The sequence below is a fragment of the Ictidomys tridecemlineatus genome, chromosome 11, assembly GCF_052094955.1.
Source record: "Ictidomys tridecemlineatus isolate mIctTri1 chromosome 11, mIctTri1.hap1, whole genome shotgun sequence".
NCBI classification, from domain to species: domain Eukaryota; kingdom Metazoa; phylum Chordata; class Mammalia; order Rodentia; family Sciuridae; genus Ictidomys; species Ictidomys tridecemlineatus.
In genome coordinates this window covers 132754678-132822098 of record NC_135487.1, presented here as the reverse complement: position 1 = coordinate 132822098, position 67421 = coordinate 132754678, and the positions used below count along the sequence as shown (strand labels likewise).

The 67421-nt window shown below is 49.5% G+C and overlaps 3 protein-coding genes and 1 long non-coding RNA gene across 11 annotated transcripts in view; 2 read left to right on the top strand and 2 right to left on the bottom strand.

Annotated features, from left to right (window-relative positions):
* The first annotated feature begins 12904 nt into the window (after positions 1-12904).
* LOC144368549 (uncharacterized) lies at positions 12905-24254 on the top strand. 4 transcript variants are annotated; one of them, XM_078027699.1, is made up of 4 exons: positions 12905-12923; positions 16304-16369; positions 18248-18326; positions 21669-21887. In XM_078027699.1, the coding sequence occupies exon 4, from the start codon at positions 21681-21683 to the stop codon at positions 21885-21887; it is 207 nt and encodes a 68-aa protein (XP_077883825.1). In that variant the 5' UTR covers positions 12905-12923; positions 16304-16369; positions 18248-18326; positions 21669-21680. The 4 variants fall into 4 exon arrangements, with proteins under 4 accessions (XP_077883825.1, XP_077883823.1, XP_077883824.1 ...); XM_078027697.1 differs by lacking the exon at positions 12905-12923 and adding an exon at positions 13122-13231; XM_078027698.1 differs by lacking the exon at positions 12905-12923 and adding an exon at positions 13241-13487.
* Bcl9 (BCL9 transcription coactivator) lies at positions 21843-35080 on the top strand. 5 transcript variants are annotated; one of them, XM_040287465.2, is made up of 7 exons: positions 21843-21981; positions 22817-22908; positions 24100-24289; positions 25339-25438; positions 27681-29922; positions 31349-31609; positions 32737-35080. In XM_040287465.2, the coding sequence occupies exons 1-7, from the start codon at positions 21929-21931 to the stop codon at positions 33852-33854; spliced, it is 4056 nt and encodes a 1351-aa protein (XP_040143399.1). In that variant the 5' UTR covers positions 21843-21928; the 3' UTR covers positions 33855-35080. The 5 variants fall into 5 exon arrangements, with proteins under 5 accessions (XP_040143399.1, XP_040143398.1, XP_021576524.1 ...); XM_040287464.2 differs by having other exon boundaries at positions 22817-23130; XM_021720849.3 differs by having other exon boundaries at positions 21844-21981; positions 22814-22908.
* Positions 35081-48280: 13200 nt separating this feature from the next.
* Acp6 (acid phosphatase 6, lysophosphatidic) overlaps positions 48281-67421 on the bottom strand; it is a 21228-nt gene continuing 2087 nt past the window's right edge. The window contains exons 2-10 of the mRNA XM_078027696.1: positions 63361-63489; positions 63132-63262; positions 62744-62823; positions 59707-59794; positions 58915-59047; positions 56484-56584; positions 54101-54196; positions 49322-49487; positions 48281-48745 (exon numbers count right to left, since the gene is read on the bottom strand). Of these exons, the coding sequence (XP_077883822.1) occupies positions 48608-48745; positions 49322-49487; positions 54101-54196; positions 56484-56584; positions 58915-59047; positions 59707-59794; positions 62744-62823; positions 63132-63262; positions 63361-63489 (1062 nt within the window). The 3' untranslated portion in view covers positions 48281-48607. The remainder of the gene's footprint in view (positions 48746-49321; positions 49488-54100; positions 54197-56483; positions 56585-58914; positions 59048-59706; positions 59795-62743; positions 62824-63131; positions 63263-63360; positions 63490-67421) is intronic.
* LOC144368550 (uncharacterized) overlaps positions 66776-67421 on the bottom strand; it is a 2247-nt gene continuing 1601 nt past the window's right edge. Inside the window, exon 2 of the long non-coding RNA XR_013428343.1 lies at positions 66776-67163. This is a non-coding gene — a long non-coding RNA (uncharacterized LOC144368550). The remainder of the gene's footprint in view (positions 67164-67421) is intronic.

The window sequence follows — 67421 nt, the reverse complement described above, 5'->3', positions numbered from 1 at the left end:
GTGATCATCACCTTTTCTAAACGTATGCATCCTGGGATGTGTTCTTGGCCCGCATTCCAGTGGTCTTCAGGGGCGCGCGCGTGCGTGTGCGTGTGTGTGTGTGTGTGTGTGCGTGTGTGTGTGTGTGTGTGTGTGTGTGTGCGCGCGCTGATTCCCTGTGGTGTCCACCTTTATCAGGTCCTCACAGGACACAGACCCTGGCTGGATTTCTGATTTTTCAGCTCCTTTTTCCCAGGTGTTACCCCTTTGCCATTGTCCCTTCTCCTGGTCATTTGGTCAGGAATGCAGTGTGAGCCTGTCTTCCAAAAGTCCACAAACAGTAAGAAACCTTCCCACAAATCAGGAGAGAAGAGCCAGGGCCAGGCCTCCGCGTAGGTGAACCTGAGCCACAGTGCTCCTCCTCACCACTCCAAATGATGACGGCCTGCGCCTCGGCCGCCAAGTCGCCTCAACTGGCATGAAAAGAGCAAGTCTCTGGCAGGGGTTCCCAGAAGGGCCGTTACATGATGCAGAGCCCCTAACCTTCTGTTAATGGCTCACCCCAACCTGCCCTGGGTTCACAGTGGAGTTATTTCATTTACCAGGTGTGAAAATGGGATTTTACCACCGAGGAGGGGAGTTGCTGCCGATCAGGCCTGCTCTTTGGGGGAGCGGAGACTGTGATGGGATTTGTTAAAAGAGATTTGCTATGCATGGAGCATGTAATTAGAGGTGTGCTCCTCTGGAGCTGGATCTGCCCTCTTTGTCGTTTGAGGGTGCTTCCCCTGTCAGTGTTTCTGTCTGACAGCCTTCTTGCCGTGTGGGTTGCACACATCTGATCCAGGATCTGAATATTTTATACGGCACCATTCTGCCAAGAGGCGGACCTCAGGGGTGTGACAAGGAGCACAGTCTAAGAAGATGGTGGGGACTGCCTGCAGTTTGTATGTGGCTGGTAGTCACATGTGTGATACTAAGAAGTCAGAAAGGATGATAAAGTGATTTTCATGTTAGTTAACTGCTATATAGTCTGAGCCTTGATTTGGTGGAGGTATGAGGGTCACTCTAAGACCTTTTAATGAGAGAACTCTTGAAAAATCAAGATTTTAGACTTAATTACTGGTTGTTAGGAGACTACACAGACAACCTCAAAGTTAGTACCTGGTTAATTACATTTGCTCTTAAAAAGGAAAAAAGACACCTTGTTTACTATCATGGTGAAAGGGGGCTGGATTTATTATTGTTCAGCATTTCTAGCACACTGTGTTCTTGCCGAGACGTTCAGACTTATTTATGTATGTATATTGGTTGCTCTTTGCAGCACTCCCAAGAGAGGAGTGGGTGATAAGTTTTATTACTGTCTGCTTTTCCAACAAGAAAATGAAAAGGGAGCTCCCGGAAAGAGAAGGAATTGCCTGAGTTCACAGCTCAGAGCTGCTGCCACCTTTTAGGGGATCCTCAACAAATCGGTGATACAGTCAGCCCGGGCACCCTCCCCGGCCTGAACTTAGCGCTGATGTGCCCCCTTCCCACGTGACCACAGTGGGAGGCTCACTCAAGATGAAAACCCTCCGCGTGGCTTTTCCGTGCTGGGCACTTGGTGCCTGAGCACGTCACCTGCCTCACCAGGTCACCGGATTCCCCACGGCCAGCTCGGATCCCCGAGGTCCGGGGTGACTCCGCCTCTCCACCCACTTCTGCTGCCCAGCGAGCCACAGACAATCTGCCACCAGAGACCTCTGACCTTCCTCCCTTCTTCTCCGCCGGCCACTGCTGGTCAGCCCTCCTGGCTCTATGTGTTCCCACACGTTCCCTCCGGATCCTTGTGTCCCCTGAGCTGCCTGAAGGGGTCTGGATGGAGGCCATCTCCACTGGGCCCCTTCTCGGGAGCCCTGTGAGTGCGGCTCTCCCTCTGCCCTCAAAGCCCCTCTTCCCGCCTCCTGGGCCCGAGTCCGAGAGCCGCTGTGGGCAGGGCGGGGCAGCCTGCGACCCGAGAGGCGGACAGGGCAAGTTCCCAGCGGGACCGGCGACTCCGCAGCCTGGGAGACCCTGCGGCGAGGTGGCCGGGAAAGGGCTGGGCCTGGAGCTCCCCCCGCGCCCCACCCGTCTCCAAAAGTCAAAAACCTAAAAGCCCGTGGAACCCGAGACCCAGGGGTCCCCCGAGCAGTCCCCACCTGGGGGCGAGGCACCCCTCACCCCCGGCGCCTCTGGGGGGAGCTGACGGGTTGACCAGGTCCCAGGTCCACGCTGGCCCCTGGTGTGCCTGGCCCCGTCCCCTCCTGTGACAGTGCCCAGCTTCGAGCAGCCTCTTCAGAGGGTGGCCAAGGGACAGGAGGCAAACTTCTTAGCGACAAAGTCCAGGTCCCTTCGCCACCCAGCCCCGGGGCCAGGTGCAGCCCGGTCCCCTGCCCCGCACACCGCCGCGCGCCCTCCCCCCAGGCTGACCCTGCTGGACTCTGCTCGCCGGTCACTTCCTCAGCGACACGGTCGTCACCCGCAGTCCCCCGCGCCCGCAGGACTCAGTCACCTCCTCCTGCGCGTCCCCAGACCCTGGTAACCCGGGGGAAAGCCCCAGGCGCTCTAGGGGGCGTCCACCTGCCCCCGGGCTCCGGGCGGCCAAGGGCCGGGGCTGCGTCCCCTGGACCCCGCGGGCCTCGCCGCTGCCGCAGGCCACCCCTGCCCGGGCCACCTGACTCTGCACTGGTCCTGGAGGCTCTGCTCCCGGAACCTGTCTCCTCCCCTCCTGGACGGCAGACACCCCGGGGGTGGGGATGTGGAGGGTCTGCGCCCGCGCCGGCCTGCCCCTCCGCGTGGCCCGAGGTCAATAAACATTTGTCTAATTGAATCGTAGGAGGTTGTGCTCAGCGAGCTGCTAAACCACCCCGTTTAAGGGTTAACTAATAACACTCGGCGAAGTTCTTCTCCTTTGGGGGCATTTGCATTTTAATGGGAATCTTAAAAACCCAAAGGAAATGTTCTCTAATGGTGGGATTTCAGGCATGGGAGGGAGTTTGTTTTTTTTAAAATGGTGCTAGATGGGGACTAGGAAAAATTCCTCCAGCCCAGGGTTCTTAAACTTTTCTCTGCTGTGGGTCCTTTTAGCAATCTGGTGAAGCCTACTGATAGGATATTCTACTGATAGAATGATGATTTTAAACACAAAATCAAATACATAAGATTACAACTACAAAAAACAGTTACAATGATCTAAATATTCAAAGCATCAAATTTGCGATACATATTTGTATTGCAATACAAGTAATACATATTGAGATACAGATATTATTTATGCTTCTTTATTAAAACATTAATAAAGTCTACTGGCAGGTTTGATAACTACTGTAATTTTGTCATAGTGATGACTATCATTGCACTTGGAATATCTGTGATTGTATTGGTAAAAAAAGAATTGCAGACTATTTATACCATCTTATTCTGTTGCCTATATTTATGATTGAAGAACATGATCAAGGTCAGTTAGAAGTTTGGGAAAACTTGCCTTCGTCCCTTCTTTAGTCTTCATCCCCAGTTTAGGGCTTGGGGTTTAGCTCAGTGGTAGAGCCGTTTCCTGGGGTCCCATCTCCAGCACAGACCGAGACCAGCACTGCTTAGCTGACAGACCTGGTGGTCCAAAGTCAGTGCTGTTCCCAACCTAGACTTTCTTTCCTTCACTCCTTTGCCTCTGTACCTGAAACTCCCAGGTTCTTTTTTTCCCACATTTTTATTGGTGCACTATAGTTGTACATAATGATGGGATTTGTTACATATTTGTACACGCACACAACATAGCAATGTAATTTGGCGAATATCACTCCCCCACCCTGCCCCAGATCCTTTTTACCCTTTATTTCACAACCAAGGACAGTAATGATTGGGTTTTCCCTCCACTAGCTGAGGATTTGAGATGTCAGGACTTGGGGGAAAGAGAGGATCTCTAGTGCCCTGGCCTGGGAGGATCCCCTCTTTGAAGTCTTCAAGCTTGGGGCGGGGCAGGAGGAGGAGGGTTTGCCCCAAATTCAGAAGAGGGAAATAAGTTGCAGGATTTCTCCAAGAGTCTGGACAGGCTTTTTCTAACTTCAGAAGTGTGTGTTAGGGTCAAAGAGCCTGATTGCAGGGGTGGTCCAACATAATATCCATCTTGGTAGTTAATGAATCATCATTGCGTTGCTCTTGAAACTCCATGTTCCCTATTTCTAATTTGGATAAAATTGCTTTTAGCACCAAAATGCAAGGGACATATTCAGTCCATTCACAGTTATCTTTGTGTATTTTAATCCCTTCAAGGCAATTTCCCCCTAGACAGCTTTCCCCTACTCTTGAGGGGCACATACCTCTGCTCTCAGTGGATATGAGCTTTGAGAATACAACTAAATTTTATGATTGGCTGGATTTGTTGTTACTCAAGTGAGTACCGTATCAGCTCAGCCGTATTACCATCACTGCCCCTAAGTGTAGTGACATGGAAAAGTATTGCCCTTGGCATCTTCCTGTTCTCCTGCAAACATCTGCTGAGCTCATTCGTTTTTATGGCTTCGGCTCTCACCTCTGTAACCCTGGCCTACTCTCTCCTAGAAGGACGTCTCTGCTTCCCTGTCTGGCTGTCAATCATAACCCTAAACTTAACTCTCTTCTCCTTCACAAATCAGCTTTACTTTTCTGAAACACCAGCTTGACTGAAGTATAATTTATATATCATAAACTGAACCCACTTTAAGCATTATGATTCAATGATTTTTTTTTTGTAAATTTACAGTAAATTTGTATCCATTGCCAAAATCTGGTTTTAGAATATTTGTTTCGCATGAAAAAGAACCTTATATCCATTGGTAACCAATCCTCATTCCTCCTACCTGAACTAATTTGCTTTCTGTCTATATAGGTTTTCCTTTTTTAGACAGTTCATATAAATGAAATCATACAACATGTGGTCCTTTGCATCTCACTTGGTATAGTGATTTTGAGGCATTTCCATGTTGTAGTAAGTATCAGTGGTTCATTCCTTATGGCTGAATAATATCTCACTGTATATAGCTGTACCGTCTTTTATTAATCGAGTCATTGGTTGATGGACATTTAGGTTGTTTCCACTTTGGGGCTAATTAGGAACAATGCTGCTATGACTATTCACATATAAGTGTCTGCATAGACATATTTTAACATTTATTTATTTGTTTTTGTAGTTGTTTACTTGTCAGTATTCCTATTTTTGTTGCTTCCTCAACTGGACTGTAAGATTTCTTCAGCTCCTGTTGGAACTCTCGTCCTACTTCTTTGGCACCAGACACATAGTAGGTTCTTATCAATTCTTGTATGATAAATGGTAAGAAAGCAAACAGGAAAAGTCATTGTGAAATTTTAAGCCAGCGGTTCCTTGAGCACCTGTCCAGCACCCTCTACTAGAGGACTGACTCTGAGTAAAATTACTAATTACAAAACACAGCCCAGAGTAGAGAAAGGGGTGACTGATGAGGAGCCCCAGATCAAGGCCAGCACTGTGTAGGTTAGTAGGCCTGTCTTTACGGGCACAATGACCTTGTTTCCCTCATCCCTTCGTGGCATCTCTCTTCAGTTTCAACCCCTTCCTCCAATCCCAGAAAGCCCTCTGAGTGTGTCGCCTCCTGCCTTGAGTTCTGGGGAAAGGTCTCCAAGCTTCAGAGTCAGCCTTTTCTTTCTTCCCCACAATATTCCCTCAGTGCAGTTAGCAATCAAGGAGGACAGAGGTGTGGCCAGATAACTTCTTAAAACAAAACAGAGTTAACCCTTTATTGTGCTGTCTGCCCAAGGGCTTGGGGAAGTGGCATCTTAAACCCAAAGGTATGAATTTCTAGTGGCAGAATTTAAAGGGGCATGTCAGGAGCATTAAAAAGACGCTGGTGATTGACATAGGCATGAGAATAAGTGATGTGTTAGGGTGGTGGATGGCCCCTAAAATCTCCCCTACAGTCAGGTCCACTTTGGGTAATAATAGTAACCAGGACATCAGTAATAATAATAACCAGCATTTGTCGAATCCTTCCTATGTACCAGGCTCTGCTGGCTCATGTTTCTACATAGTGGCTCATTTATTCCCCTACTGCTGCAGGTGGAAAATGCCACTTGATGAATCCTAGTATTGTTAAGTAATTTTTCTAAGGTCACACAGCTTACTAATGGCAGAGCTGGGATTCAAAACCAGGCAGTCTAACCCCTTATAAGCATCCTGGGAAAATAGAGGAACAAACTTCATGAGAAAGACCTAGCTACCATCCCTGTCATCCCTGTCATCATCACAGTGGACAGGGGGCTGTCCTTGTCACATGCAGGGCACTGCATGCAGTGCTGAGAAGACAGAGGCCTCTGCCCCTGCCTGTTGGCACCAACCTGACCTTCAGGCCACCTCCAACACGTGCACCTCCAAGGAGCAGTTTTTGCTCATCTCTTCCCCCTCAAATATCTCTTCTGACTGCCGTTTCACTTGTGCCTCTGCCATTTACGCTCACTGTCACACTGTGGTGGTCTCCACACACTGTCACACTGTGGTCATTTCTACACTGTCACCCTGGGTCCACAGCCCAGCCTGGCGTGGTGCTGAGTCCTTTGCCTGGTGACTCCTATGCTTCTTTAAGATTCTGCTCAGGTTTGTTGGCATTCCCTACCCTCCTATTGGATAGACACCTCTCTTTTCTATGCCCCCAACCCCTGGTATTTCTCCATATCATAGCACTTATTATAATTGTTTATGAATGTTTACGTGTCAGTATTCCTAACTAGATAGATCCCAGATCCCAACATCCTGGAACATGTCTTAAGTTTTTTGAATTTCATTCAGTTCTTTGCACCTGCCACACACTGGATGCTTACTAAAAAACCTTCTTAAAACACATGAACCATCCATGCAAGGATAGAATCTCATGTCTGATTCATTTTTTGGATCCCAAAGATGCTATGCACTTTATAGATGCTCAATAAACATAACAAAAATAAGCTGTTCAAAAGCAGGCATGAGATTCCACTCACAGGATATGGGGGAACTGTGGGACCTACAGTAAAAACTGGATGATATTAAACATTTGCATATTTAGGCTATGTTTAAATTGATAATATAAACAACTACCACTAAAATGGATGAGAAAGAAAAAAAGGGTTTTTTGTTTTGTTTTGTTTTTGCTTAAAGTTTCTTGATTAATAAAATGTAGCTCAATATTTAAACCCAAATCCATATGACTTTAAAGCCAGTGTTGTTTCTATTACACCGTATTGTTAGGATCTTAGAGTAGATGGGTCCTGAAGTATCAGTGTGGCTTGAATAATTCTAGAGGAAAAGACACTGCATGAACTGGAATAAGAGATGTGGATAGGTCTTTAGGGAGATCTATCTGGAGAAAGCACGTGGACTCAACTGGTCAGGGAGAAGCAGGGACATTGTTGTGACAATCCCAATCTGGAAACAGAAAACAGTAAATCCATTTAAGAAGGAATTTGTGGATATTGGTGACTGAGAAGATCCATGGACAAGAGGAGATTTGGAGTCAGGATTACTCACAAAGTTTTGGGTTAGGTGGAAGACAGGAAATTCAGGGGGGAGACTTTGGAAAGAGGGTGATTTTTTTTTAATATTTATTTTTCAGTTTTCGGTGGACACAACATCTTTATTTTATGTGGTGCTGAGGATGGAACCCAGCGCCCCACGCATGCCAGGCGAATGCGTTACCGCTTGAGCCACATTTGTTTTGACAGGTGAAGTCCCTCTAGATGGGCGAGGAGCAGATAGATATGCAGGGTTAAGTTCAAATTAGACTTGTAGGTGTGTTGTTTAGACTCTAAGAGGTGATGGCCAAGTGGGGAAACTGGAGAGAGGGGCTGATCAGAGAACTGAGGAGTCTAAGGAACACCGATAGTTTGGAGATAAAAGAAGTGATTTGAATCAATAAAGAAGACAAAACATGAATATCATCACTTCTTAGAATTCAGAGTTAAAGGGAAAAAAGGTCTTCATTAGGCGGATTTGGCCATTAGGTTTGGTCTTATTAAAGAGAACATTTCAGAGTGGTTGGGTTATTGACAGGAAGGAAAGAACTGTGGTGGCAGCTTCTATTTAAATAAGTTTGGAGTAAAAAATGGGGAAATGGAGTTTGCTATAGGAAGGATTTTACTGAAGACACTGAAGCAAAGGGTAGGTAGGCACTGGAAGGGAGAAACTGAGCAAGGCCCTTCAGGAGTGGAAAGAGAAAACAAAGTTGGTCCTGCAATACAGAGGAGTATGGATAAAATTTGAAATAATTTCCCTGGAATATGTCACAGGCAACAGTAAGACTCCATAAAACGAATGCCAAGTGATAAGAAATGGAGTTCAGTTTGTTTCATTGCTTTGGTTGGGATTCGCTTTCTTGGTTTCTTGTCTGGCAGCCCAGGAGGGAAAATGTGGGTTCATCTCAGCGTTAGGCGTTCCCATTGCTGCAATGGTGGACGGTCCTGCATATAGCTAGATAGTAGCCTATCTAGCTACTGTGGCTATGAGAGCAACCTGGATACAAACCAAAAACGTGAAGTCAACATTGAAATGGTTGAGAAGCAATTCAGGAGAAACTGGGAAGAGGTTGATCTTGCAAAGTGGGAAGAGTACAGCAGCAAATGCAGAACTTGGAAGAATAAAATCATTTTTTTTGTCTCCTAGGTAAATCTAGAAGGAAATCAAATGAACTAGGAGGGGCACTTTCCCAGCTTGTGGGAAAGCAGTAAAGAATAAGAAATGAAATAATAAATCAGTAGAAACAGAGGGGGAAGAGGGAAGGGGGAGAAGAACCAATGTAAAGACCTGGTATGAAGCTCAATCAATCTGGGGAGAAATGGTCGCAGCTCATGGGACACTTACTGAGTCTCATGCTAAGCCATAATGGACCACACAGTGGAGTCTGAAAAGTGGGGAGGGCATCAGCACTGAAATTTCAGTCATTTAAGACCCAGGAAAGTGGCAGGTTGAATGTCACAGAGCTTGAATCTTCTAAGGCAGAATGACAAGAGTTAAGAGGCACAACAGTATAGGTTAAGCATGAAAATAAAGGAGGGAAATATTGGTGAAAACTTCTCAAGAGATGGGAGGTCATCTCACAGATCCACCAGAACACAACAAACAGGGTGCCTCCAGTTCCCAGATGGGGGAAAGCACATCTGTCGTGCCACACAACAGTACCCAACCTCTCACACATGGTTCCAGGTGAAGCTACGGGAGGAAGGAAGGGGAATGTTGATTTCTACCTTACACAGAGACAGCTGGTCCCACATTCCCCAGCAGGAATGAATCACTGGCACTCCCCCATGGCCCTCAGTGGACTGGTGAAAGTCAGGGCAAGGAGATGGGTTTCTCTAGTCGCGGACAACTCAAAGAAGAAATGATTTCCTGCCTATGTTATTCCAGCAGCACAAAAGGCAGGAGATGCCATTCCATTCTAACCCTTCAATGGGAGTCAGTATGACTTCCTGGGTAGTCTTCCTTGGCACTGAGATTCACTAGCTTTGGTTTGGACAGTGATGTAGATGAACTGGTCACAAGTAGTACAAGCAGCAGGGACCCATGGCCAAGCTGAGGACTCTGACCATGGGAAGAATTCATTAGAGCCTCTTGAGTGGGCTCAACCTTTCTCAGTCTTAATCTCCTTGTTCCTAAGGTAGAGCTTCATGTTCTTTCCACAATTGTAAGTACTGTTAGGAATGAACAATCCTGGGAAATTAGAACCGTGCTGTGGAGTGTTGAACTTAAATTCTAATCCCTAACAGAGAGCGTGATCTTGGCAAATCACTGGACTTCCAGGTCAGCATTCTTATCTGAGAAATGGAATGGAGTTCCTTCCAATTCTAATATTCAGGCATGTTTATCAAGAGCTGAGGAAACAAAAGCACTTATTCCTTCAATTCAAATTGTAGTGTACAGTAGAAAGACTGGAGGCAAACCTAAATAATAACACAAATGCTATGTAGGAAGTAAGGAGCAAAACTTCCGCCTCCCATGTTTGCAATCAGCAAATGCTTATTTATCATCCCTGAGAAGCAAATTTCAGTAGCTAAGAAAGTCAAAGCTAGGTTTCTTTAGTGTCAAAACCCTTTTTTTTAAAAGCAATTTTACCATTTGGATTTTTTAAAAAATTCCTTATCTTAGAATTTCTACAGTAGCAAAAACAGTTTGAAGCATTTATTTATAGGATGCTTTTAAAAATGACTTCACCATTATCCATTAGTGTTCACACACACACACACACACACACACACACACACACACACACACACACACAGTGTCAGATCCTTGTATACCAAAATAGAATTCTTTCTCAAGTGACATGGAAAGGAATGGAAGTTAAAAAACTTAGAAGGCAAATATTCTAGTAAAATAAACTATTTAATAGAATAAACATTTTAAAATATTTCCATCCCATGTGTATTACAACTAAATTAATGTTACTACTGAGACTCTAATCTTTAGATTTTGTGACTTTTAGCATGCTTAAGTTCTTCTTTTTCCCTTACAAAACATTCATTTACTTTGGTTGCACAGAGCATGCTACAATTCTTGATATTATACCTTTTATTCTAGCGTTCTACACTTAATACTCCTTTGTATTTTTGTTCCAATAACAAAAATAATTTTGAACTCTGACACATAAGACTGCATGAGGGTTTAATGCCTAGCAAAAACAGTTAAGAATATTTAATTTGTGTCGTTATGAGTGTTGTGAGCTTGCTGAGCAGAGGTGATCTAGTCTGGAAGACCCCAATCTAAGGCTTATTTTGGCAGTGTTTTTTACTGAAAGGTACCATCTGATCTATACACCCTATGAGTCCTTCTTTCCACCTACATTGGAAATCCCAAATGTGTCTTGCATGTTCTGGGTTTGGTTGTCTTTCTCTTAGATCTGTGCCATACCTGGCTCCCCCACCCCCAAACATTTAAAGAAGTTCTTAGCTATGTTACATCACATATTCTATAGACAAAACTTGACCAAAAAGCATTTTAATTATTCCCTGTTTGGAATCCCTCACTTGCTCTTAGGTTTCTATTGTTTACAACCATTATTGGTTTCTTATTTATATCCTCAGTCACAACAGAAGACAAAGAGAAAACATCTTGCTAAAATTTTCCATAGGATCTTTGCGGGGGAGGTACGGCATAGAAACTTACATGGCCAGTTAGGAGTTTTAAGTGGTTTGGAAAGCAGTGAATCACAATTCTTTACCACAGACCTATTCCTTAAAAGGGTGCCCCAAGGAAGGTTTCCTATTTGTAGACAGGGAAATTGACACAGAAGTCGGTATCCCGGTTAAAATCATGGGTAACAGAAGCCAGAGAAGAAAACCTACCTAGGTCTTTTAGTGGGCTGCCTGCCTGTCCTTTGGGGGAGAAACTCGGCACCTTCTAACCTGGGCAGACTTCACCTAACGGAGTTCCCAGAGCTGTTGGGCCAGTGCACCGAGGTGCAGAAGCACAATCGCCGAGATGAGCGGCGTGTATGGGGGGGGGGGGGCTGCAGAGCAGCAGGTGTGCCATCGCGACCGCTCGGCAGCCCCAGGGCCGCGCACACCCAAGAGCACTCGCCCAGGGTGAGCTCGGATTCAGCCACACGCTGAAGCACGGAGCCTTCACTTCCTTCTGAGAACAGTGCCCTCTAAGCAGCCCTCGCTTCTCCGCGCACAGTGCCGGGCCGCAGGCGCTGACCTCCCTCCGGAGGCGGGGCGCGTACTGCGGCCGGGAAGTGACTCCAAGCCCCGGACCGAGGGCCCCCTGAGTGGCTCCAGGTAGCGCTGCCCGTGCGGGCGGGGCGGGGCCGACGGGGAAGGACACCCCGCCCCCGGCGGCAGGACCCCGCGAGCATCGCCCCGGCGCGGGTGGCGGGGTGCGACCCGGGCCGAGGTGACGGGAGGCCGGAAAGGGCTGGGCCGAGCGCGCCTCAGGTGCGGGGAGGGGCCTCCAGCTCGGGCCGGACCTGGAGCCGCTCGCCACCGCTTTCGGCCAAAGATGGCCCGGCCCCACGCTGCCCTTCCCCCTCGTCGCCTTTCCCGTCTCCTCCGGCTGCTCCCAGGGCGGCGGGCGGCGCCGGGGCTCCGGGAGGGCGCGCGGGAGCCGGGTGCGGGAGAGGCCCGCCCACCCCACCGCCCGCGGGAGGCGCTTTCAGCTGAGAAAGAGGGCTCTGCCACTTTAAGGTGAGGAGTGGGCGTCGCCTCTGGCCGGGTGACGGGCTGGGAAGGGGACCTGGCGGGCGGGTCCAGGCCAACCCGGAGGCGGTGCCGGTGGGGCGGTCCGTAGTAAAACGTCGGGGGCGGAGAGGGGGTGAGGCGACGAGGCTGCTGGGGGGCGGGGTCGGGGCGGGGCCTCCGCGGGAGGGCGGGGTGGAGGCGGCGGGGCTGGTGGTGGGCGGGGAGTGGGCGGGGCCTCTGAGGGAGGGCGGGAGGGCTGGAGGCGGCGGGGCTGGTGGTGGGCGGGGAGTGGGCGGGGCCTCTGAGGGAGGGCGGGAGGGCTGGGGGCGGCTGGGGGCGGGGCGGGCCTCCGCGGGAGGGCGGGGGGAGGAGCGAGCGGCCGGTGGGTACCATCGCGCGCGCTCCGGGAGGGGCGCCGGGGACCTTCCCCGGAGGGGGCGGCCCTTGGCGGCGCGGGGCGGGGCGGCCCCTTCCCCCGCCGGGCGGGATGTCGGCCGGGGAGGGGCGGCTGCGCCCGCGTCCGAGGCGGGGCCGGCCGTCCCTTCGGCGGCGCGGCGCGGCTGGGGGAGGGCCGAGGGGAGGGAAGAGGCGGTCCCGGGCGGGGGAGCCGGAAAGGGGGAGGCGCCGGCGGACAATGGAGCCTATGTGTGCCCGCGGGAGGGGGACGGCGCCGCCGCCGCCGGGGGGAGTCGCCGCGCCGCCGCCGCCGCCGGCCCCGGCCCCCCGGGGCTGAGAGCCGCGCGCCCCGCCCGCCCGCCGCCCGCGCCCCCGCCCGCCTCAGGGTGAGTGGCCCCGGGAGGGAGGCGGGCGCGGGGCGGGCGGGCTGCGGCCCGGGGGCCGGGCGGGCGCCCGCGGGCTGCGCCGGGCCGGGCGGGCCGCGGGCCGGGGAGGCCGGGGACGCGGGGCGGAGCGCGGCCGCGGCGGGAACCCGCGACCCGGGGGCGTGCGGCGCGGGAGAGTTCGCGGGCCGCGGCGGCGGGGCGGCGGGCGGGCGCGAGGGGCGGCCGGCAGGTGAGGTCGCGGCGCCCCGGGCGCCCGCAGCGGAGCGGCGCCGCCTTCCAAAGTTGCCGCGACTATTGAGATGTCACCGGTGAGTGTCGGTGGGGCTGGCGAAACGGAGACGCCCCCCGGAGAGCACGCAGGCCGGCCCTCGGGTCCCCAGGGAGGGCCGAGGCCTGTGACAGTCTCGCTGGGGGCCTCCAGGAGGAGGCCTGAACCCGCCCTCCCGGAGCCTGGGCTTGGGGGGCTAGGAAAGAGGCTGAAGGGGGAGCCCCGGGGCAGCCCGGGGCCAGCGAAGTTACCGGACCAGGGGACCAGGGGACCAGAGCCTTAGCCGAGTCTCCAAGGTGAGCCAGCAGTGACGCCAGTCACCTGTGTCGGGTGGACCCAGGTGGCTCCGTGCAAAGAGCAGTGAGGGGCTGGGAAGCCACCTTTGGTCAGTGTTCTGTGATGAAGTATCTGTTAGCATTTGATTTATTAAGGAATTAAATGTCTGTCTGTTTGTTGTACCAGGAATTGAAGGCAGGGGGTACTCAACTACTGAGTCACATCCCCAGCCCTTTTTTATTTTTCATTTTAAGAAAACGGTCTCAATAAGTTGCTTAGGGCCTCAATAAGTTGCTGAGGCTGGCTTTGAACTTTAGATCCTCCTGCCTCAGCCTCCTGAGCTTCTGGGATTTACAGGCACCCACCACCATGCCCGGCTGAATGTTTGTTCTTGAGGCAGAGATTTGGGCTCTTGTGCACTGAGCACAAAGTGATGAATCAGAATTAGCAGACAGAAAGTCTAAGTTGTACAATAGTTGACAAGTGGAAGGAGGGGACAAAAGAATGTTAGATAGTAAGACTTCATGTGTTTAGAACCTGTGATTGTGGAGACAGTGCAACATGATTGTTTGATTCCCAGTGAGTGGGAAGTTTAGCAAGGAAGAAATATTTGTGTATATAAACATAATGCTCCTAAATAAAAATTTAAGACAGTCCTCTTTATTTACTCCTGAAAAAGACCTAGACTATTAGAGGGGTAAATAAAAGGAGCTGTTAGTTAACTGGTGGTTCCATTAATTGTTTGATGGTTGGATAAGAAGAGAAAATCTAAAGTTTTAGAAAAGTTCACAGAGTGGGGGGTGTGTGTGTGACATTTGGTAGTTTTATGACCTAGAGATTTGGTATTGAACCATTAGCATGTTCTTTTGTAATAACTGTACTGAATTTAAGGTGATAATAGGATAGACAGACATGACATGGAGGTAATTGGCTAAAAGATGAAATTAGAGTTTTCATGTAGTTCTCTTTTTATAAGGCAAGTAGTACATAACTGGCCCTTGTGCAAACCATTCTTAACTTGGATGTTTAGATGACTAGCAGAAGCAAAAAGTACTTGTATACATTGAAATTTATTGTATGAGATGTTTCCCCCTTAGCCTTCAGAAGTGTCTGCTCTTGTAAATTAAAAGAAAATACTCTGGGTTTGTGGGAGAAAAAAGAGAGATTTCACAAGCGTGTAATCAACTAAATATTTGATCCTGGTGGCTTGGATCAGTGGTTAAAGCCTGAACGTGGAACCCTTAGCTCTCCAGTTGCTTCTGGTGACTTTGAACAAATCTCTTGTTATTCTCCCATCTATGAAATGGTAATGCTAACCGCTCGAACCACACATAACTGCATTTCAGCGTATCAAGTTAATGCTTATCTGCAAAGTACTTTGAACACCTCTGAGAATGAGGTTATGTAGTCTTAACTTTTTCTCACCTCTACAAAATTACCATCTCACTAGCACACTAAATTCAGCTGTTGTAACAATTATAGCAACAAGCTTATCAAGCTGTCTTGTTCTGTTTGAGCTTTGGTTTTATATTAATTTTGAAAGGTACTACCTCTGTCCATTTAGTGGCAAGGTAGGAATACTGATGAAAATTGCAGAAATGTAAGCAAAGGTCACCAAGAGAGATTGGAAAGACAGATGCTGTGAGTACTCACCTAGGCTTTGCTAACTCTGTGTACATGTAGCCTTGAATTTGTTTCTCTGCTTCCTGGAAGTTTAGTTTTCTCCAGCTATGAAATAGTGTGGTGGGATGACAGCTTTTGTTGGCCTCGGGGAATATGATGGTTGAGTCTGTAGAAACTTTATTTGCTTTAGATTGGGGGTTCTTAACTGTTATATTCCATGTACCCCTTTAGCAATTTAACAAAGGACCCCTTCTGAAAATATTTTTTAAATACACAAAATAAAATGCATAGAATTGCTTAAGAAATGTAAACAGTTATCAAAATGTTAATTGTGGTATAGTGATGTATGTTCTTCTTTATAACGCACTGAATAATAAAATGTAGCCTCAGGTTTGATGATACTATAATTTTGAAGTAGCAATGACTATACTAAGTTATGTTAGGGTATTTACAACAACTATAATGTTGACATGAAAATGTCTTGTGGTTATTTTGGTAACATAGTCACAGGATTGCTAATACTTTTATGAATTATTATAACTATAACCACAGTTGAAGAAGTTTTTCCCAAAAAGTCCATAGACACACCTCCTCCCCGAAGTCTCTCCCCAGAAGCCTTGGGAGTCAGTGATTCCCAGGTTGGGGAATGTCTGCTGCAGGCCAGTGGATTTTGTTTTTTTCCTAGACAAAGCAATTTGGGGAAGTTAAATTATCATTTCTTATGGACACTTGCCTTTTAGGCTTTGTGATATCTTTCAGTATCTCTACCACTTGAAAAACAGGGACATATGAAATAAAAGTCCATTTTACAACCTATGGTGGCTATTCTTGACTGTGGAAAAAGTTAAAAATAATAATTCATATGAAATTTTTTTGCCTGGTGAATTTTGCTCTATAAGCTCTCAGTTACCTGTTAATCATAACTGTTCCTCAGTGGGCTAGATTTGGGCTGCAGGGTATGTATCTCCAACTTGTATTCTGAGTTCTAGTGGGTTTTGCCTGCCTTTCCCATTTTTGACCAGGGTGCTTTTTTTATTGCCTTTTCCAGATATTGCTTTGACCACAGAAAATTGTGGAATGGGTGGTTTTCTTTGGAATCAGTATGAACTTGGGTATAAACTTTAACTTTCATCTTGCCCTTGTAGGACTGAATGTGGGACTAGCTAGTGTCCTTCCACTTTGATTTAAAAATTTCCTTCTGTTTGGGTGGCAGAGATCATTCTCAGAAAGCTCTTGTGTCCTGATGTAGAAGAAGAGAGCAAATTGGACACCTTGAAAGGTAAAGAACTTGATAATAAGCCCATAACTTCTGGGATTCGGTCTGCATTTTGGGGGGTTTTTGTTTTTGTATCCATAGGGTTGTTTCTAAGCTAAAATTGTATTGGTTCATTATTCTAGCAGTTCCTAAGGTAAAAGTCATCAAATAAATGCAAGTCAAAACTACAAGTGTAGTTACCTTATACTTTTCTGTGAGCAGGGACTGAGCGTAAGTCATTTCAGAAGACTGAGGAGTAAGACAGGTGGTCGGGGGTTGAACAGGCATTTGTCCCGTCACCTTCGGTTCCTAGAAATGCAAGGTGAAGGTGGCAGTGCTCAATCCCATTATGATGCAGGCGTCAACCCGCTTTTATTGAGTTTCTCCTGGGTGTCAGGTGCTGAGGTGACGAAAGACATGGTCCTCAGGGAGTCCCCTGTCTATATATAACAGTGCCACAGTTTTATAGGTGTTATAACAGTGTTAATACAATGCTATGTGGCCATAGAGGACATATGGGGGACAGTTGGCAATCTAGGAGAATTTCACAGAGAAGGGGAATAAATACTACTTTGGGTAGCCATTATTCTAAATGATTCAAATCAAGTAGTTGAAATTCATTTTTAAGTGCTTGAATGTTGTCGAGATTCTTCAGTTTAATATGAATTTTTCTTTCTTTGAAAGTTTGCTAGTTATTGAAGGTCAGTAGATGCATGTTACCTCATAAGTACTAAAACATACATTGATATTCTATGTGGACCAAGGTCTAGACATACCCTATGTAGAGTTTACTTTCCTCCGCAGTCTTCTTGCTGGTGGGGAAAGGTTGGTTTTTCCTATTGTGTACTTTTGCTGAGAAGAAGCCTTTTATTAGTTGGCATGCCACAAGTTAAGAATGAGCTGGAATGGAATCCTGAGGCCTTGTAGTTCCTCATTCTAAGTTTGAGACTAGGCCTTTTATGGAGTAGTGGTCATAGCATAGAAATGAAATTTGTTAAACATGACATAGTTCTAATAAACTTAGAATAGGAAAGTAGGAAAGCATCGTTGTCAGAGCTGAAATTGGAATTTTAGAGGTGATTCTGAGCTTGGTCAAATTTATTTGTGAATTTACCTAAAACCTTACATCAACCTATAGAGTCTCCTTTTAAAAATTCTGAATAATTTGGCTGTAAGACAGTCTAGAACTGTTCTTCCTTGCAATTTCAAAACTATAAATTCTGGGCAAAGGCGGGGGGCTTAGTGTCAGAACTCTAGTATATGAGGACTAATATTGAAAATAGTTCTCCTTGACCAGTATTTGTTCTGCTGGCTTAATCTTAAGCATTTTGCACATAGTAGGGGTTGAATAAAAGGAGATCACATGGCCAGGTTGCTCAGCCCTAAGTTCCTTCCAAAGTATATGAAAATACATTTTCTTGCTGGATGCTTGCCCTGTAGAGATAGAGTTGAGAGGAGGGAGGAACCACGAATGGTCTTCACTTTGTCAGTTCAAAAGCGCGTCTGGAATTTTGTCTTTTCACCTTTACAGTCAGTGCTCAATTCTCTATACTCACAAGAAATGGGCAGAAGCAAAAGTACCCCGACCAAATGCCCAGAAACTTCAAAAGTAGAAAAATAAATTTTGATTTCACCCAGTATTTCTCTAGTGTCTGACAGTGAAATATGCAGTTGGGAAGGAGGAGAAGCCACAGGGTCTTGGATTATCTGCAGATTGTATGTCTATCCTTTCATAATTGGGAGTAGGTTCTGTTCACATGGAGATGACACTTTTCTTGTCAATTAATATTTTAGAATAAGTGGGAAACCTGTTTTTCTCTTAAGGTATTTAGTGACAAATTGATGTGGTTCATTTTTTAAAATTTATTTAGGAATTTTTTTCCACTATTTACCGTCTTCCAGGTGAGATCACCTTTAAAAAAGGGGTTCCCGGACTCCCCACCTCCAGGATGAGCACTGCAGTGTCGTGACGGGGGTTTCGGTGAGTACACTGGTGGAGAGAGCACAGGGGCACAGGCCTGGCTTGGAAAGGTGGTCTTGAGGAAGTTTGGGCTTTGCTTCACGGACCTTTTCCTCTCTGTATCACCCAACTCCCCTCTTCACCTCCTGTCCCTTAGTAAGCACCATCCTACTAATTACTTCTTTGAGTTCAACTTTTTTCAGTTCTGTGTGTGAGATCATGCCATATTTGTCTTTCTGTGCTTGGCTTATTTCACTTAATGTTCTCTAGTTTCATCTGTTGTAAATGACAGGATTTCCATCTTTTTTTAAGGTCAAATAGTATTCCAGAGGGTGTGCATGAATGTAACGCACTTTCTTTAACTGTTCATCCTCTGACAGATACTTGAGTTGATTCCACATCGTGGCTATTGTAAATGCTTTAGTGAGTGTGAGAATGCAGATATTTCTTCTCCATGTTGATATCATTTTCTTTGTGGATAAAAACCAATATTTTTCATGGCATTGTAGTAAGTTCTGGGAATACAGGGATAAGCAAGTCGATCTTCGTCCCCACCTTCATGGAGCTTCTGGTGTGCTGTTAGAGATGAATGTTACACAGATAATCACATAATTACACATGTAATTATAAACACGGAAAAATGCAGGATGCTGTGAAAAGAATGTAATGCAGAATCCCGTGTAGATTCCTGGTTTTAAGGAACTTTCCTTCTCTGAAGAAGAAACAAGCTGAGACTTCATTCTTTAAACAAAAATGTCCAAACTTGACGTGGGGGTTAGCAGACAAGTGTCAAGAATGACTCCCAAATTTCTGACATGAGCAACTGAGTGGATAAAGGAGACATTTATTAAAGTGTGGGAAACTGAAGGAAAGTTGTTTGGGAGGAAGACTACACAGAGATAAGAACTCATGTTTGATCCTGTCAGGTTGGAACTGTCTGGGGAAGTGTGAAGTGTAGGGGTGGGTGCAGTCGCAGTCGGAGGCTGAGCCTCGTGGGGATCTGGGAGCTGTCGGCATGGAGAGAACTCCAGGAAGAGCACAGCGGAGGGCCCAGAGTTGAGTCCTGAGGAGCTTGGGCTTCAGAGCCTGAATGGAGAAGAGGCCTCAAGGGAAGCAGGTGTAGAATGACTGGAGCACTAGGAGAAAACTAGGAAGCATGGTATTGGGGAAACCAAATGAGGTCAGTTTCAAGAAGGAAGGGATCCCTGGCAAAATGTAGATGAGCTGGGCGTCATGATGCACGCCTGTAGTCCCATCACTCGGGAGGCTGAGGCAGGAGGATCACAAGTTCAAAGTCAGCCTCAGCAATTTAGTGAGGCTCCTAAGCAACTTAGTGAGACCCTGTCTCAAAATAAATATAAAAAGGGTTGGAGATGTGGCTCAGTGGTTTAGTGTCCCTAGGTTCAATTCCTGGCACCCCCTGCCATCCCCCACAAAAAGATGAGAATTTTGCTCATTTGTTCTTACTATCAGAAGGCCTAGAGCTTGGGGTGATAAGAGAATAAGGAACTATATGTAGAAGTTCTTTGAAAATAAAAGTGTTTTATGGTCACAGCATTATTACTAGAAAGAGTCTGTGCTACCAGCTCATCATAAATTCGTGGCAGATTAATAGAGATTTGATATTTGTAATATGTTTTGTATTTCTTTGGAAAGAGATTGCAACACAAATGCTGGGTGTTTCCATTCAGTGAGAAGCCAAGTAAGTCACAGAAGACCCAACTCTCTAAGTGTGTTGTGCTGAGTGTTATAGAAAAACCAAAGGCCTTGAAACAGGGGTTGTCTTCAGAGACACAGCCTTCACACAGGGGTAAAATACGCACACGGGGTGGTCAGTGTGTGACACAGATGGGAGGGACCAGGAGCTACGGGTCCTATACAGGAGTAACTGCTTTTCTTCCCTGAGGTAATGGGTTTGGAATAGCCTTGTCTGTGTGGATGCATTTGCTGCTCCTCCCTACCAGAGGTTGCTGATGTTGGATGGGAAGCTACAGAATGCTTTATGATTCTCTGTCAGACGGGACAAACACGATCCATTTTATAGTTTAAACTGGAAAAGCAAAAAGGCTGAAAGGTGATAGGGATAAAATACAACCTTAAATTAAAAACAAAATGTTTAGCCTAGAAACATTCCCTATGTTTTGTTCTAGTTCTTTTTCCTGCCTTCTCTATTTAAAAAGTGTGTATATTCAGAACTTCCATGAATTCCTTCTGTATCCCAGGTAAAGTGGTTGGGACTGTAAAAATTTCTCAATGACAAAATAGACACTTAACACTTGGCAATAATCATACTGCCAAAACCTAGAAAATAACTGACCCTCCCGGTATTAGTCCAGTTTTCAACTCTGGAAACACATGTAAGCTGCAACACTGAGCTATTTGTGACACGTTTTGATTCTTCAACTGCTAGTCCTGCACTTGATGAAATCCCCCTTCAGTCTTGTGTTCTGAAGTAAGACACCAGCAGCAGGAGGGGAGGGACTGACTCAGGGTATACCTGGATTTTCCCTTAGCCAGTCTGGGCTTCCCTAAATAAAGGGCTTTCTCATTTATTCTCTAGCTAGGTTTGGGAATATTTACTTGACCTTTATGCTGCACATTAGCCTTGCAAATTGGCTCAAAAAATATATTAGCCTTCAAAGATGTTCTTTTACCTTCAGAATTATGGATCATTCCCTTGCTTACCCATGCCTAAAGTCCCTGTCATTAAGCAGTGAGAACACAAGACACATATTTGGCATAATTTAATAGAAAGATCATGGAAATCGGGAACAGAACTGATTGTATTTAGTATTGGCTCAATATTTGTTTTCAGAAGTACCTCCTTTCATGTCTCCTCGCCCTTGAGGCCCTAAGAAAATAAGCATAGATTCATTGGATTCCTGGTTTGAAATTGGGGTGGGTTTGTTACATTTTAGTGCCATTGTTTCGCCACCAGAGCTAAAATAGTAGAGAGTCACTGGATCTGCACTTCCCAGTGGTTTCAAAGCATTGTTTTAGAAGAAAAAAAGAATAAAATGTTTTTGAGGATTACAATTGTATTAGAAGTAGAGAAATGTGAAGGAGACTAAGTGGCTAAAGATTAAACTGCATTTCTCCACTGCTTACAGATGCCTGGATCTTGCTGCTTGGGTGGGAGGTTGTGTGCTGGGATAAGGTCTTAGTCGCTCTTCAGCTACTTGAGCACCAGAGCCTGTGGCCAGGATAGGAGTGTCGCCCTTTCCTTTAACTCTGCAGGAAGCTGAGGGATGATCTCGCTGCCTCTTTGTTGGCTGGTGCTTTCCTCTTGATCCTGTTGTGATGTGGTTTTATGTTTCTGTGTTATGTTATGTCTCACCATTTTGGGGTGTTCTTTTCTTGTAGAGTGCCCTGGAGATGCGAGATTTTCCTTTGGCAGCAGGAGGCACACACCCAGAGAATGCGGGAGCTGCAAGGAGAAAGGACCCACTTCCCCAGCAGAGAAAAACAAAGAGGAAAAAGGTGTACAGGTGGTCAGTGCTAAGGGACACGCCAAGCAAGCAGTGGGCCACTGTTGCTGCTCCCAGCAGCTGCTTCTGCGATAGCCCGAGAGGAACTCGGTGAGCCCGTCCCTGTTTGTGACTGCAAGCTCAGGATTTCAATCAATGCATTCCAGTAACCCTAAAGTGAGGAACTCTCCATCAGGAAACGCACAGAGGTGAGAGCAAGGGCCACTCCCCACGGCCCCTTGGGGATTCCTGGTGCATCACAGACACTTACGGTGTGTTGGGTTAGAAACAGATGACACCAAATGGGAAAGGAAGGGAAATGGAATAGTAAATAGGAACAGAAGAGTCACTGGGCTAATAACAAAGCTTATGTAGTTTCCCTGTAGTATTCTTTACTCATCGTTCTCGGACCTCTCCTCTTTACCCCTGCACACCTTGCCAAAACTCACAAAGACCAACAGGAGAGTCTGCTAACCTTGGCAAGGTGAGGGCCTGAGGTTGCCCCAGTCCCATGCCAGCTTTCCCTCTGCTACCCAGTTCTCAAGTTTCATTTTGAAAGGAGCCTTTCCCTCCCCCACTGGGGCAGTGGTCGGTCTACCCTGTTTTGGTAAAATGCACCGTTGGGAGGGATTCGCGTCCTGGAGGATCTCCCTAAGCTTCCAGGCACCAGTGGGTTTCCCTCTTGCTCTCTGGTACTGTCTGTATTTCCCAGCAGGGAAGCTGGCCTCTCCTCACAGCTGTCTGTCACCAGGCTGGGGGTGCATGTTTGTTGACTCTAAACTAGTCTCCGTGTGAGAGTCACTTCCCTATGTACATAGAAACCGTTGTCCTTTATTGACAGAAGGCCTAGAGATGGGTCCCCATGTGACCTGGCAGTCCACTGTGTTTAGTCCTCTGTGGATGGCTTTGAAATGGGAACGAGCAAGTGGCTGAGGTGCAACATGGGTGGTTATTTAGTCCTTAGGGTTTCCTGGACCCACTGAGGAAATTGGTGCTCCTGTGCCTGGTGTCTTATCTCCTTTTGTTATTTGTTTCTTCTAGTAGCCCTAAGTCAAAGCAGGAGGTGATGGTCCGTCCCCCTACAGTGATGTCCCCATCTGGAAACCCCCAGCTGGATTCCAAATTCTCCAATCAGGGTAAACAGGGGGGCTCAGCCAGCCAATCCCAGCCATCCCCCTGTGACTCCAAGAGTGGGGGCCATACCCCTAAAGCACTCCCTGGCCCAGGTGGGAGCATGGGGCTGAAGAATGGGGCTGGAAATGGTGCCAAGGGCAAGGGGAAAAGGGAGCGAAGTGTTTCCGCCGACTCCTTTGATCAGAGAGATCCTGGGACTCCCAACGATGACCCTGACATGAAAGGTATGTCTGTAAGATCCCTGAGACTCAGAGGGAAGTCGGTGTCCTGAGGGAAAGCCTCTGACCTTTGTTGGAGGCCAGAAAGGCTAGCTCGGTCAAGCGGGGAGAACAGGAGTCAGGTTCAGGAGTTCTCACAGGGTGTAACGAGACTGTGTCTTCTCACTTTTGTACTCCCTGGAGCCTAGTCTGGAGCCGCCTTGTGGAGTGCTGCCCCCGGGGATGCACATACTTTGACGGGGTACCTCATAGGGCTGGCCACATTTTTATGCATGTCTTTGGCCTGGAGACTCAAAATGAAAAATAAAAGGCCTGGGGTTTTAGTTCAGGGTAGAGCGTTTGCCTAGCATTCAGAGGCCCTAGGTTCAAGCCCCAATATTGTGAAAAAAAAAAAAAAGAAAAGAAAACCTGGGTGATTGTTCCCCCGTTCTTTCCTCCCTACCTCTATTCCTTTCTTTTCTTTCCTTTCCTTTCCTTCCTCCCTCAGGTGTTGGAAGGCCTCCTTAAGTTTGGGAGGCCTACTATGAGGGCCAGCACCATGCGGATACTAGGGGTACCATGGTCAGTAAGATAGATGCAGTAGCCGTCCTTAAGGATTTGAGTGTATCTAGAAGCTGGTCGTTAAACAATGAAATTTCATGAATGTTGAAGTAAGAGATGTTAGGGGACTATGAGTTCCATTAGCTGGGGCATCTAGGCAAGTCCAAGAAGTTTGAAAACTGTTACCAGGAGGGAGGGACTGTTATACTGATATCTGAAGGATGTATTCTATTTACAGAAATGAGGAGGGAGGGTGCTTTGTAATGAAGGGAGACGAGTGTTTGAAATTTTATAAGTAGAAAGAAGGTTTCCTCTTAACAAGATAATTTCTCCTTGAAATTCTCAAGGTGGGTTTGTGTTGTGATGCTGTAAATGCTGGCAGAAAAAAAAAAGAGTCTCAGTCTTTCCATGACAATGAGTCTTTTATTCTTTTAGAATGTAATTCTGCTGACCATATAAAGTCCCAGGATTCCCAGCACACACCACACTCCATGACCCCATCGACCGCCACAGTCCCCAGGTCTTCCACCCCTTCCCATGGCCAAGCTACTGCCCCAGAGCCCACACCTGCTCAGAAGACTCCAGCCAAAGTGGTGTATGTGTTTTCTACTGAGATGGCCAATAAGTAAGTTGATGGCACTGTCCTGCTGTTGAACGTCACTTGTGTGTGTGGGGAGAGGGGACCTTAATTCTTATTCCCCTTCCCCTTGCAGATTGGTTTTTTCCCCCTCTTGTATCATGTAAAGTTAACAGTACAAAAAGAGATAAAATAAAATGTAAATCCTTCCCCATCCTACTCCCCAGAGGCAACCACTGATAATACTTCCTTGACTTTTCTTTCAGAAATTTTTTGTGCTAATACAAATATACACATCTACCTTTCTTAAACATAGAAGAGTGATTGTATAATAAACACTTTTCTACAATTTGCTTATTATTATTTTTTAAATGCTCCAAGTAGTAAATGTCTATAGTGGAATGATTAAAATAAAAAAAAAAAAACCACTAAAAAGAAAAACCTCTGGAATTTAAACATAATTACCGTGAACGTTTTGCTATATATGTTCTGAGTGGATGGCTGAATTGATTTTTATTCGTTTATTCGTCAAAAAGTACCCTGTGTGCACTTTTTTCTTTTCTTTTTCACTTAAGATAAAAAGTGAATCTTAATAAACCTAAACTTTCCCTATCCCTGGGTGGTTTTGAGATTTTAGTGTTCACTCTTCTCAGTTTGGAATTTTGAACTAGGATCTTCTATAAAATACCTTAATAGTAGGTTCATTAAGAAGAAGAAGAAGAAGAAAGTTTGGGGTTTTGTTTTTTGTTTTTTAGTGCCTCTTTTGGGGTACATTCATGGCTGCCTTTTAGTTTCAGGTGTTTGATGATAATAAAATGTTTCCCTTGGCTTCTTCTTCTGTTCTTGAACTTATTTTTTAGTCATTGATTTACTTACTTACGTATGGTGCTGAGACGCCAGCCCAGAGCCTCACACATGGCAGCCTGCGCTCCACCACTGAGCCACCCCCAGCCCCTTGGTTTCTTCTTCTCCAACATCTCTGGTGGTTCTTGGTGCTTCTCCTTCCACCCCCTTAGAGGTCCAGCGTGGGGTCCAGCTGGGGCTACAGTGAGTGAGACAGAGCCGTGGCCCAGCATGTTGCCCTTTTGTCTCTGCAGAGCTGCCGAAGCCGTGTTGAAGGGCCAGGTTGAGACCATCGTCTCTTTCCACATCCAGAACATCTCCAGCAGCAAGGCGGACAGAAGCACAGCCCCCCTGGTATGTGGTTGACAAGTGGGTCCACAGTGGCTGCCCAGGAGGGGTGGTGATTGACCAGCAGCTGTATTCTGGATATCTAGTGTGACCCTGGCATTGTAGGGCCTTAGGCATGTCACACTGTGCCTTTCTATCAGATGCTGGTAAACTGATGACGTGTGAGGGGAAGAAGGTGCTAAACAAAAGAGGAGTTACACAGATATTCCAGGGTCACCATCTCTAGGAAAATCTAAATTCAACCCTATGTGTAGAGCAGATTTTTTAAAAAATAACATTCTTGAATTAGTTGAAGAAAAAATATGCAGTGTTTATTTTAATGCATATAGTTGATTAAATTGAACCAAACGATGTTTCTGGTGTCTGGCATTGTCCAGGCATTGCACCAGGTGCTGTGGGGAATGCTAAGAAGCTCAAGACACAGTCCCTGTGTTCAGAGAGCATGAACTCTAAAACTGGTATGAATCTTCATCATGGGAAAGTTAAATGACAGTAAGCAAAGTCACAATTCCAGATAAAATCGGTGCCATCTTGTCTACTTTGTGTATCAAAGAAATCTCCATCTCTGTGGACATAGCAGAGCTCGAGCTTTCCTGAACTGAGGGATTTTATATTTCCCAGGTATCTGCACTACTCAGAGATGGAGAGTATCATTATATTTAAAATGCTTGTTGTCTGGGGGACCACTGGGTACCTTGCAACTCAGTCGAGCTTAATGATAGTTCTTAATACAGTTATCACCTCCACCTTCTCTGGTGCTAAAATGTAGTCAGAATTGGAGTTAAGGAGGGAATTAGTAATAATCCATTGCTCCAAATCTGAAATGAAAGGGGTAGTGAGAAACAGTTTCCTTGACTGTAATTGCTTTATTAAATCTTACCCCCCTCTAACCTGGCCAACCAAACCAAACCTGAAACGGCACGACAAGGAAAATTCGGGTGACCTCCATGCTCCAGTTGAGGAGTTGCAAAAGTGGAACTGTACAGAGTCAAACAGATTGAGCTGATTTTACCCATACAAATCTATCTAAAGACAAATGTGCATCAGTACTTCCAAATGAAACATTTGTGTATATATTTTTTCACAGAGTATAAATACTCAAAGATGTTTTTGCTTATATGAAATATAAATTCTTCATATGTGTAGATACACATAATAATTCATGTGCAGATTTACCCAAAGATAAACATTCCAGAGAGTAAGTGGGGAGGTAAGTTAAGAGGAGCCTTGTGGGTTTAGGAATACAGAATGGATTAAATGAACAAGTAGGAACAAATGAACACCAGAAAGGGATTGGGAGGGTCACTGAAGGCTGGTGAAAAATAACTGAGAAAGTTTGTAGACCAGGCCCTTCTTAACCCTCTGAAGTCTCAGCTGTGCTAAAGTTGAGACCTAGAACGTGTACATCCTTCTTCCAGACAGTCGTAGTGTCTGTGTCACCAGTTGTAGGTAAGGGAGCTTTTATCCAGGACTCAGTTTAGCAGGAGTACTTAATAAGTTAAAGAGGGCAGCCTGCTGTCCATTGGAAGGAACAGATCAAGGGACTCCGCGAGCTAGATAACCTCAGACTTCTGTGCAAGTGCTTCCTTCCTGCAGATTATCCTACTGCAGTTAATGTACAGGTTCTTATCAGATATGGAATCAGTGATCACAAACTAAAAACAGAGCCATAGGAGTGCGGCCCCTGGAAACTCAAGGAGGGGAACACTTCAGTTGTCACCCTACAGAGGGGATGTGGCATGGAGTGGCCTCCCGCTGCATCCAGCTGGCAGAGCACAGAGCTACAAGTGAAGCATCAGATCTTCTGATTGATGACGATAAGTCTGCATACCCTGTTGTACTTCCAGAAAAAAGAAAAAGGTGTTAGGTGTAGCCTCCCACATACCAAGGAACTAATCTTTTCCCTGAATCAAAAACACATAGTAGACATGTGATATCAAACCTGTTCCTCGAAATAGATACTCGGATGTATTCTCTTTGGCAGAGTGGCTCTCCCCTGGCATGCTTATAAAGTTATTGGAACCTGATCTTCAACAAGGGAAAGAGGATGCCATTTGACAGTAAGGTTTAAAAAAAAAAAAATCAAAACATCTCTATGTCCAAAGAAGGGTTGTACATAAATAATTTCAAAATCAAGTGACAGTATAGAGTTATGTCACTGGGACAAGTCCTTTGTAACGTATCTTGCTCTTTTAATTGCCCCTCCATTCAGTTTAACAATGATCTAAACAATCTCGTTTATCTTCAGAATACACAGATATCTGCCCTTCGCAATGATCCGAAACCTCTCCCACAACAACCCCCAGCTCCAGCCAACCAGGACCAGAATTCTTCCCAGAACACCAGACTGCAGCCAACTCCACCCATTCCGGCACCAGCACCCAAGCCTGTGGCACCCCCACGTCCCCTGGACCACGACAGTCCTGGGGTGGAGAATAAACTGATTGCCCCTGTGGGCAGTCCTGCCAGCTCCACTCCGTTGCCCCCGGACGGCACCGGGCCAAACTCAACGCCCAACAATCGAGCAGTGACCCCTGTCTCCCAGGGGAGCAGTAGCTCTTCGGCAGATCCCAAAGCCCCTCCACCCGCATCAGTGTCCAGTGGCGAGCCCCCCACACTGGGAGAAAACCCCGACGGCCTGTCTCAGGAGCAGCTGGAGCACCGTGAGCGCTCCTTGCAGACCCTCAGAGACATCCAGCGTATGCTCTTCCCTGATGAGAAAGAATTCTCAGGAGGACAGAGTGGGGGGCCCCAGCAGAATCCTGGGGTATTAGATGGACCTCAGAAAAAAACAGAAGGGCCAATCCAGGCCATGATGGCTCAGTCCCAAAGCCTGGGTAAGGGTCCTGGGCCCCGGACGGATGTGGGAGCTCCCTTTGGCCCTCAAGGACATAGAGATGTACCCTTTTCTCCAGATGAAATGGTTCCACCTTCTATGAACTCCCAGTCTGGGCCCATCGGACCTGACCACCTGGACCACATGACCCCTGAGCAGATGGCGTGGCTGAAGCTGCAGCAGGAGTTCTATGAGGAGAAGAGGAGGAAGCAGGAGCAAGTGGTGGTGCAGCAGTGCTCCCTGCAGGACGTGCTGGTCCACCCGCACGGGCCGAGGGCCGTGGGCCGAGGGCCGCCCCCTCCCTACCAGGTGACCCCTGGTGAAGGCTGGGCACCCGGGGCTGCAGAGCCGTTCTCTGATGGAATCAGCATTTCGCATTCTCTGCCCCCCAGGGGCATGGCTCCCCATCCCAACATGCCAGGGAGCCAGATGCGCCTCCCGGGATTTGCAGGAATGATAAACTCTGAAATGGAAGGGCCAAACGTGCCCAACCCTGCGTCTAGACCAGGCCTCTCTGGAGTCAGTTGGCCAGACGATGTGCCAAAAATCCCAGATGGTCGAAACTTCCCTCCCGGCCAAGGTGTCTTCAGCGGTCCTGGCCGAGGGGAGCGCTTCCCAAACCCCCAAGGATTGTCTGAAGAGATGTTTCAGCAGCAGCTGGCAGAGAAGCAGCTGGGTCTCCCCCCAGGGATGGGCATGGAAGGCATCAGGCCCAGCATGGAGGTGAACAGGGTGATCCCAGGCTCCCAGCGCCACATGGAGCCCGGGAACAATCCCATCTTCCCGCGGATACCAGTCGAGGGCCCGCTGAGTCCCTCCAGGGGCGACTTTCCAAAAGGAATGCCTCCACAGCTAGGCCCTGGTCGGGAACTGGAGTTTGGGATGGTTCCCGGTGGGATGAAGGGAGACGTGCATCTGAATGTCGGCATGGGGCCCAGCACTCAGATGATACCTCAGAAGATGAGAGAGGCTGGCGCAGGCCCCGAGGAGCCGATGAAGGCCCGCCCAGGCGGCTCAGACGTGCTGCCTGCCCAGCAGAAGATGGTGCCCCTGCCGTTTGGTGAGCACCCTCAGCAGGAGTATGGCATGGGCCCCAGGCCATTCCTTCCCATGTCTCAGGGTCCAGGCAGCGGCAGTGGCTTGCGGAATCTCAGAGAATCCATCGGGCCCGACCAAAGGACTAACAGCCGGCTCAGTCATATGCCACCACTACCTCTCAACCCCTCGAGTAACCCCACCAGCCTCAACCCAGCTCCCCCCGTGCAGCGTGGCCTGGGACGCAAGCCCCTGGATATATCTGTGGCAGCCAGCCAGGTGCATTCCCCGGGCATCAACCCTCTGAAGTCTCCCACGATGCACCAAGTCCAGTCCCCGATGCTGGGCTCGCCCTCGGGGAACCTCAAGTCCCCCCAGACTCCGTCGCAGCTGGCAGGCATGCTGGCAGGCCCAGCTGCTGCTGCTTCCATTAAGTCCCCCCCTGTGTTGGGGTCTGCTGCTGCTTCGCCTGTTCACCTCAAGTCTCCGTCACTTCCTGCCCCGTCACCTGGATGGACCTCCTCTCCCAAACCTCCCCTTCAGAGTCCTGGGATTCCTCCAAACCATAAAGCTCCCCTCACCATGGCCTCCCCCGCCATGCTGGGGAGTGTAGAGCCAGGTCAGTATGTCAGCATCCTCACCTGGAGATGGCCAGACCCTGACTTTGCTTAAGAAAATTGGTGTCTTTGAATGTAACCAGAGGAAATGGCCTTTGCCAGAAGTCGTGGCAAGGTGCATCATTCTGAGGACTGCGTTAGGCGTTTGCACAAGTACCCAGCCCTACGAAGTGTCTGTGTGTGCTGGGTGCTATGGAAGGAGGAGGGGAGTGGGACGCTGTGTGTCGGTTGCCACAGTGACTTACCTGAGCACAGTGACAAGGCTGTGAGATAGAACGTCCTAACAGTGGGGAAATGTGACCTCCTCAGATCCTGGGCCCAGCCGCTCCAAGGGGCTTTGACTGAGTCTTGTCCCACTCAAATAGAGGGAGGCTCTTCTACGACTTGTTTGGTTCTTGTAACTACAGTTGCCCACAGAAAACTCCATTTCCTCAGATCAGCTGCAGTTTGTTCATATTTTCTTCTTGAGAGAGACCCTCACTGATGATAGGAGCTTCATGGGTGGAACCAGAGCCCTGAGGTGTGTACTAGTTTTGGTACAGTCTCCACCCGAGAGAACTAGAACCAGAACAAGATGGGAGGCCTGTCCTGCCAAGCCAAGGGTCTCCCTCTGGGGTAAGCGGGTCATTAAAACAGTGGAGTAGCTAGCTGCCTCAGACCTTCTTAGGTCAAGCATCATGGCCACTGTTTTAATTAGCTTTTTTGCTGCTGTGACTAAAAGATCTGACCCCAACAACTTTAGGAGGGAAAGTTTATTTGAGGGCTCATGGTTTCAGAGGTCTCTGTCCATAGAAGGCTAGCTCTGTTCCTAGGGACTCAAGGTGAGGCAGAACGTCATGGCAGAAGAGTGTGGCAGAGGCAAGCAGAGAGAGACTGCCTGCTCCAGATAAAAAATACATACCCCATAGCCGCTCCCCCACGAACCACTCCCTCCAGCCACTACTCAGTTGGTCCCAGCAGGGATTAATTCATTGATTAGGTTAAGGCTGTGACCCAACTGTTTCTCCAGACCTCCTTGCCTCGTCTTACATGTGAGCTTCTAACCCGTAGCAGTCAGGGAAACGAAGAGTTTGTGTAGGGTGATATGGCTGGTCCTGGGGTTGGGCACTAGTCTGGGAAAGAGTTCCATTTATATTTCACATTCTTTTCAATGAAATGGTTGTTCATAATCTCATTTTTCTAATGTATTCCTGCTGCGTTTTGTCTTCACATCTGCTGATCCGTCACCTCCATATCACGCCACAGTCTCCTTCTGCACACACAGAGAGCTTGACTAGAAGATTGATGACTCGTGTCCTTGGTCTAATAACACTGTCCTGCTCATCTGTCTCCTTCCTGGCCTTGCCAGTTGGTAATCGTAGGGCCAGTAGCTCTCGGAGCCAGTGGACTCCCTGCCCATCTTTGTTTTGCTTTGCTTTGTTCTCCCAGGTGGCCCTCCACCGCCTGCAGCCAGCCAGCCTGCCTCTGTGAACATCCCTGGGAGTCTTCCCTCGAGCACACCGTACACTCTGCCTCCAGAGCCGACCCTCTCCCAGAACCCACTCTCCATCATGATGTCTCGAATGTCCAAGTTCGCCATGCCCAGTTCGACCCCCCTGTACCATGATGCCATCAAGACTGTGGCCAGCTCTGACGACGACTCCCCTCCAGCCCGTTCTCCCAACCTGCCGTCAATGAACAACATGCCAGGTAAGAAGCCAGAGAGACGGGGTGTGGCGCTGGTGCCGACCAGGGAGGGCCTTCCCGAGTTGTTGAACAGGTAGCCATGTGCCCTCAGAGTCAGTCTCAGTGGAGTTGAGGTGCCTGACTAGAGGAGGATGGCCTTCTTCATCAGCTCCTCTGAGCCTGTGAGGGCTTCCCTGCAGTCCCCTGCTCCGTTACCTGCGGGTTCTGGGCTTTTTCCTCTGGGGTCCTCCTGCAGTCATGCTGAAGCCATTTCTTTCTCACATGCTGATGGGAATGTCGTTAGCTCTCACGGGGTTTCCTGGAAAGGCACCCTCAAGCCACCAGCCACCACAGGGTTCCAGAGAGTGGAAAGCCCCTGTTTCCTAGACGAGTCCTTTCTTAGAACTAGGGCGATAATAAAAGTCTTCCTTTCACCGTTTGCTCTGTCTGCCTTCATTCCTTCACCCACCCCCACCTCTGCCCCCACCAATCTCAGAAAAAGGCGTGATCTTCAGTGGTGAAGGTGATGGCAATCCCAGTTAACCAGGTTAGGCCCCGCTGTGGGAGGGGCACAGACGCCATCCCTGCCACCCTCAGTGACGGTCCAGAGGGAGGCCAGAAGTTTAGACATCCCAGAGACTGGCAGACAGGACGCTTCCCCTTTTCCATTAAACGTCATCGCTGTCATTGCCTTGACCTGTCTTGTAACCTGGAGTTAAATGGTCTCTTGGGAAGGCAACGTGCAATAATGCCAGGTGTCAGTTGGAAAAAAAGACTCGTTTGGGTTCTTTGTTATCATTCCTGACCATTGGACTTGTGGGACCAATAATCCTCTGTCTCCAAAAAGGGCCGTCCTCAGTCGTTCAGGCAGATTGTTTTCTTCCCGTGTTAAGTTGTCTCCAGGGAAGAAGCCAACACTGTTTGCGTATTCACACAGAGTTTTTCCCTTGCTTTTTTCTGCCAGTTGTGCCATGTGCGTGGGTCCGACGCCCCCCAGTTGTGTTACCGTCTTTTGATGGCAGGGATTTTGTTTTCCCACCATAGAACTGTGCACATTAGATGCACAATAACTTTTTTTGTTAATTTGATGTATTAGTTTTTCTGAGTTGCTTTTAGTTGAGTTGATTCCTTTGATATCTTTATTTTTCTAGGAATGGGCATTAATACACAGAATCCTCGAATTTCAGGTCCAAACCCCGTGGTTCCGATGCCAACCCTCAGCCCAATGGGAATGACCCAGCCACTTTCTCACTCCAATCAGATGCCCTCACCGAATGCTATGGGACCCAACATACCTCCTCATGGGGTCCCAATGGGGCCTGGCTTGATGTCACACAACCCTATCATGGGGCATGGGTCCCAGGAGCCTCCGATGGTACCTCAAGGACGAATGGGTTTCCCCCAGGGCTTCCCTCCAGTGCAGTCTCCTCCGCAGCAAGTCCCGTTCCCTCACAATGGCCCCAGTGGAGGACCAGGCAATTTCCCAGGAGGGATGGGTTTCCCAGGAGATGGCCCCCTCGGCCGCCCCAGCAACCTGCCCCCAAGTTCAGCAGATGCAGCACTTTGCAAACCTGGAGGCCCAGGGGGTCCTGACTCCTTCACTGTCCTGGGGAACAGCATGCCTTCGGTGTTTACAGACCCAGATCTGCAGGAGGTCATCCGACCTGGAGCCACCGGAATACCCGAGTTTGATCTATCCCGCATTATTCCATCTGAGAAACCTAGCCAGACTCTGCAATATTTCCCTCGAGGGGAAGTCCCAGGCCGTAAGCAGCCCCAGGGTCCTGGACCTGGTTTTTCCCACATGCAGGGGATGATGGGTGATCAAGCCCCCAGAATGGGACTAGCGTTACCTGGCATGGGAGGTCCAGGGCCAGTAGGAACTCCGGACATCCCTCTGGGTACGGCTCCATCCATGCCAGGCCACAACCCCATGAGACCACCAGCCTTTCTCCAGCAAGGCATGATGGGACCTCACCATCGGATGATGTCACCAGCACAATCTACAATGCCCGGCCAGCCCACCCTGATGAGCAACCCAGCTGCTGCCGTGGGCATGATTCCTGGCAAGGATCGGGGGCCTGCTGGGCTGTACACACACCCCGGGCCTGTGGGCTCCCCAGGAATGATGATGTCCATGCAGGGCATGATGGGACCCCAACAGAACATCATGATCCCCCCCCAGATGAGGCCCCGGGGCATGGCTGCTGACGTGGGCATGGGTGGATTCAGCCAAGGACCTGGCAACCCAGGAAACATGATGTTCTAAGCTGCTAAGGTTGGATGTGCCGATGCTTGTCGATGAGATTCCAGGTCCTGAGAGCTGCTCGGAGAGCGCGCCAGGAGTGCTTACTGTCGGTCATGCAATAGGGGGACAGAGACCCCAGGGCTGCTGTGGGGGAGGGGACTCGAGAATGTATGGTCTATCGGAAAACAAATCGCTCATCTAATCAACAGGTGTGTTTTTTTTAAGATTTATTTTTTAAAAATTATTTTTGTGGACTTGGGTATCCCATGATGGCACCTACTTTTGGGAATCTGTAGCCGTGCTTTGAGAATCGCCGTCGGTCACGTGTTGCACCGTTCTCTGTATGTTTACGTCCTCTGGACTGGCTTCTCCCAGGATTCTTTTATGGTTTTTTTTTGTTTTTAAATTTGGGCTTTATTTTTTTGTGTGTACTGTACTATATTGTAAAAGGGATTTTAGCAGAGACGATAGTCTTTGGGGCAAGAGGAGAACAGGAATGCTGGGCTGTTTACTTTAGGTGGAGAATCCATCTTCAGACTTTGGACTATTTTCTTTCAACTCCAGTGTATAGAAAAACCAAACTACGACCTCAGAGCAGAGTATTAATGAAAAGCACAAAAAAGGAACTAAGTTCAGCGAGGGGTGGGGGGAGGGGGGAAATTTTTCTTTTTAAAAATAATGAAGCTTAGGACATTTGTTTCAGTTGAGTGCTCGTCAGCACTGTCTCTCCCAGTACACAAACCCCCCACCATCAGGTCTTCTCTGTTTCCCCCACGCTTCCCGCTTCCCGTCTTAGCTGAGTGTGTCCTCCTCCCTCGGGCCCCTGGTGACCCTCGGCCCCTCCTCTCCCCTCCCCTGTGGCAGCTGCAATACCTGGTGTTCTGCTGGGGACTGCTCCAGCGAAACCCCGTTCCTGCCCAGTGTCCTCCTGCCCTGCAGGGGAGCTCTGTCCTGGGAAGGCCCTTGGCCTTCTCCCTTGGCCTTCCCACCCCTGGCCCACTCCCCCTGCCCACCTCATTTTCTGTTCTCTTTTTATTAGGAATTCCCAAGTGAATTTTGTTAATGTGGGAGTGGAACAGATGCTAAAAGCTACCCAGGATTTTGTTTTTGTTTTAGATTTTGTGGTTCCTTCCCCTTCCTCCCCTCCCATGCGTAAAACGTTCTGTGTGACCTCCATTAAATTTGGTACAAAACCACTCGCCAGAGCTGTGGTGTCAGAAAAATAAACTATATTGTTTCTTACAAAACGGAGCTGCCTTTCTGCTCACTTGGGTCCTGTGTGTTTGGTGTTGGCGTACTGGTTGCCACGTGCCCAGCCGCGGAGAATCCCTGTGTTAGACGGTCACTGGGGCCACAGGGAAAGTCTCAAGAGCGCCTTCTCAGATGAAGCCTGTTCCTGGCTACGGAGGAGTCGTGACTCAGGAAGTTCATCCTGGACTGTCAGCCCCGAAGTCCTGGTGATGAGCAGAAGAGCAACCCTCGTCCCCTTGCTGACCTTGACCTCTCGGGCGGTTGATCATCTTTATGAGGAGTTTTTGGTGACAGTTTAATGGTATAAAATAATTAAGGCAAAGATATGTTTAGCCATTTGAACAAGCTGTGAGGTGTCCCTGCCTCCTGCCAAGATAAAACGTCACCACACCTGCAGATCCTGGGTTCTCGGCCCGTGGACTTCTGTGTCCATCCTCCCTGACCCCCGTCCCCACCGTCAGCTCCCTGTCACCCCTGCTGGCCCTGCAGTCTGCACACTCCACTTCCCACTGGACGTGCCTGCAGCACCTCGGGGTCTCTGAGGGCCTCGGTGTCGTGTTTCTGGGCAGTTGACTTCATTCTGGCCCACGCACTTCTTTGGTCATAGGATTTTTACCCCATGAGTGGGCGGGCGTCTGTGTGCATGTTTGTTCCTAAGTGAGAGGATCTAAGCAAAGAGCAGCAGGTGCAGCAGCATTTGCTGACAAACTCGTACCGTTGAGCTCTGCTGGTGTTTCACGGTCTGAGTTTGATCTGTGAACGTGGCTCTTTCCGACAAGTGCGTTTAAGAGCCATCTTCTCTCACCTTCAGCAGCATTCCAGCCTGAGCAACACTAGAGCCCCAGACAGCAAACGTGGAGGTAAGTGTCAGAGCGCCTACTCTCCCAGGCACCTCCATGTGTTGTCCTGCTGATTTTTGAGGGGCCCAATGAAGGAAGTGGTTATGATTTCTTCTGCACTTGAGAAAATTGAGCTTAGGGGTTTAAGAAACCCAACTCAATCAGATCTATTCTGTTGGTATTGGGTGGTGTGACTTTTTATGTTCTAAAGGAATTAGGATAGTAAGAGGTTTTCATTTTGCAAATTCAGCCATCTCACTAGGTTTCTTGCTTTGAATTGGAGAACAGGGTAGCAGCCAAGCATGTGGAGCGTGAGATGAGAGCCTGGAGGACGGCTGGGAACTGGCATTTGTCCATGGGCTCGTTTCTTAGCTGCGCTCCTTGCACATAACCATGGATTAGTGTCACAGTCACTGGTGGTGTGTGGTCCCCTTGCTCCTGCCAGGCAGCGGGGAGTCAAGTCGGGAAAGGGTTGCAGAGCAGGTCCCACCTTGGAGGGCAGGCAAGAGTTGGGCGGCCTCTGCGGAGGCACTTACAGTTGGCTCGGGGAGTGCTGCCCCCTTCTGGAGAACTGCTGCAGTACAAATCAACTTTCCCATTTCCAACTAGTTGAGGTTTTTAAACACGTCACGAATCTTTCATGTATTTACTCTATCAACATATGCCAACATTTCATCATGATGTGTCTGATAAGCCAAGATTATTTGGAGCTATTACAACTTTTTCTACTTATTATGAAATAAAATCAGATTCTGAGAGACTTCATGTGATTGCATAGGGAACTAATGATGCAAGATTTTTTTTTTTTTTACAAAAAATCAATAAGTGATAAAAATGTCTCATCCATACACAATCCTGTGAAGGCTCAGCCAGTCTTCTCTTACCCGCTCTCCCCGAGTTTGGGATTGGATGGAGGAAATGCAATCAGTCATGGCCTGCTGCTTCACCTCAGGGGTAAGTGGTGGGACATGGGTCAAGACATTATTTCTTAAGAGCTAACAAGGAATATGTGGAAAGTAATTCTGCAGTAGTAAGTGAACACATGCTGTAGTGATCTTATGAAGGATGTAGCATGAGAAAATAAAATTCATTCATTTTGTGGTGTTGGGGATCAAATCCAAGGCCTCACACTTGCTAGGCAAGCTCTCTATCCCAAAGCTGCATCCTCTACCCCCAATAAAATTTAAGTCACTCTTCAAAAAATTGATCCAACCTCTTTCCCAGTTTTCCTGCTCTCCCACAACTTCTCAATATTGTGATTGCTGTTCAACTGCATCACTGGGGCTGTTAGACCCCAGCTGGTTTAATGATCTGCCGTCACTGTTTGGAATTCTTAACTTCTTGATATTGTGCCACATACTTCCATTTTTTGGTACTGGGATTGGACCAAGAGCACTCTACTACTGACCAATGGCTCCAGCCCTTTTATTTTGAGATGGGGTCTTGCTAAGTTGCTAGAGCTAGCCTCAAACTTGTGCTTCTCCTGCCTCAGTCTCCTAGGTAGCTGGGGTCACAGGTGGGCACCACGTGCCTGGCACTGCATTTATTCTTACTTTCTGCTTAACCAGCAGCTGGGAGCACCCAGCTAGATAGTCGTGTTCCAATTAAACTGTGTACCCCTTTGTCGTTTCCTTTTCTTTCTCTGAGTACTTTCAAAGTAGTGAAAGGAGAAGGAAGTCGTCTTTAATCCAAGGACACATGTATTCAGCAAAACTGGTAGAGGAGCCACTGTATGTAAGAACTGGGCTAAGGCTGGGGTGAAACAGTCGATGTTTGATCAACCACTAACACAGACAGGTCCCCACTGGTGTGAAAGTGCTGGCCCTGGTCCAGCAGGCCAACAGGCCGTCTCCATGAAGCCTCAAGCCCAGGGGATGTTGTGTGACTCTTGAAGGAGGGAGTTTCCTGTTGATGAGGGAAAGGGAAACAGCAGGGTGGTCTCTTTAAGAGGCAGAGTACACGATGAGCCCAGAGGAAGGGGCGGTCATGAGACCCTGGAGCGGCCCACTTCAAGGTTCTGAGCAAGAAGGCTTAGGGTGTCACTCAGTGGTAGCAGTCGGGCTTAGCATGTGTGAGGCCCTGAGTTTGATCCCTGAACCACAAAATTTGTAAATCAGTTTTAAGCAAGGGAATGAAGTGATCAGATTTTTTTTTTTTTTTGTAGTTGGACACAACACCTTTATTTTATTTATTTTTATGTGGTGCTGAGGATCAAACCCAGGGCCTTGCACGTGCTAGGCAAGCGCCCTACCACTGAGCTGCAGCCCCAGCTCAATCAGATGATTTTTCATAAAATTTACAAACTGGAATGTGTGAAGGCAGCTGGGGGCTGGGGGAGGGAACCACAGGAAGATCACTAGTAAAACTTGCTTATTTTACAAAATCCTTAAACTCAAGACTCATCCCTTTTGCTTTATAAAAAGAAAAAAGAAAAAACATCAAATTGCATCACATTTCCCATACTGTTTAGATAATTTGAATCTTAATGCCACTTTCTTTTCTCTCGCTCAGATCTGTAATTTTTTTGGAAGTCACAAACTCTTACATTTAAGAAAAATCATTTAATCTTAATTTGGCGGTTAAATTTTTAATAACACATGTAAAGCAAATAGTCTAAAAAGCACAAAAACCATTCTATGGCCAAACATTTCATGGAGGGAGTTAAATAATAATGTTTAAAGGAAAGTATGTTATGAGGATTGTAATAAACTTTGTCTCCCTCTCCCTCTCTCCCTCCTTCTCTTGTTTAACCTGGCTTCTTATCTGGGTATGAATCTGTTTTCTGCCTGTAGGTGACCACACTCCAATGTCAGCTCCTGGCTCAGTGCTTAACTGCACTTGGCAACCAACCCTGCTAGAGGAGGAAGGGGAGTGGGCCTGCAATCACAGAAAGACGGCAAAGAGAACCTTCACAGGGGTTGTCTCACACAAAATTAAATGATGAATTCATTTATTTCACCAAATGCAAAAGAACTCAGGCTCCCCTTGCAAAATACCCCACTCAGAGTCCAACCAATTTTGAGGGACCCTAGGATTCCAAAGAACTGGTTCAAGAAACCCAGTCCTAGGAAAGTCGATCTTTGCTTGGAGCCACGGGTGGGAGGCAGCTGGGCTGGCTGACCTGTGTGTTCAGGAGTGGTCCTGGGGGGTTGGACTCCTCATACCTTGCAAGAGGTGAAGCAGCCCCCAGCGCACAGCTGTGTGCAGGCTGCCACCTTCCTTTCTCCGTGGCCAGAGCAGGGTAGAAGGCAGAACGGCTCACAAGTCCCAGTGGTGTCTGGCATCCAGTTAATTCATGTTAAAGGTGAGTTTCAGTTTCAAGATTTTACTTATTTGCTTACTATAGAAAAGGTCTTTCTGTGAAATCTTCTGGGACCACTGTCTATTTCTGATCTTTACCAAGCTTTCATTTCCTCACTTCCGGCTTAGGGACTCCAGAGCCACCCTGTGAGGACCTCTCCTCCAGGAGTCCGTCTGTGACCTGAGAATGTGCTTCACCGGCTCTGGTTTGGCTGCTCAGTTCTCAGTGTCAAGTGTCATCGGGGGCTGGGCCCGGCACCTTCTAGGACAGGGTCATCACCATTACATTCAGTCAGAATGTATTTGGTTACAGGGGATGGAGGATTGCTGTGATTTGTTTTGTTCTCCAGATTACAAAGTCTCCTAGTCTTTGAGCTATTAAAAAGTTTCATACACACACAGATTGATTTATACAAGTATATATGAACATTTAATTGAGTAAAATGTGAAAATAATTAAATGACAGTTTTGAAATGTCAACCCACTGCAATTAATTTATTTTTCTCTTTATTCTGACCATACTTGGTGCCTGCAAGGCCTTTAAAATACAGTCATGATTATTTAAATGCGTGATAATACCAACAAGGAAATACAAAGATCAAATCCACATGAAGGATGAGCCAGATGTCACCTGGTCCAAGAAAGAAATTATCTAGCTGTTAGCCTAGTGTAGCAGGATCCATGATGTTAGCACAGACCTTTATAAGACAGTATCGCCATCGCTTAAACAAAAGCACTGAGCATCTACCTTACACACTGCATGGTGCTAGGCACAGTGGATATGACAGTTGCTGTGGGAACCTCTGTCCAGCCGAAGAGATGCACACGAGGGACAAGACTGGATTCCCTGCTCAGCGTTACCACATTCTGTGTTCACGTTCCATAGTGAAGCGATGGCTATCTTGGACGTGGTAAGAAAGCAATCCTACCTGTGACTCCCTTTCTGCATTATTACCCTCCCCTCTTCCTACGTCTTCCCCCATCAGCAGAGGAACATTCCTGAGGCTGGGGACTGAGCAGCCAACACCAGCCAGTCACAATCGGTAAGCATCATCTGGATGCTGACAACTCTAGAATTTCTGTCTTCCTCTCAGCTGATTTATATGAGTCTAGATTTGGTCAACTGGCACCTTGATGCTGCTTCTGGGGTGACAAACAGACACCTCAAACTTATAGTGTCTTAAACTGAACGGCTCAGTTTCCCCAGATCTGATCTCCATTCCCAACTTCCAATCCACCTATTTCAGTGCCAGACACTGGGAGTCATTCTTAATTCTCTATTCCTCAAATAAAGCCTTGGTCAGTCCTTTCATGACCTTTTCCAGAACATACCTAAATCCACCCACATTCCTCCATCACTTGTTCAAGTTACCATCTTTTACCAGTTCTATGATGTTCATTTCTTTTTTGTTTTTAATATTTTTTAGATGTTGATGGACCTCTATTTTACTCCTTTATTCATATGTGGAGAATGGAACCCAGTGCCTCACACATGCCAGGCAAGTGCTCTACCTACCACTGAGCCCGGCCCAGCCCCCATTTCTTAATCTACCTTCACTCCTGCTGTGTTCTATCTATTCCCCACATTGTAGACAGAGAAATCTCAAAGACTATAAATCATGTAGGCCGCTTTCTTCCTTAGAGCCCTGTAATACGTTCCCAGTGTCTGAAATCCAAGACCTTTAACGTGGCCTCCCAGGCCCAAGGCACCTGGCTGTGCTCCAGCCAACCACTTTAATTCCAGTATCTCCAATGTACCAAGCTCTCCCTTTCACACACGGAGGGACCCAGGTCCCCTGACACCAGCCCTTCCCTGTGGTTGGCTCCTTTACACTCTTCAGGTCTGAGCTTATTTGTCACCTCATCAAGGGTGCTATCTCTGGGACTGGGGTTGTGGCTCAGTGGTAGATCACTTCCCTCACATGTGTGAGGCACTGGGTTCAAAAGTCGGCACCACTTAAAAATAAAGATAGATATTGTGTTCATTGACAGCTAAAAATTTTTTTAAAAAAATTTTAAACACACACACACACTTTGTATCACAATATCTGTGTCCTCATAGAAACTTTGTATGGAGTGGGTATGATAAAAGACCAAATCTTCTGTCCATCTAGCATAGTCTGTACTCTACGAGGAAATCAGTAAATACTTGTTACATGAATGTGAGAAAAGAGGGACCGGTTGAGCTTGGGTGGCCAGGACGGATTTCAGGTACACGGGGTAAACCCTGCCCTAAAGCTGGAGGTGGGTCACACGGGGGACATCAGGAGGGAATGGAAGTGGAGTGAATGGGCAGGACTATGGAGTCAGGGGCGCTGACGGCTCACCAAATGAGTGGTAGAATGCGAAATGAAGAGGGAGGAGGGAAGGACGGCCCCAAAGCCAAGAAGAGGAACTTCATCTCGATAAGGAAAGCAACTGGACCCACACGTGGCCTTGATCAAGGGAATTACAGGGTGAGTATGTCATCCAACGGGACTGGCGGTAGTCAGAAGGGACCGAGGCCAGGGGCACCGAAGGCTGGAAGGGCCACTGGGTTGGGGAGACACAGGGAGAGTAAAGAGTGAAACCGGAGACGGCGAAGGGAGAGCCCCCGAGCTCCATGGACCTTGGGGGGAAGAAGCAGGAGTCAGACAGGGTGCCGGATTCTGAGTGAAGCGGAAGGAAGAGTCGTGGTGTTGGAGAGAAGCAACCCGCTCTCTACAGTGTCTCCGTTGGAGCCACCCAGGAAGGGAGGCCCTGACGAGTGTCACCAGCTCCGGTATCCAGAGAATTCTGCCACTAACAAGTCAGGCTCTTGGGACTTCTTGCCCTGGTCATGGGCACTGATACTGCCCTTAGATGTGGACACGGAATAAGGGAGTCCTCGTTCACATGCCAGATAGCTGGCCATGGTCACCATGTCCCTCCTAGTGGTCTGTCCGCCAGGCCAACGCCCCAGTCCGTCGTCGTCGCCACCGGTGAGATCCCGTTTGAGTTCCCAGGCTCCCTCAGAGTTGGGTCTTACTTGATCACAGCGAGACCTACTGTAAAGGAGCACAGAGGATACCTGGTCCTGGCCTCACACAGTGAGACTGTCCAAACTCGGTTTACCCATACCAAATTCGACCTTTTTTTCCTTCTGCTATATGGTTGCATTGAAATTTTAGGAAAAGAAAAAAAACCCAAGATCTTTTTAATATAAAACTATTTTTACTCCCAATCTTATATTTTCTTTGGCTTTTTTTTAGCCTGTATTCAGAATTACAGTTGTTCCTATTTTATTTCAATATTTATTTTGATCTGCTATTCCTTAGAAACTTCTTCTAACATTCTTTATATTGATTCTATTTTTTTATAAAAAGCAAAGCTGTTATGATTTTCATCCACGTGATGAAAGAGCCCAGAATAAAGTCCTCAAGTTCTAATTGTGAAGTTTTATAGAGGTACCTTTTCTCAATCTTTTTTATTATTATATCATCATTATTTTTGTTCTTGTTGTAAAAAAACAAAACACCTAGCATAAAATTGATTATTTTTAACCATTTCAAAGTGCACATGAAGATGCTGAGGCATTAGTACACTCACATTGCTACACGCTGTCACCACCATCCATCTCCGGAACTCTTCCATAATGCAAACCGGGAATTCCGTACACATTTAAGAACCTCCCTCTCTCCCCCCAGACCTGGACAGCACCTTCCGACCACCCGACCCTGTGAGTCTGAGTGAAACCACACACTGCTTGTCCTTCCGTGTCTGACTGACTTCACTCATGATGTTTTTAGTTCATCCACATGGCTGAATGATGTTTCCTTATATGTATGTACCGTATTTTGTTCATCCATTCATCATTGACATGGTGTTTATGACAGTTTCTTCATTTGATGCCCACGAATGAGTTGTGGGTACACAAATATCCGAGTCTCTCTTTTACTTCTTTGGGGTATATACCCAGAAGTACTAGGTTATCTGGGAATTTTATTATGTCTAGTTTTGTTAAGGAATTGCACACTGTTTTCCATAGTGGCTGTACCATTTTACTTTGCTCTCGGGAATGGACTAGGATTCTTATCTGTCAACATTCTTATTAATACTGGTTATTTTTGTGGGGTTTTTTTTGGAAGGGAGGGGGTGTTACTTGTTTTGTTTTAAGCAAAGTCCTAATGAAAGCTTCCATTTCAAGGGCATGAAGTAGTCTCTCATTGTGATTTTGGTTTGAATTTCCCTGATAAATAATGATGTTGAGTATCTTCTCCATATATTTACTTGCCACCTTTATGTCTTCACTGGAGAAATATCTGTTAAAGTCCTTCGCCCATTTTTTGATTGAGATAAATTTTTTTATTGTTGAATTGTAGGAGTTCTTCATATATTCTGAATATCAATCCCTTATCAGACATGTAATCTGAAAAAATTGTCTCACATTCATGGCCTGCCTTTTCTCTTTTTTTGATTGTGTCCTTTAGTGCACTAAAATTCATTTAATTTTTATTTTGATGAAGTGCAACCTATCTATTTTTCATTCTCTTTCCTGTCTTTTTTGTGTTATACCCAAGAAATCATTGCCAAATCCAATATCATGGAGGTTTCCCCTGACTTTTTTAAGTTAGGACTAATATTTATATTGACATCAATTTGGTAATTTATTAAAAATTTAAATAAACTTGTGTAATCACTTGTAAGTCTATTTTCCAGTTCACATTATCCGTTTACCCATTGGGTAATTAGTTCTTGTATTTATTATTTTAATCGGTACCTACAAGAGCAGGCGCTTCAGACACAGTAAACCAGCCAGGGATCGCTCTACCCCTCTCTCACCAAGTTCAGAGTCTCATGAAGAAGTCGGACGTGGAATAAGGGATTACAGGCACGAGCACAGCACAGAAGAAGAAACGGAAGCTGATAGCAGGTCAGGCCAGCCAGCGTGGCCTAACCTGAAAGATCTCATCAAATTCCCTGGAATCCTTCTCCTGTGGGTCTATCAGCCCAAAGGAACATGGAAATCCGTCAGCCAGGTACTGATTCCGGATGAGGATCACTGCTCAGAGACTTCTCTTTACAAGCCGACTCTAGACTCTTCTGGGGGTCTTCCCGTCTTCAGATTCTGGAGTCCACAGCGGATTTAAAAACTCTGAGTCTGGAAACCAGAGTATTTGAATCTCTCCTAGGTGATGCCTGCAGTTACCTTTACAACTTCTTTATCTACCTCAGGGTAGATCTGAACTCAGAAGCAACCCGGCACAGTGGCTCCCTCGAGGTCTGTCTGCCGTCTGTGGCGAAGACAGGGTCTTTGGTTAGGACGGAGTTTTAGGAAAGCGAAGGGACCTGGAACCCGCCAGCCCTGTCTGTTCTTCTCTAGTAAGTCTCCCCCGCCCCACGAACCGCATATGGACTGTTTTACTCCATTACTTTATAAAATAAAGTCCTTGGCCTCGCCTCTCTGCCCACCTCCAGGTTGGGGAGGTGGTAAGATGAGGGTGTGGCCCTGTGTGAGCGCTCCCAGGGAGGCCGGAGTGGAAAGCCAGGGGCTCCAGGGTCAGCCAGGAGGGTCTGCACATCCCAAGGCCAGAAGTTCCAGCAAAGAAATGGAAAGTCGGACAGGAAGGAAATCTAAATGATCCGCCCTCCTCTCCCATATGATTGACCAGGAAATGGTTTTCCTGATAAAAAAGAATCAGCCACTAAAGTAGCTACAAAAGCAGAGAGTCACATAGATCCTCAGGGGCAGGGGTGGCCTGAGTGAAGCCGGAGGGCCCCAGGGCCAGAGGCTGGGAGGGACCAGGCACAGCAGGGCAGCAGCTGGCTCTTGAGACAGAGTGCAGAGTGGGTAAGGAGGAGACCCAGAGAGGCCAGCGTGCGGGGAAGGCTTCAGGGGAAAGAGGAGAGAGGTTTGTGCCGTTGGCAGTTGGGCAGCAGCAGGCCAGAGAACAAGCAGGGCACTTAGGAAGAGAGCAGGCCCAAGCAGAGTTGGAAGCACAGTGACACCATTTTAAAATGGGAGGAGCCATGGAGGGAAGGTCACAAGGAGAGGCAAGGACTCGGGGACAGGTGGAGTGGGCTTGGGGAAGGAGACCAGAAAGTGCCAGGAGCAGCAGCCACCGTGGTGAGGGGCAGACGGGGGAGCCCTGCCCCAGGAGGGAGTGGAGACGTGGCGAGAGGCCGGGGGGCCCAAGGCCCAGGAGGGCTCTCCGTCCTGCTCTGCCTCTCTCTCTCTGGGGGTCCCACTGGGAGCTCTCTGAGCTTCAGGTGGGTGCCCCCATGTGTTGAGAAACTGGTGTCCTGTGACCGTGCAGTGCGTCCACAGTGAGTCACTTCCAGAACTCGCAGGCCCGTGGCCGGCCAGCCGGAGTCCCAGCCGGAGCATCAGCCCTGTTTCCTCTCGCACAGGAGGCCCGAGAGCCCTCTCGCTGCTTCCTGGGCACTGAAAGGTCGCCCAGAGAACCTTCGGGGATTGTCAGAGGGAAAGTCCAAGCTGCACGGTGGAGGAGTCCCAAAGCCAGGCCAGCCCACATGGGGAGAGAGCAGTCTCTTTAATGAGGTCCACCAGGGCCACCAGTCCTCTCTCTAAGTGCAGAATCATCAAATTGGAGAACCAGACTGACCACAGGAAGAGCAAAATGAGGCCTGCCTCTGACTGAAACTGACCAGAGGGATCAAAGGACGCGGTGGACCTAGAACCTCAGAGTCGGGGTAGGCAGAGACTGGGATGGGATGCAACGGGAACTCTCTCCTCCCGCCGCTCTCCCGGTGGGTCCCTTTTTAACTGTCCAGGAGAAGCTGTTAAAGGGGAATCCGCTCATGGCAGTGGCTCATCTTGTCTAGTGACCACCATTTTATTCCACTGACTGCTGGAGCCAGAAGTCCGCTGTGAGACCCTCAGAAAGATCTGTGGGATGAATCGAGTCGCTCCTACCCCAGCCAGCCCAGCTGAGGGGGACAGGGTGACCACGCTCCTCTGTGCAAGGAGGCCCTTCCTAGAAGTCCTCTTCGCCTCAGCAGCACTCTCAAGACCGGGGCTGGTTAGGGGTTCACGGCCGTCTCCCCTTCCCTCCTCAGGTCACTGCACAGTCCCGCTTTGTGACTGGGAAGGCAGGCTCACAGTGGTGACTGCGGTCCCCAAACACAGGCCTCTGCCAGGAGGGCAGCAGACCGAAGGCTCCTTCCATTGAGGAAGACTCACAGTGAAGACCACCAGAAGAGGCAGGAGCAGAGAAAGGAAAGGCCCGAGTGTGTAAGATGACGCTCACCAGCACTGGTTATTCCCTATCACTGCCCCCATTTTACACGCGGGAAAAGGGCTCAGACACACCCTCCCCAGGGTCACAGAGAAAGACAGATCAGATGGGAACTGGACCCGAAGCCTCAGTGATTCCTGTGCCCCAGGCCTCCCCCTGGTGGTGGACGGGGAAGTGTGCACAAGCCCTCTGCAGGCCAACGGATCCCTGCCATCACTGGGGACAGCTTTGCTGAGGTCGACTTTGTACCAATCCTGTCACAGGCTGCAGACTCACATCAACACAGGAGGCCGAGAGTTAAGCAGGGCTGAACCAGGCAAAGACGACGAGTCTCCACGGTCAGACTCAGGTGAGCAGGCCCAGGGATGGAGGGTGGTGGAAGGGAGAGGGCATGGCCCATCAGGAAACCACCACGGCAAACGAGGAGGGTGGGCCCGAGAGAGGGGTGACAGGGCATGTCCCTGAGTGTCCACAGGTTTGGGCACTACCCTGTGTTAGGCTCTCTTCTAGTGCTGGGGACCGCGAGGAATGAGACAGTCTGCCTTCTGGGAACTTACCCTGGGCAGGGGGCTACACCAGTAAGTGCCCAGATGGGTGAGGTCCGCCCAGATAAGTCCTGAGGGAAAAAGTCAGGCCAGGCCATCGTTTCCAAGGGCACGGCAAAGCAGGACTGGGCGGAAGCTAGAACAACAAACCTTACTTCCTCCTGGTGGCGCTGCAAGTCCAAGATCAGGTGTGGGCAGCTGCCTTGGCCTGTAGAGGTCTCGTCCTTCCAGCGTCTTCCCCTGGTCTTCCCTGGGTCTGTGCCCTAATTTCCTCTTCTTATTGGAGTAGGGCCCACCCCTGTGGCCTCAATTACTTCTTGAATACATCTGAAGTATTAAGGGTTAGGATATCACTACAAAATTTTGGGGGACACAGTGCAGCCCATAACACAAGGTGGTGAAACTCTGCATCAAGGTAAAAATTCTGCCTCTAAAGGTGGCAATGTCCTCTTTGGAGGACACAATATGGCTCACACACAAGTGACAAAACTGACAACCATGTCCCTGGCTGGGCTCTCCGATGATATGAGAAAGCAAACATTTCAAACCCTCCAGCAAGGATGTGCTCTGCAGAGACCCACTCAGCTGGGAGGGTCGGAGCCTTCGTAACCAAGGCCAGAGGGGGGGAGGGGAGGGAGGGCGGAGATCCGCTACCCGGGACATGTGGGGGCCGCTGAGACCACGGGGAGCCGAGAGCCCAGAGAGGGGAGGGAGTTAGCCCAGGTGTCCAGGGGCATCCTGGGAGGGGCGAACCGCCTGTGGGAAGACGCTGGGTGAGGGGGAATGGCTCACTTGGCTCAGGGGCCCTCTGGTACGCTCCAGGTCAGGAATGGGGAGAAGGGATAGGAGGGTGGGGTCAGGGCAGATGCTGGCCCATGTACAGATGTGCCGTTAGGAGAACAAGGTTCAGTGACCTGTTATGGGGTGACAACGGTGCACTGCTGACTCAGTCTGTTAGAACGCTGTGGGTCATTAATAGAAAACCAATGTGTTCTGTCACAGTTCTAGAGGATGGACAGTCCACAACGGAGGCGCTCTCTGCCTCCACGCTGTGCCCTGCTGTGCCACCCCAGAGATGGGCAGCCCTCTTACAGTGCAGAGCCCTGAGCCGCGTCACCAGGCTCACTCCCCAGTGCCGCCACGCTGGGGACTAGGTTTGGAAAGGAAACCAGGCCCTGGAAACTACACCTCTAAAGGAGTTCTTACCACAAAACTAAAGGGTGGATGACGTGATGGATGTTGATCAACTGTATCTAATCATTCCACAATATAGACAGACACTGACGACAATGATGTTCATAATTAATAGAAACTTTTAATTCACTATTAAGAAAAATCTCTACAAAGAATCAGGGAGAAGGTTAGGATGGCTAGAGTGCAGAAGGCGACCAGGCCGGGCCTGTGATGGCTGGCCCTCACTTTGGCGGGGGAGACCAGTGAGAATGCTGAGAAGACGGCACAAGCTTAGAAATGAAGCCACAAATTAGACAGAACCCCTTGGTCTCCACATTATGCCCTTTTTTCTTTCAGAAAGAGGCCTCGCCAGAGCTGGGGGAGGAAACACACAGAGTGGAGGCGTGGCGTGAAGACATTCTAGTTAGACATCAACTGGGCTAAGTCGGTCACTCCCCACTGCCCACGGCCTGTGCTTGGGAGCAGAGGGCGTGATATTTTTCTGGGCTTAAGGTGTAGGCTGACATGGCGTTCAAGAACTGGTCCAGCGGGCAGAGTCTGTCGGGGCAACCTCTTGGCACCTGCGCCTGTGGGAGAGACGTGGCTCAGCAGCCCACAGGGCCAGGCCCTTCTGCTGCCTCGGGGAGCCCCAGCAGCACGCACACATGTAACACTCAGAACCCACCCCTACAGCCCGCTTACAAAGGCCACTCGAGAAATGTCCTTGAGCTGAGAGGACACAGTCAAGTGACATCACTGAGTTGGAGAAGCTAAAGGTCTCATCTCTGGGAGAGCTCTGGTCCCTTTCCTCAGCATCGATGTCGACAGGCCTTTGGCAAGTCAAGGGTGCTGGCAGTGCCCGCTACCTCCCAAAGACCCAGCCGGGCATGTTCAAGGGGCTCCCGGTCAGGAGGCTGCGTCTCGACAGTCTCTCGGGAGAAGAGCAGGAGGGGCTCTATTCCTGGAACGAGTCTGCAGACCAGGATCAGGACCACGTCCCACCACAGGCCAAGATGGGCTCTAGCCCTGGGCACAGCTGTGAGTCGCCCACGGGCTGCAGGGAGCCGAGGGCGCCCAGGGAGACTCCACGGGGCCTGGTGCTGACCCAGCAGGGGCACTGGGGAGGGCCCGGCCACCACTCGGTCCCAGCTGCGAGGTCTCACCTCCCCGTTGTAATAGAGCTGCACAAACCACTCCTTCGACTGCTGGTGCTGGTAGAGTTCCACTGTCAGGTCGGCAGCAAACGGGGGCCACTTGTGGTCAAAAATCCCCAGGGTCATTAAGAGAGGGATGAGGGTCACATCGTGAGTTGCATAGAGGTGTAGCTTTCTGAAAGAAGGAAACAGTTCCCTGTCATGGTCTACTTCACAACTCGGGAGGCTACGGAAGCTCATGAGCCATTCCCCACATTTTAAAGACCTGTGGACATCACATCTCTGTTCGTGGAGTGAAGCTCTTCAAGCTGAATCTACCAGGCCCAAACCTCTGGCTGGGACTTCTGAAATACCAAGGACTTTACACTGCTGCCCGTCTCCCTGGAGTAAGGAACACACCGGCCTCAGAAACCCACAGTCCACTCCTCTTGTCACCAGGGGAGGTCCCACTGGGATCACTCTCCTGGCCTCCTCCTGGTGAGTCTTAAGGAAGAAACTGAGCTGGTGTGGTCTAGACCCCTCGTGGGATCCTGCCAGGCCGGAAGGAGGGTCTGCCCACTCTCGCCACACGACAGTCAGCGAGAGCCTCTGCCCCTTGTTGGGAAAGCCTGCAGTTTTAGGGAACTGAGCTCATTTCAACCTCGTCTCCCAATGGCCATTCAACCTACTTCTGACTGACGCCAGTGTCACCTCTTGGGGTGGGTTGGGGCTCTTATTTATTGACCCCAATATAGAAGCCCAGCACTAGATCCTGTGGTGTTCTACAGACACAAGGAGAGAACATCAAGCAGCTCAGAGTTAGGGATCACGTTCAAGGGAGCCTGTCACATGCTCCTCCAGAGCCAAGGTGCACACAGAGTTAGGGATCACGTTCAAGGGAGCCTGTCACATGCTCCTCCAGAGCCAAGGTGCACACAGTTAGGGATCACGTTCAAGGGAGCCTGTCACATGCTCCTCCAGAGCCAAGGTGCACACAGTTAGGGATCACGTTCAAGGGAGCCTGTCACATGCTCCTCCAGAGCCAAGGTGCACACAGTTAGGGATCACGTTCAAGGGAGCCTGTCACATGCTCCTCCAGAGCCAAGGTGCACACAGAGTTAGGGATCACGTTCAAGGGAGCCTGTCACATGCTCCTCCAGAGCCAAGGTACACACAGTTAGGGATCACGTTCAAGGGAGCCTGTCACATGCTCCTCCAGAGCCAAGGTGCACACAGTTAGGGATCACGTTCAAGGGAGCCTGTCACATGCTCCTCCAGAGCCAAGGTGCACACAGTTAGGGATCACGTTCAAGAGGAGCCTGTCACATGCTCCTCCAGAGCCAAGATACACACAGAGTTAGGGATCACGTTCAAGAGGAGCCTGTCACATGCTCCTCCAGAGCCAAGGTGCACACACAGTTAGGGATCACGTTCAAGGGAGCCTGTCACATGCTCCTCCAGAGCCAAGGTGCACACAGTTAGGGATCACGTTCAAGAGGAGCCTGTCACATGCTCCTCCAGAGCCAAGGTGCACACAGTTAGGGATCACGTTCAAGGGAGCCTGTCACATGCTCCTCCAGAGCCAAGGTGCACAGAGTTAGGGATCACGTTCAAGAGGAGCCTGTCACATGCTCCTCCAGAGCCAAGGTGCACACAGTTAGGGATCACGTTCAAGAGGAGCCTGTCACAGTGCTCCTCCAGAGCCAAGGTGCACACAGTTAGGGATCACGTTCAAGAGGAGCCTGTCACATGCTCCTCCAGAGCCAAGGTGCACAGAGTTAGGGATCACGTTCAAGGGAGCCTGTCACATGCTCCTCCAGAGCCAAGGTGCACACAGTTAGGGATCACGTTCAAGAGGAGCCTGTCACATGCTCCTCCAGAGCCAAGGTGCACACAGAGTTAGGGATCACGTTCAAGAGGAGCCTGTCACATGCTCCTCCAGAGCCAAGGTGCACACAGAGTTAGGGATCACGTTCAAGAGGAGCCTGTCACATGCTCCTCCAGAGCCAAGGTGCACACAGTTAGGGATCACGTTCAAGAGGAGCCTGTCACAGTGCTCCTCCAGAGCCAAGGTGCACACAGTTAGGGATCACGTTCAAGAGGAGCCTGTCACAGTGCTCCTCCAGAGCCAAGGTGCACACAGTTAGGGATCACGTTCAAGAGGAGCCTGTCACATGCTCCTCCAGAGCCAAGGTGCACACAGTTAGGGATCACGTTCAAGAGGATCCTGTCACATGCTCCTCCAGAGCCAAGGTGCACACAGAGTTAGGGATCACGTTCAAGGGAGCCTGTCACATGCTCCTCCAGAGCCAAGGTGCACACAGTTAGGGATCACGTTCAAGGGAGCCTGTCACATGCTCCTCCAGAGCCAAGGTGCACACAGTTAGGGATCACGTTCAAGGGAGCCTGTCACATGCTCCTCCAGAGCCAAGGTGCACAGAGTTAGGGATCACGTTCAAGAGGAGCCTGTCACATGCTCCTCCAGAGCCAAGGTGCACACAGTTAGGGATCACGTTCAAGAGGAGCCTGTCACATGCTCCTCCAGAGCCAAGGTGCACACAGTTAGGGATCACGTTCAAGAGGAGCCTGTCACATGCTCCTCCAGAGCCAAGGTGCACAGAGTTAGGGATCACGTTCAAGGGAGCCTGTCACATGCTCCTCCAGAGCCAAGGTGCACAGAGTTAGGGATCACGTTCAAGAGGAGCCTGTCACATGCTCCTCCAGAGCCAAGGTGCACACAGTTAGGGATCACGTTCAAGAGGAGCCTGTCACATGCTCCTCCAGAGCCAAGGTGCACACAGTTAGGGATCACGTTCAAGAGGATCCTGTCACATGCTCCTCCAGAGCCAAGGTGCACACAGTTAGGGATCACGTTCAAGGGAGCCTGTCACATGCTCCTCCAGAGCCAAGGTGCACACAGAGTTAGGGATCACGTTCAAGGGAGCCTGTCACATGCTCCTCCAGAGCCAAGGTGCACACAGTTAGGGATCACGTTCAAGGGAGCCTGTCACATGCTCCTCCAGAGCCAAGGTGCACACAGTTAGGGATCACGTTCAAGAGGAGCCTGTCACATGCTCCTCCAGAGCCAAGGTGCACACAGTTAGGGATCACGTTCAAGAGGATCCTGTCACATGCTCCTCCAGAGCCAAGGTGCACACAGTTAGGGATCACGTTCAAGAGGAGCCTGTCACAGTGCTCCTCCAGAGCCAAGGTGCACACAGTTAGGGATCACGTTCAAGGGAGCCTGTCACATGCTCCTCCAGAGCCAAGGTGCACACAGTTAGGGATCACGTTCAAGAGGAGCCTGTCACATGCTCCTCCAGAGCCAAGGTGCACACAGAGTTAGGGATCACGTTCAAGAGGAGCCTGTCACATGCTCCTCCAGAGCCAAGGTGCACACAGTTAGGGATCACGTTCAAGAGGATCCTGTCACATGCTCCTCCAGAGCCAAGGTGCACACAGTTAGGGATCACGTTCAAGAGGAGCCTGTCACAGTGCTCCTCCAGAGCCAAGGTGCACAGAGTTAGGGATCACGTTCAAGAGGAGCCTGTCACATGCTCCTCCAGAGCCAAGGTGCACACAGTTAGGGATCACGTTCAAGAGGAGCCTGTCACAGTGCTCCTCCAGAGCCAAGGTGCACACACAGTTAGGGATCACGTTCAAGAGGAGCCTGTCACAGTGCTCCTCCAGAGCCAAGGTGCACACACAGTTAGGGATCACGTTCAAGAGGAGCCTGTCACAGTGCTCCTCCAGAGCCAAGGTGCACACAGTTAGGGATCACGTTCAAGAGGAGCCTGTCACAGTGCTCCTCCAGAGCCAAGGTGCACACACAGTTAGGGATCACGTTCAAGGGAGCCTGTTACATGCTCCTCCAGAGCCAAGGTGCACACAGTTAGGGATCACGTTCAAGAGGAGCCTGTCACATGCTCCTCCAGAGCCAAGGTGCACACAGTTAGGGATCACGTTCAAGAGGAGCCTGTCACAGTGCTCCTCCAGAGCCAAGGTGCACACAGTTAGGGATCACGTTCAAGAGGAGCCTGTCACAGTGCTCCTCCAGAGCCAAGGTGCACAGTGTTAGGGATCACGTTCAAGAGGAGCCTGTCACATGCTCCTCCAGAGCCAAGGTGCACACACAGTTAGGGATCTTGTTGAAATGTAGATTCTGCTCAGCAGGTCAGGCCTGAATACCTGACAAGCTCTTGGGCCATGATGAAGCTGTCAGCAGATCACACTTTGACCAGCAGATGCCTAGGACACACAGCACTCCAGACCTGTGGTCCTGACCTGGGTGCCAGGCCCTCCAAAAGTGGAAGCTCATGGGTCATTTCCAACTTTCTAAAATGCCTGTGGATATCACTCCTTCTTAGCCATTCAAACTACATCTATTATACAATTATATTTTAAACTATTAAAATACCAAATTGGGGCCGGGGTTGTAGCTAGGTGGAAGAGCGCTTGCCTAGGGTGTGTGAGGCCCTGGGTTTGATCCTCAGCACCACATAGAAATAAATAAATAAAGGTGTTGTGTCCATCTGTAACTAAAACAAAATAAAATTCCAAATCAGTGTGATATAAACATGTCTGTTGAAAGACAAACAGTTAAAAAAAAAATGGGAAAATAAATTTAGGGCTCTTTTTGGCTAAACTAAAAATTTCAAAACCCAGTCAGAAGGATCTAGCAGGAAGAAGGTCGAAAAGGCTGTGGGCCTCACTGGACATCTCCCTGCAGCTGCGGACAGCCTAGGGCTGGCCCCTCTGGGGAACTGCCTCCGGCTGCTCTCGGGCAGAGCGGAGCTGCTGTGCTAGTACCTCCTCTGGCTGGGCGGAGTGGCAGGGTCCACCGCGGTCAGCAGGCTGCTCTCCAGGATGTGCAGGAAGGGGCCCACTGCCATCTGAAGGCCTTCCCTAGGAAGAGCAGAAGCAGGTCAGACACCGGCACCCAGTCAGCACTCAGGGGACGCAGGCTGGCCCTGCCCTGTGAGGCCTCAGGAGCCCAACTGGATGGGCCACGAAAAAGACAAGCAGAGCAGGAGGGACAGCAGGCGGAGGACAAATGGTGCCACAGGCAGCTGGGGGTCCGGGTGGACAAAGACTCCCACCACTGAAGCTGGGCGCAGCGGCCAGGAACACAGCTGAGACAGGAGGGCTGGGGAGGGCAGCGGTGACGGGGTCCATCATGGAGAAGGAGGCCGCGAAGAGCAGAAGAGCCACGCGGAGAAGGGCGGGGTGACGGCTCCCAGGCATTCCAGAGGGCCTGGAGGGAGCCACCTCCCGCGTGTTCCTGTCGTCGGCTCTCTCCTGTTGTGCTTTAGGCCACAGGGACACTTCTTATCACGTCTGTCAGTTGACTTAGTCCCAGGGCGGGCTCTGCAGCTCCACCGTCTTCCTTCTGCGGCTTATTACCCCACAGTCCTCAGGCAGCTACTGAGGCACACCACATCCTCTCCCAGCTGTGTGCCTCTCTGTTTTTACCAAGGAAAAAACAACAACACCTCCTCTCCTCCAACTCCCAGAACCCCATCGCTGACGGAAGGGACCAGGGAGGCCCGGGACCCATCCCTACTCATGGAGACTTCACAATCAAGAAACGAGGAGCAGCGGATGGAGAGAGGTGAGCAACACTGTGTGTGACAGGCACCCTCCAGGAGAACGTGTGCAGGCCAAGCCACGCTGGACTGGAAGTCGTGACCATTTGTCCCCGAAGACACATCAGTTCTGAAACCAGGGCCAAGGGAACGGAAAGGACAGTGGACAAGGAGAAGCCAACGATGGTTCAGCCCCATCAGACCTGCCTGCTGTTTTGTTAACAGAGTCGACTGGGGGCCGGGCTGGGGCTGTGGTAGAGCGCTTGCCTGGCACGTGTGAGGCACTGGGTTCCATCCTCAGCACCACGTAAAAATAAAATAAAGGCAGTGTGTCCATCTACTAGAAAAAGTATTTAAAAAAAAGTCTACTGGAACCTAACTGTGCCCCTTCTGTTACATGTCACCACAGCTGCTTCCCGCTGTCAGGGTGGGGAAAAGGCTGGGTGGCGGAACAGCACATTTATTAACATGCATATGGACAGTGAGTGACAGTTTGAGGTAGCAGCATCACTTCATGAAAAAAGAGGAAGCTGGCAAGTTCAGGGAGGGGCGGCAAAGTGAGTGGCTTGGCTGGAGCCTTCTGGATGCCCGAGGCTGGCGCACAGTGGACGTGGGACTCAGGGTCAACGCAGGCAGCGTCTTCACATCATAGACAAGACTCGACCTTTGGGTTTTGAAGGTTTCGAGGGCTGGCTTGTTTCCCTTAGCGTGACAGTCTCAAGATCTATCTACTGGCAAACGTCATAAAGCCATTCTGCTCTATGGTGAGTGACACTGTGTTGTAGATCTATCCCACAAGAATGCAACCTTAATGAGAATGAGTCACACTCCATGTTTGTATATCAAAATATACTCGACTGTCATGTCAAACAAGAAATAGCAAGTCGGTGCAGTCGGGGCCTCTGAGGCCGCACACTGGGCAAGCCCTTGGGATGCCAGCTGCCCCGTCTTCCTCAGGACCCTCCTCTGCTGCCCACTCCCCCACTAAGCCACTTATTCTGAGGATAAGCCGAAGGCTCTTATTCTAACAGAAAAAAGAGGCTTCTGACATCTGTAAGAGGGCAGCCTTTCCTTTGGGTGGCCAAGAAGCAGGCCTTCTACCAACAGCAGCCCCACTCGCAGGAAGAGAGAGAGCAGACACAGGCCTGTCCGTCAGAGGGCGGTCCGAGTCCTGGCTCTGCCGCGCACCAGCTCAGCTCAGGCAGGGCTGTGACCTCTCAGCCCCAGCTTCCTCCCGCACCTGACGGTGAGAAGATGACACTCCTGTGTAAAGTGTCACATGATGAAGGAAGTGAGAGATACGTCCTTCCATCAGCTTCCACACCTCCCACTAAATCTTTGGAACCTTGGAACACAAGGAAAAAGGCAGTGTCTGAGACACTCAGCAGGTGGTGCTCTACATCCTTTGTAACACAGGTGGAGGCTCCAGGTCACCAGCCCGGATCAGAAGCCTCAGGACCTGGGAAGGAAGGCCGCAGAGCAGGGCTGTCTCCCAGACCACGGTGGTGCCAGCAGGCGGTGTGAGCAGGCCTGAAGGGCCTCCTTCCCACACACTCGGAGGTCTGACCAAGCGTGACTCTGCGCCAGCAGCTGCAGAGGCCACTCACCTGTCTTCCCGCTGTAGGACGTACAAGGCTGTGTCCACGGCCCTCTGCTCAACCACCTGGGCGAATCTCTGCAGAGCGGGGCAGCTTGAGAGGCTGTGTGCCTGCAAGGAGCACAGGCAGGATTTCAGATCACAGCTTCTGCCCCCAGCCTGGCAGCTGCAAGGACCTGTCTTCTGGGAAGGGGCTAAACAGCTCAAAAAGCCCTGCCCCCAGGTCCTTCCAAAGCCATGCCCTCCTGGAGGGCTGAAGAGCCAGAATTGAAAACGTTTTCCTCCATCTGATGGCTCCCATCCACTCCACGTTTTTTTTTAATTTTATTTTTTAAATTTAAAAAAGAATAAAACACCAAGGCAAGGGATTCACAACTTTCCACTTGACTTTCATTTTCCCTAAAATGCTTTCTAAAGATGTGCCATACAGATGCTCTACGGGAGCTCTCGCCTGTGACCTCAGTCCACTGCACCTAAGCACAGGTGCGTCTGTGCCTCTGCGGCATGAGGTCATTTCACAAGAGAAGGAGGGCAGCTCCTACACTGCCACGGTGTCCAACTTCTGAATCTAGAGAGATAAATCCCATGCGTGATCTTCTTTATGTATTCATTACACAAAAGAGATCCTATGGCTAGATTAGTTTGAGGAAAACAGACTTAAAGATTAACTGGGGGCGGGGGAATAAAAATTAACTGGAGGCCGGGCCGCAGTGGCGCACTCCTATAATCCCAGCGGCTCAGGAGGCTGAGACAGGAGGATCGTGAGTTCAAAGCCAGCCTCAGCAATGGGAGGCACTAAGCAACTCAGTGAGACTGTATTTCTAAATAAAATATAGAAAATAGGGCTGGGGATGTGACTCAGAGTTCAAGTGCCCCTCAGTTCAATCCCCGGTAATCCCCCCACCCTGAAAAACAAAAGATTAACCAGAGTTCTTTTTTTTTTTTTTTTTTTTTTTTGTGTGTGTGTGTGTGGTGCTAGGGACTGAACCCAGGGCAGCAGGAGCAGGGCCTTGTGCATGAGAGGCAAGCATTCTACCAAAGAAGCTCTAGCTCCAGCCCCAGAGTTCTTTACTATGGGCTTCTCAGATTTCTAATATGATGATATGCATATACTCTTCAAAAAAGAGAATAAATAAGGACCCAAAAGTTTTAGATCCTAGCAGATACTGACTGAATGTAAAAACTGAGCACCCTGGGCTGGGGATGTGGCTCAGCACATCTACCATGCACAGGAATGTGGGTTCAATCTTCAGCCCCACATAAAAATAAATAAATAAAATAGATGAGTTATTAAAAAAAACTGAGCACCCCTTCCTACCCAGAATCCTCCCTACTCATCACCCACTCGACCCCTACTCTCCCAAACACACACACACACACACACACACACACCCCCCAGGTATTCTAAACAAGTTTCAAAAAACTGATCTAAAGCTGGATGTCCATACTCCTGACTGCTCTAGAGCTGGATGTCTGCACTCCTGACTGATCTAGAGTTAGATGTCTTACTCCTGACTGATCTAGGGCTGGACGTCCATACTCCTGACTGATCTAGAGCTGGACGTCCATACTCCTGACTGATCTAGAGCTGGACGTCCATACTCCTGACTGATCTAGAGCTGGACGTCCATACTCCTGACTGATCTAGAGCTGGATGTCCGTACTCCTGACTGCTCTAGAGCTGGACATCCGTACTCCTGACTGATCTAGAGCTGGACGTCCGTACTCCTGATTGATCTAGGGTTGGACATCCATACTCCTGACTGATCTAGAGCTGGATGTCTGCACTCCTGACTGATCTAGAGCTGGATGTCTGCACTCCTGACTGATCTAGAGCAGGATGTCTGCACTCCTGACTGATCTAGAGCAGGATGTCTGCACTCCTGCTGATCTAGAGCAGGATGTCTGCACTCCTGCTGATCTAGAGCAGGATGTCTGCACTCCTGGCTGATCTAGAGCAGGATGTCTGCACTCCTGCTGATCTAGAGCAGGATGTCTGCACTCCTGCTGATCTAGAGCAGGATGTCTGCACTCCTGGCTGATCTAGAGCTGGATGTCTGCACTCCTGGCTGATCTAGAGCTGGATGTCTGCACTCCTGGCTGATCTAGAGCAGGATGTCTGCACTCCTGGCTGATCTAGAGCTGGATGTCTGCACTCCTGCTGATCTAGAGCTGGATGTCTGCACTCCTGGCTGATCTAGAGCTGGATGTCTGCACTCCAGCCTGGGTGAGGAGTCCATGACGATTCCCGTCCCCTCCTCATTGCTCCCTCTCCCTCAGTCCCCACATCCACTCCACCCGTAAGCCTCATCACAGTGGCCTGCACACCAGAGGGCCTCCAGCCACTTCTCCCCACCTAGTTCCAAGTCAGGAGCCTGTTCATCCAAGTGCCTGCCCCATGGTCACCAAACCCCAAGGGTCAGGGAAAAGTGCCATCCCACCTGTTCAGCAGCCACATTGTCTAAGAGAATGAAGAAGTCCACTTCCATGCTACTGTCGAGGCCCATCCCTTCCTTCACCTCTTTCAAATCCTCTGAGATCTGTGGCTGCGAAGTAGCAGCCTCCTTCCGGCCTCTGCCAAAGCAATTTTAAAAATATTTTCACATCATCTTCATGTTGAACAGCAATCAACAGTTCACTGAATGTGTGTTGCTCAACCCCCACCAACACCCAGTGGAGCTCACTGCATCATTCCCATTTCACAGATGAGGAAACTAAGATCCCACAAAGTCAAGTGATTGACACAACTCAGCAAGGGTCAGACTTTCCAAGTCCTACTCTAGATTCGTCGTGCCCAGCACCATGCACAGCCCCGGTCTGCCTGGAGACAGCACTCTCTTCTAAGAACACATCTCATGTCGCCTGGTGCAGCTCAGCATGGCTGAGGACCAACAGGGTAACCGCCCTAACCAACGGACCTGCGTGGCGGCACACCAGCAGGGACGGGGAGGGCAGTCTGTCTTCTTGGGCCAGTACCTGGATTCGCAGGCTGATGACGGGCTCACTCACTACCTTATCCACCCACTCAGAGACCGGGAAAAGGCCTGTTCACGACTGTACACCACCCAGACTCCCTGCACCTCCGCTGCGAGCCTGCGGCCAAGAGCAAGAGCTCCTGCACTCCCTGGGCAGTGGCAGCGGGAGGCAGCCACGAGGGTGGGCCTGGGCAAAGCCTCAGGGCAGGCAGGTCTGCCAGCCAAGGTGGGGAGGGGCGCCCTCCTCTAGGCCCTCACCTGATCCTCGTCCTCAGGTTCTGGCAGCTTTGGTAGTTGGGGTACAACACCTCCGAGTCTGCCTCAGCAGTGTGGATGACGACAGGTCCTGGAGGAATGGGTGCACAGGCAGGAAGAGGCTTCACTGGGCTCTTCCCCAAGCCCCACTTCCTCCTCCTCCTCTGTCCACCACAGAGCTGGAGCACCAGGTCTCCTTAAGGAGAGCAAAGGCCCCAGCGCACACCGGCCCTGCAGAGCGTTCCCACGGCCGAGCATTGCAGAAAGCAGGCAGCAGCCTTGTTCTGTCCAGCACAGGCCCTCCTACGGCCATCAACAGACCAGAGGGGAATGGACCGCCCGGTCCCACCGCAGGCATTCTGAGGAACACCCTTCAGGGTCTAGAGCTGAGTGTTCCTGAGCGAAGCATTCTCCTTGGTTTTCTCATCCCAACACTCCCTGCCTTCAAGCCCTGCCAGCAACCAAGCATCCTAAGGAAGAACGGGCTGTCCCTAATTTGATCAGAACTAGGTTATTTTCTTCCCAAAGCTCAATCTCCTAGGCCAATATGCGACTTATCACTTAACAATTGAGAAAGGTGGCCACAAAGCCTCGAATCTCCTCAGGCTGGGGTCCTGCCCAAAATAAAAGCCAGCCTTCTGGAAGAGCTGCTAGGAACCAAAGATCAGACCAGAGTTCCCACGCCTGGCTGCTGCTCAGAGGTCACTAGCTCTTGTCCCCTCTGGCAACGCCTGGAGGTTTCCTTACGCCCCTTCCCCAGGTTCTCTTTTCCCACAGCCCAGGCCCAAGGGCAAAAGGAGCACCTCCCACCAGCAGCAACCTGGAATTCACGGCCGTCAGTCCACACAGCAAGTAGGTGGCCCGAGTCCCGAGGATCAGAACCCCAGGTTTTAGCCATGGTAACGTTACTAGAATCTGAGAACCCAAACACACTTCGTTGGTCTCGACAGAAGGAAACCCCACCGAAGGTCTGTCGGGCAGGCCTTGAGTCCCTAACTAACCCACAGGGCTGCCTTGGGAAGCCACTCTTTCTCCAGGGCTCATCTGCAATCCCAGGGGTGGAACCCTATCAGTGATCTCGGGAACCGCGCCACCACCATGTCCAACAGCAACAGTGCTGATCTCTGCCAGGTGGTGGTTCAAAGCAGCGTCTATCTGCATGTCCCACGCCCCCTCCTTTCCTATAGTCCCCATGACCTCTCTGAAGAATCCTGGGCTTCTGCATGTGCAGAAACACAAAAAATGATCTACATGCACATATCCTTGGATAAGTACTGAACCTAAAGGTGACAGCATGGATTTCGACACCAATACCATTCACCGCTTAGTGTGCCTGGGCAGGTCATTTAGCCCCTCTTAGTTCTCTTATTTGTAAAATGGAAAACGGTACCTTCCTCATAGGGTTATAAAGACTTACACAATATATGCGAAGTCCTTAGAATACTGTTTGGTATATACCAAGTCTGTAGTGCTGGGATTTTAAAAACTGATAATAATCTAGTAAAACACGGACAACACTACACAGTACTCCATCTGGATGGAGTCTGCTGCTGTTTCGGCACCTTGGAACTACAGTTTGCAGTAAAAAGACACTCTAAATAGACACTCGGATATGAACTGAGCCAAGGACTGGCCAAATGGGGCCAGCCAGCTGTCTCTAGCTGCCTGCCAGCCTGCGTCTCCAGTTCTCCCGGAGCTCCCTGGGGCTTCTCGAAGGTTTCCTTCCTAAAGCCAAGCCCCGTGCCGCACCACTTCCACTCCTGGTGGCTCATTCAACTCCCTTGATGCTGCGAGAGCACAGAAGTAGCTCTAACAGGAGTCTAACTGAAGTCCCCATCTCTCCGAGTCCCATGCATACAACTGCTACCCAGGAAGCCACACAAGAGACATGTAAGGACCCACTGAATTCCCTGCTGGGACCCTGGGGCATTGCCAATTTGTGACCCTCCTTTGTCACGCTTCTGGTGTTTCCAGGAAGAGGGCATTTGCCCTTTGGAAGCTGAGCCAGTGAGGACTTCAGATCAGGCCCTGTGGGAGATTCTGAAGCTCGCGGGCTCTCCAGGCGGGAGGGAGAGCCGTCGTGTTTGCTTTCTGTGGGCTACACACGTCTGTGCTTAGCAGCCAACTGCACAAGAAACCAGCCGCAGCACCCAACCCAGCTAGGGTCAAGGCAGGCTCCTCTGGCCTGAAGTTCCTATTCTGTTTACTATTTTTAAAAGTTCGATGAATGTTTTGTTTCTATTTGAGATACTGCTAAAGAAGCTAAAGAAAAGAACAATAACCTCTGCCTTATGGCACCATTTACTATTTTAATTCTCATGAGGTAGTGACGATCTGAAACGCAGACCAGGGATTCAAGTCTGGATCAATAACAAATGATAAAATGCAGCCACCTGTTCTGGGGGGGTGGGGGGTCAGGGATTGAACTCGGGGGTACTCCACCACTGAGCCACCACCCAGCCCTACTCTGTATTTCGTTTAGAGACAGGTCTCACTGGGTTGCTTAGGGCTTTGCTAAATTGCTGAGGCTGGCTTTGAACTCACTATCCTCCTGCCTCAGCCCCCCTCCCCAGACACTGGGATTACAGGACTGTGCCACCGTGTCCAGCCAAAAATGATGGCCAAAGACCCTAGATATATGGGATCCATGAGGGAAAAAAATGCAATCCTTGGCAGTAAAAAGTTGGGGAATTTCTGACTGCAGCCATACACAGGTTTATCGTCAAAACTAAGAAACACAGCTAATGCTTGGGTCCTACTGTGAATCAGCACTCTTCTGCCCTCCTCTGTCCTCGGGATGCAGACAGCACGGCCCTGGGCAGCCTGTGCAGATGCCTGGGAGGAGAGGCCAGAGGAGGAGGCACACTGGAGCCGACAGGTCAGGCTGGAGCGGACACACACGGCGAGGCAGCAAGGACCCTGAGGACAGGCACACCCCCGGCCACATGTGCAGAAGAGAGATGGGGAAACGGACAGAGAGGGACTTTGGGAGGCTGCTCCTCAAGGGCCAGGGGCTGGCTTGTAGACCCCATAGACAGACCTTCTTTCTGACGTTGGAAAAGCCCAGCCAGCAAACATCGAGTGGACTCCAGATTCCGATGCATGTTGGTGGAGCGAACACTGGAAAAAACAGAAAGGCAGAGACACCCCCGGAAGGAAGGCTGAGTCACACACTGCACCACGAGCAGCTGCAGTCTCTGGACACCCAGGGCCCTGAGGTCAGGAAGAGGCTTCACCGCTCTGTGGGATGGCTGCCCCCAGGACTCACAGGCCAATGAACGCGACCTCCAGTCACGACTGCTCTCAGGACAAGTGCATCAGACCACTCTCCCCCAAACCTCTCTGGGAGAAAGCAGGAGCCCCTGGGGTGTCTGGCCCCTCGCACGCCAGACCGCACTCAGTGAACATATCCTCTTCTAGTGACTCACAAGACCTCCTGCGGGTCGAAAGCTGGCGAAAGGAAGGGGACATCTTCGACATAGTTCTTCCTCAGCCTCTCTCCCAGGGCAAACATCTGCTGCATGCCCACCTTGGTCAGCTGTCCAGCCAACATGCCCCCCTGCAGTGGGGAAGAGAGAGAATCAGACCCCTGCCAGGCTGATCTCACCCAGAGCCCGCTGAAACCCGCAGTGGCCCAGAGCAGCACGCAGTGCTCACCTTCAAGGTGGTCCTGCTGTACTGAGAGTCGTAAGGAGAATGTGGTTTCGGGCCACCAGCTAGATCGGTGACAGTGTAATCAAACTGAGTTTGGGGTGGGGCCTCCAACAGCTGGGGGTTCCACTCTACCTGTTGTGATCGTAAAAAACAAGATATGTTTTTTAAAAGTTTCTTGAAACTCACAGCATGAACATCCGGTGGTCCCATGGAACATTAGGCAGAATCACTCCGACATTAGGCCACAGACCTTCCCGTGGAGGAAAAGGGAGAAACTTTAACTCTCGCTCCACTTACAGGGAGAAACGACCGAGTTAGGTTCCAGGTCCTATGAGTGCTGCACTAACACTGTCAGGGGCTACTTTGGCCCCGAGCCCAGGCTGAAGGGGAGAGACGGCCAGTGCCTGGCGGCAGGTGCTTGGCGAGTGCACGATGAGCGTGGCCTTAGTGACCGTGTCTGGGAGATCTCCAGGGAGCCTGAGTTTCCACGCCTGGACCCCCACGCAGCACACCACACACGCTAGTGTCCCTTGTTACTGGTTCCTGCTATCCAATTTCTGAAATAAACAGCTGCCACCAGGAAGCCTTGGCTGCTCCCCACCTCCCGTTATTCCCTGCAGTCTGGCACTTGCTCCCAGACAGCCCAAGTGGCCACAACCCCCAGCTCCAGCTGTCCAGGAGTGCACCTCCACACAACCTCGCCACCTCAGCTGTCCTTTCCAGGGCCACCACACCCTCCCAGGCCCAGGACTCCAACTAGTGACTCCCTGCCACACACCACCCCTGCAGCCCTGCTGGCCAGAACAAAGTCGCTCAGAATGCTCCTGCTGTGACCGCAGGACACAGTAGACCTTACTGCCTCCTCCGTCCTCTTTTCACAGTTGATCTCGCTCCTTCTCCTCAGTTCTGAGCCTGGCTTGCGGTTAGCATGGCCCAACTTTTCTCAGCACCCCCTCAGGACTTCTTCCCTGCCCCACACACTGCCTCTCCAGCCCCACAACTGTCTCCTTCAGCGCCATCTTCACACCTCCCAGTTTTCCAACGTGATGTCCCTAGAATTTTCTTTCCTGTCATCTGAGAAGACTCTACAAGCCTGACCATGGCTCTGAACTTCTATAGCAAACCTGGTGGCTCTATGGTGACCTTTACCTACTGTTCTAGGAGAGTTCCTTTACTGGTCTGTCCTGTTCAGGAGATTTAGCTTCCTGAGAACAGAGACTCGGTCATCTATTGACCTTGATATTCTGAAATCCTAAGAAGGGCGGAGCACACCATACATGCAATCAATAACTCTGAACATCTGCCAGAGCCTGTGGAAGATATCAAGCTTGAGATAATGTGGCCCTGTCTTTCCCTGATTTTCAGGTTAATAGAGGAAGCAAACTCTGAATCTAAATGACATAATAAAAGGGAATATGTGCTACAAGAAACCAGATGAAGTCCATTGTAGTTCAAGGTAAAACAGACACTCTCTTCTGGTTGAGGATTCAGGGAATATTTCACAGAACGGATCATATGTGAAATGAACAGAATTTAGACAAGCAACAACTGGGACTGGGAGTAGGAAGCAGGTAAGAAGAAATGGTGGCGTTCAGAATTCCAAAAATAGCTAGAAAATTGGAGCAAAGTAGAGATACTAAAGAATGTGTATACAAAGAAGTAGTCTAGTTTGTCTCAAACTGGGAATGGTTTTCAAGCCTTTTAATTAGCAAATGCCAAGTAAAGCTGAATATTCAATTTGTACATGTAAATGTAAAAACTGGAGTTTCTCCAGCTGCAGGAGGAATAAGAACCCGGAGCCCCAGGCAGCCAGCCCCCGGCCCACAGCTCCAGAGTGGTTCAAAAGTCACGGGTATCATCACTATTGGACTGGGAAGACCAAGGCAGGAAAGTCAAGTTTATGATGTCTGCCATAGTCTACATGAGTACTGTTGGTCACCTCTTCACTGCTATGACCAAAAGCCCTAAAAAGAACAATTTAGAGACGCAAAGGTTTATTTGGGACTCACAGGCGCAGAGGTTCAGTCCACGATCGGTTGGCTCCATTCCTCTGGCCCAAGGTGAGGCAGACCAGGGTGGTGGAAGGGTGTGGTGGAGCAACGCTGCTCAGTGCTGGCAGCCAAGAAGCAGAGAAGACACGGCACCAGAGACAGAATGCAAACCCCAAAGCATGCTGCTAGTGACCTACTGCCTCACCTGCCAGTCGGCACCCAGTACAGCAGCCCCCACCCCGAACTGCCCATCCATGCAACGGCCTGATCCACTGAGCATGCCACCATGCTCACAGTACAATCATTTTACCTCTGAGTATTCCTGCCTTGTCTCACCCAGGAGATTTCAGGAGATACCTCAGTCCAAACAATAAAAGGATCCAAGATTTCACCTAAGGCAGCAAGAACAGAGGAGGTGAATGTGAGACATCTGAATCAGTAGGTAAAAGTTTTACTTTGTGGCTGGGTTGGCAGTAACTAAGGAAAAAGAAAGGAAAACCACTCCTTTGATTTTGAGCCTGTGTACCTAATGTGGAAAGGTAGAGGAGGTGCTCCTGACTCACACGAGGACAAAGAAAGTGGGGACTGCGCTCACTTTTGGTCACTCAAGTTTGAGTGAAGTCCTCTGTGCTCCGAGATCTCTCGGCATACCCCCGCCATTGAAATGTTCTCTCTCTCTCCATCACAACACTGAAAACCGACATGAAACCACCCTGCTCCAGGTCACTGAGAAAGCCCTCTGCTAGCCGCCTTTGTGGCTCCCAAGGGACAAGTCCTGCAGTGCAGGTCACCCCAAGTCTAGAGCCCACGCTTTCAGAGGATCGACATGAACGACTCGTGGTTTCACATACGGTGTCCACCCCACATACACACTCTCATCCTCTTTCCTCTTCTTAACTTAATGATAAAGACTGACTTGATAATCCTCCTCATGTTTATACCCCATTTCCAAAAGAAACAGGCGACAGCCATACCCAAAATCTAGTGAGACAACCAAGTCCAAGTAGGTAGGAGACAAACCAAACAAGCATAGGGGCAAAAACAGATGCAGTAATAGGTTACCAAAAATGCACCCATCAAAACCCATACACCTGTCATAGGTGGACCGCAAGTTTGTCACTAAGCTTTCTGGCTTTTATAGAAAAGGAGAAATTTGATCAGCTAGGCAAGTTTAAAGATAAAAGCAAGCAAACTGTTCAGGAGAAGTCCACCATATCTAATGCTAACAGACAGATTCCTCCCAAGGGTCCTCATAAAGAGGAGAGAGTAATATAATGAACATCTTTTCAGTAGTCGCAGCAATGAGTTCTGTGGGATTGTTTCTCCCAATTCCCTCAACACAGAACGCGAACATCTCACCAAAGCACATTTCAGTGAAGGCGATTCTATACTGGAGGGATATGCTAAATTCCAAGCAAGAGAAAAAATTTTGCAAACAAAAAACTTCCAGGTGTAGATTTTTAAATAAAACAATAGTTTTAAACCTGGGTCATACACTGGCATCAGCAGGACATTTTCTAAAAAGTTACTGATGCCTGAGCCCGATTCTGAACCCCCCTCTTTACTTCCTAATGATGTAGAGTCCAGACAATTCTAAAGTTTCACCAGAGAAGATCTTACAATGTCTGGATACTTGGGCCAATTACATCAGGTCTCTGGGAGGAAGACCCAGGCATCAGTATTTTTAAAATATCCCCACTTGAGTTCAATATCCTGCTAAGGTAAAGAACCATCACTACAGAAAGATGGATGTACTGGCCTGGCACATTCTTGACATGCTGCGTCCTGACGCCACCTTTCTCAGCCGAGCTCTGGCTAGGAATTAAGTAACAAGACATTATGCTTCCCAGCTAATCTATCTTGTCAAATAAAAACCAAATACCTTAACAATGAAGCTAGGGCAGGGTGAACTGTCTTTTATAAAAACAGAAGAACCTGCCTGGTGGTCATCCTGCCACTGTCTGCAGGGGAACTAGGGAAACCTAAAATGAGAGTCAAATCTATTCTTTTGAAAGTATATTTGGATCTACTGTAATGATCAGGAAAACAGCTAATTATGTTCCATAATTTCAT

Bases quoted from the DNA above. Each gene is read 5' to 3' on its own strand.
- LOC144368549 (XM_078027700.1), top strand. From the start codon at position 21,681: ATGCGAGATTTTCCTTTGGCAGCAGGAGGCACACACCCAGAGAATGCG.
- Bcl9 (XM_040287463.2), top strand. From the start codon at position 21,929: ATGCATTCCAGTAACCCTAAAGTGAGGAACTCTCCATCAGGAAACGCA. The intron at 29,923-31,348 runs GTCAGTATGTCA...TTGTTCTCCCAG, and splicing joins GCTGGGGAGTGTAGAGCCAG to GTGGCCCTCCACCGCCTGCA. The intron at 31,610-32,736 runs GTAAGAAGCCAG...TTATTTTTCTAG, and splicing joins GTCAATGAACAACATGCCAG to GAATGGGCATTAATACACAG.